Genomic DNA, 70,939 nt, shown 5'->3' with positions numbered 1-70,939 from the left:
TCCAGCTCAACCACATGTTACTGAGTTGCATGCAGGAATCATTGGGTGGATTCTTTGGCTTGTGATATGCAGGAGGTCAGGCTTGATGGCCATAATGGACCCTTCTTGCCTTAGAAATCTGCCACTCTATTATGTCAGCATCCACTTCTGTCACATCTGGAGTTGGCGCTACACATCAGATCTGTGACACCAACCCTTTTCTTCAGAAGACTTTCCAATTTTCCCTGCATGCCTTTGCATTACCTTTTCTGTTATGGGCATTTCTTTCAGTGCCATCACCATGGTACCTGAGCACCTGGGGAAGACACAATGAACTTCGTACTCCATTTACATCTGCAGCTTTCAGATTTCAAATTATTTATTTTGCTGTTTTGGAGAATTAGGCACTTGTGCAAGATCAACCCAGATTAGCCCCAACCCACAAAACATATCAAGCAAATCAGCCGAAACCAAATAGTCTAGAACTTAGCAAAACCCTTCCCTCCGTCAGACAGCGACCCACCCCATGACTCCTACACTTGTCAGGTGAGAAGTTGGGACAGTAGATATGGGCTTTGCAGCATGGTTAGGGTATCTCTGACCAAGGCTGAGTAGGGACTGAATTCCAGGGGAAGCACCCTGACCCCAGCCTCCTGTCTCTTACGCTGGGAAGTAGGCAGCGGAAGGGGGAAAACTCATTGCCTTTGTTGCCAAGCCCTCTCCTCTCCCCAGCTCTATCAGCTGACAACACCTCCAGCCTCACACTCACTCAGGGCTACAACCTGGCAGACGTCTTTGACCCTCCGACCTGCGTGTGCAGGCCCTATCCAAGTCCTCTCACCTCACGCTCCATCATGTTCCTAAGATCCAACCCTTCTATCTATACAAGAAAAATTCTCCTCCATCTCCAACCCCGGGTCATCTCCAGCCTTGGTTCTGGCAACTTCCTCCACTCTGGTCCACATGCCCCTTCTCGCACACCCAAAGTACAAAATCCCTCCACAGGCTCCTTGTTCTCATCCTCGGGGCCCTTCACAGCTCCATCTCCTTACTAATTCACTCAGTTCCCTTCTCGTGTTGTCCCCTCTCCCCTCCACTCTTTCCAGGGACAGACTGCACACCTGTCTGCTTCTCCCACACTGCCTCCAGGTATAGAACAGCCTCCCTGAACTGGACTGGTCTGCATTCCTGCTTCACTCCCATCCTCAGGACCAATCGGCCAAGGAACAAGGGATCATCGACTAGAGCTGATGTGCATGTATTTAACATCACAGATGCATATAATGGTAGGAGAAAATGGTCTATATTTTGGTTTGTATTCCTTTGTCTCCCCCTCTGTATGTTACAGAGGGCTTAATGTTGATGAGGAAAAGTCTCTGTGTGCACGCATGCATGTGTGTGTGTGTGTATGTACAGCGCCTTGCACATTCTGAGTGATATCGGAAGGTCAATAATTCTCAATATCTAGAGAATGTACAAAATCACCCCAAACTTCCCAATCATTTGGTGGAGGAATTTTAACACATGGCTCCTGGCTCCATCCCGTCATTAGCTTGTAGGCCTTTCCACCTTTGTTTGCACCCACAATGATCTGCCAGCAGGAATGTGGACATGGAGGCCTTTACACACCTGATTTATGGGGGCAGTTATTTCCAGGAGCAAATTGTGCCTTGAGAAAGGAAGGCCAGGTTTTTTCAAAAACGCAAACCTCAAATGTAATCCTCATAGTCTCTTGCACATAAACTGCACTCCATAACCCCTTTCAGAATCCAGGCACCTTAACAGAAAGGAACTAAGACCAACGCTGAAGTCAAGAGAGGTAATCTGCCTGTGAAATGTCTAAAGAGCCACCCGGCACCACATTCTCAATCTTGGGTGTTGAAAGTATTTGCCTTCATCCACACTTGGGCACCTAGCTTGATTTTTAGGAGGTGCTGAACACCCATCAGCTCCCATTGAAAACCAGACCACTCATTGAGGGGAAAACCAGGTAAGTCATTAAGGTGAAAACCCAGATCATTCATTCTAAATATAGACTATAGATGCCTAGCAATAGGCACCTGTAGCCAGACAGCCAGCCCTCCTCCCCCCCCCCTCAGACCAGCATTGCTGGAAACACAGGAGGAAGCCGGAACAGGGCACTTAACATATATTCCAGCACAGCATTTGAAGCTGTGAAAGCACAGGTGTGCTGCTACAATGTGCCTCTAGGAACAGATACAACGATTAAGCTCACAGCAGGCAGAGGCCCTGTGACAGACATGGCTCTTAGCCCCTACTAAATAGCGTGATGCACACACACCAACATCCTAGGTGGGAAAATATTTACCCTGATAAAAGAAATGTCCAGTAGTTGAAACTTATTGTTTCTCTCCCTTGCAAGTGTAAACTACTCTTGCGAAAGCTGGCGTCACCCCAACAGACCAGCCTCAATTTGGCATAAGAAAGGAGAAAGAGAATAAAGGAGTATAGAGGTATAAGTAGGGGACCTACAGCACCATGATTTTTGAGTGCTTTTCACTATCTATCTGCTGGTCAGATAAGTGACAGCCTCCCAAGGCTTCTGCAGCTAAGAGGGTCCCTAAGCCTTGTCCCTTATTCGTCTTTCCGCGGAATTGAGTGACCGATCCTGGCTTGGTACCGCTGGAATCGAGAGATTCAAGGAGGGTAAGAAGCACCCACACCTGATCTCCTATCTTTAGTGTACACATATTTTGAAATAGAGCTCTATACTTTGTTTTCTTTCTTTGGGATTGTGGCTTCAGTTTTGTAACTTGTTTGTGTGTGTAACATCTCTACATTTAATTAAGTAGGCACTAGCAATTTTGTAACCACATGATTAGAATCTAGCTTAATAAATTTTGGTAACTATTTATGCATAAGCCTGACTTGTTTTCTCTGGTTTACTGTAAAGCAGCCGACACAATTAAAGAACCTCAGCCGTTTTGGCTCTAAAGCCTGGCCATGAGGTGAGAGTACTAAGAGCCTAGCGTTGAGTTGTGCCGCCTCCACGGGGCAAACTCTTGGGGCACCTGTCAGTCAATCCTGGCTGCCCGCTGCGAAGGAGCTCTGAGCTCTAGCAGTTAAAGTCACGGGTGTGGAGAGGCTCTTAGTGCTGCCATTGGGGCACCTGTCAGTCAGTATTGACTGCCCGCTGCGAAGGAGCTCTGAGCTCTAGCAGTTAAAGTCACGGGTGGTTAGGACCTTGGGGCATCCGTCAGCCTAGCCCGGGCTGCCCGCCGCAAAGGGACAGTGCGTCCTAGCGGTTAAAGTCACGGATGGTATAAACGGGCATAGCTGGCACCTCACCAAACATCCTTGGCCGTCGGCTAACAGCACCCAAGCTGGATCAGGTCGGGCACAATACGAATGGGCAGATGAAATAGGAAATTAAAATATACAGCAGCAGAATTTGGATCAGGTTTTGAACTTGCCCAGAATGTGGGTGTGTTTGGATCTGAGGTTCTGCTTCAGACCCGTCCATGGCTACAGAACAGTCCAATTCCTTTGCCCTCACAAATTGGATTCTGTGGGCCAACTCACCAGAATCCTGCAGTGCTCCCCTCCTTTCCCAGGGCGTCAGTCTCCCTCACGGGCTGTGTGAGGTCTACATGCTCACCCGCAGCTGCCTGCCTTTGGAGGATTTATAGTCAGGGTGAGAGAACTCACCTCCTCCCCGCAGGGGGGTCTCGCAGTTCAGCTGGGAATCTCTGCTTCCACTTTGTCCTCCCCACCCATCTCCGGCAGACAGAGTTCACTCTTTCTTTTCAGACTTGGGAGAATAGAAACTGTTCCTGCATCGTGGGTCTGAGAGAGAGAAAAGTCATTTTCGGTCCCTCCTAGACCAAAATCCCTCAGCCATTGTAGAACTGATCACTACAGCAGATTCCCCAGTGCTCTGCCCAGTCTCTAAATAACCCAAGCAATGAACCCTCCACTACTTCCCTTAGGAGGCTTGATCCACCCCAGCAAGACCATTACTGCCCGGAGTACCTCCTCTGGCTACACAAGAGGGTCACCCTGGCCAGACAAGTCAACTTCCGCTCCTTTCTGGCTGAATATTTCACAGTCCCTGGTCAATAAGAATACAAGCTAGCTACTGAACGCCACTCACAGGGAGAGGCCTCAGGAGTTTGAAAAGGCAATACAGCCTCATACATATTTACTCCACAGCTGGCCTCCTTATGTTTTTATTTTTAGTTTGCATTGGGATAGTGCTCAGAGGCCTCAGCCTGGAAACCGAGTCCCATCGTGCCAGGTGCTGTACACATGTGTAAGGAAAAGGTGCCCTACAGAGTTTCCAATCTGTGTTGGTGTTTCAGTTCCCGGGAGCGGTGAACTTCCCGAGGAGAAGAAATCTCCCCTCATTTCAGCCCCACACGCCCCTGAGGCATTCAATGACCCTGTGAACAATGCAGACCAGTGGGGAGACATTTGGTGCAATGAGGGGATCCTCTTGACTATAAATAAGTCTACACTGAAAACAAACCAAAACATGGCAGCGTCTCAGAGCCCAGGTCAATTGAGTCCGGCTCGCGGGCTTCGAGGCCGCAGCACTCAGAAGAGCAGTGAAGATGTTCCTGCTCAGACTGAAGTCTGGGCTCTGGGCCTTCCCCCTTCACCAGCTTTCAGAGCCCCGGTTCCAGCCCGAGCAGAAATGGTTACACTGCTATCTTTAGCCCTGTACCGTGAGCCCAGGTATGTTCCCCCAGACTCTGAGACTTGCTCCCCGGGGGAGGGGGGTGTGCGGTGTAGACGTACCCTGAGAAGAGGCACTTTCATGGCTGTGCTGGCACTTCCTGACTGCATCCACCTGCCAATCTGGCCAGGCAGCCATTCTTCTGAGACTTCAGCTCTTCCCTTTCTAGCTGGACCCCAGAAGGGATGAGGTGCAGTGAAAAGAAAACGTAATTTCAGTGGGGTGGAGTTCCCACGGCTTTTCCAAACCTTCCAAAAGACTTGGTTGATTTTAAACTTGGGATCAAGATTTGGGGGATTTCTTATCCCTAGTGGAAATTCCAGTAGACTCCATGGGAATCCTTGAACTGGTCTTTCTCTCCTCTCTGTGGATGTCTTCTGGTCTGTGTCGATTTTTACTGGACTCTCTTGGTTTCCACCGGAGGATCTATAGCTGAAGGATCCAGTAGATCTCTTACAAATCTTAGTCTGCCACTTGCAACCAGGTGAAAATTTGCAACAGGAATTTCCACTAGAGATTCCGGCACTCCTGGACTGGGTATATGTCGCCAGCACTGAAATGCAGCCACATATCGGTTTGACTGTGACAGTCATTGGGCACCAGCTACACAGCAGGCCTGGTTAGCACAGAAAGTGTCGGAGATTGTCACCTCCACTACCACATCCCCTACCAGGGGAAATTGAGGCTGCTGGAATGCAACGATCCAAGTTGGAATTCACTGAAGGTACCAGGATTCTCCCAGCCCCGGTCTTGCCGAACGTGAGCTGTTCTAGATACTGCACAGCTGATGCTCCCAAAACTCGTTGGGTATGATAACAGAGTAGGGCAGGGCTATTCTTCTCATTTTACAGCTTGGGAACGGAAAGACCGAGAGACTTGCCCAAGGTTACCCGTGTCCTAATCAAGAATAGAGTGCAGGCCTCCGAAATTACTGCCCTAACCACTGGGTCGTTCTCTCTCTTCTGCTACTGTGCTTTTCCTCATCTGGGAATGTCACCAAGGTGCCAGCCGAGATAGTGGGGTCTGTGTTCCAAAGGGTAGAGTAAATTCAACCCTAGAACTCTACCTTGCATCCACCGTCCACCATTCCACCGAGGGGACAGCAATGGAGTTGCAGAATTGTCTGCTTTTCCCTGGTCTAGAGGTGGGCCCGACTAGAAATGCCCTTTTCCTGCTGCTAGAACATAGCGGTTTACATGCCTTGCTGGGCAGGAACCTAGAAATCCCCAGACCAGATCCATCTAGTCCAGTATGTTGCCCTCATCACTGGCCAGTACCCGATGCCAAAGAGGAAGGTTCATGATACTTTGCAGAGGAGAGTTCTGGAATGACTTGCCCACAGGTCTTTCCTTCTCCCCTGCAGTTAGTGGCAGACATGCAAGAACCCAACAGAAGTTCCCATGTCTCTTTGTTTTTCTGTAGGACCTGTGAGGCCTTTGTGTCCTGCATGCTGGGGCAGCCTCACAGCCAGAGGGAAAGGGCAGTGCTTCACAGCACGCAGGTCCCTTCCCCGTTCCTGCATGACACTTCATCTGAATATCTGACCCACGTTTGATTCCTAATATGGAAAGGACCCAACAGCTGCAGCCAAACCACCTCTGTCCAGGATCTCCTCATATTGCACAGAACAAGAAGTTCTGAGCTTTTGGGAACCTGTCTCTGAATGGATCTCCTGATCTGGGGCACCGGGGGGGTTCACCAATTTGTGGGATCTTTTTGGACTGAGTGTGGGACAGTGTGCTCTGCGGATGTGTATATGCATTAATAAGTGTCCTGCCTCCAGTGCCGACTTGTAAGCAATTTGAGTAGGGGAAAATCAGTGGAGTGTTCTTTGGCCCATGTTCCCAGAATAAATGCAACCTCTCACTCCACTCCAGTATGCCTTTTGGGGAACTGGGAAGGATGTTCTTGTGGCTAAGGGACACCAAGGGGAGTTAGGAGCTGTCGACTCCCTTTCCAGCAATCCCAAAGACTTTCTGGGCCAGATTCTAATCCCAGCTATTGAGACCAGACTATAGGTCCACACAGGGAATTCATTGACCCTTTCTGTTTCTCCGTTTTCCCGCCTGTAAAATGGTGATAATACTGACTTACATTACACAGGTGTTCTCACTGAAGTTTATAAAGTGCTTTGAGATCCTTAGAGGAAAGGTGCTATTTAAAGTGCTATTTATCCATCCACCTGAACTCTGCCCCCTTGTTGCCCTGGATTGGATGGATGTAGTAGCTCCAGATGTTGATCAAGCTAATTGCAAGCATATTGTGTGCATTCAGCCGCCATGAATTAATGAAATAGAACTCCACATCGTTAAGGGTTAATTTGAACAATCAGGGCTTCTGGAGGCAAGGTCAAAACTAGCTGCAGACTTGCAGTTTCTGCTAATGAGAATGGGAGGAGGGGTGAAAAGCGTCAACAAATTGAGACGGAAAGAAAATAAGTGGATAGAGACCATGAGTTTGCACACCTTTGATACAAAAGCTTATTCTGACTAAGATTGTTAGGAATGTTTGTTGATAAGCAGTTGATTGAAGTTAGGAGAGGTGATGACCCACCCCCTATGAGTTGTGTGTTTTGTAAAAGTTAGTTAAAAAAGACTAGATAATAGTGTGTACTTTGGAGCAGTTCTCGGAAGCTATCCTGAGAGATTTTTTCTCGACACGATCATGCTCCCTGGTGGGGAAGCAACAGGCCATCGCTGGTCTACCGTCAACTACTCGATGCCATCTCGAATTCTAGGTAATGATATGGGATATTCTAACCCTATTGCTAGTGTCTGTGTGAGCTTTAATAAATTGTAGTTTTAAATAAAAGCACGCTGACTTGTATCAATCTTTCATCAGCTGGAAGCGCTGTGTTCCCACTGATTATTCCTGACACTGCCTGGAGTGAAACAGTGAAGTTACCACTGCTTTGGGTTCTGACAACCCTGGGTAACACTCTCTTAACCAAAAAGGGTACTGATTACATCATATTCATTGTTCGAGGGCTTATTCCTTCACCCTCTCACTTCCCTGGTCCTTCTTGCATGAACAGAGAGCAACAATACCCGAAGTCCAAAGGTGCAAACAATTCAAAGTTTTGGGGGGTGAACTTCCAGCAAGCTTAAATCCAAGTTCCTTTTTCCTTATTTTTGAATCCCAACTTACTTCCTGTTTGTCTCTAATTTATATAGTAATATTCTCAGCTATACCTTAACCAATCATTTTACTGAAATTTATCTAACCAATCCTAACATATTGTAACATAATTCTCTAACCAGTTATATCCCATCACCTTAATTAGTTTACACCCAGCAAAATTAATTATACAGCAGACAGAAACAGTCACAGAACCAGACAGAGACCATGCAAATAAGAGCAAAGTGGGAAATCTAATAACAAAACAATACAGAAGTGAGGATTTCACAACGACATCTATAAAGACATAAGGGTTTCCCAGCTGTGTCTATTGATAAGTGAGTTCTTACCAAACAGAAAACTATCAAACTAAATTTCCTTTTACATCTTCTAGGCTCTTCCCTTTCTGGAGGTGATAGATTGGATCACCTTTCCAATTGCCTTATTTCAATGTGACTGGTTTGGAATGTGAGGACGTGACCTTTCGCTTCCCAGCTCATGGCTGCTCCCACTGCTTAACCAAAGGCCTTAGCTAAGGAACCTCAGACTGTCACAGTAAGAGAAGCCCCTTACACAAGCAGACAGTGATTTTGATTCTTTCTTTTATACCTCTATAACTAGCTAAATGATAAACATATACCCACATTCTTAAAGTATAGGCCTTTACAGACAGGCCTGAATATCTATGTCCTAACACTCACACCTAAACAGAGCCCTGAACAAGCAGGGACAAGTCTTCAAACGTCATAGACACTTTTGCACATGCACCCGCTAGTTGTGCAGATCCCCTCACACAGACAGGCCTTTGGGGTATTTGCACACTTAAACTAGGCACACACACACACACACACACACACACACACACACACACACTTGCACTTCCCTCTTGGAGATCAATCCCGTACTATTGAATGGAGATGTAGCTATTAAGCCAAGGGCCTGTAAAATAGGAATGGGTTAATTTACTGCTACTATTTGTGGCTATTCCCTGTGCCTGATCGCAGAGTTTCCTCTGTAATGAAGAAAGGCTCTGAATTCCCAGCGGGGGGAGGAAAGAGGATTTCTTTAAAAGGTATAAATACCCCCATGCGGGTCGTCCCGGCAGACTGGAGAATCACACAGCTTGGGCGTGACTGTAGCATTCACTGTAGGTGAAGAAGATAGAGACGGATCCAGGTGAGTTGGGGCAGTATGGATTTAATCAGGGGCCCTGTTAATGAATAATTTTTAAATGGACTGGAAAACTTTGGGACAAATCCTTTTGTCAGTCACGCTGGTGTAAATGTAAAATAATCCCACTGATTAAAGCAGAGCTACTCAGGATTTACAGCAGTGTAACTGAGCAGAATTTGGTTTTTTATGAATGAATGAATTTAATAACATGGAAAAAAGGCCTTGTGAGAAGGGGAAGTCCTCAGAATTCAAGAAACGCCAACAATAACACAAGCTGAATTCTGCCCCCTTTGTATGAATTTCTTAGTCTTTAATGATTTGATTGCAAATTATTCCTCAATTAACACAACATCAAACATTCTTTTCTACAGCTTTAGAAATACACATGTGTGGCAACACCTTGCAATCCTCTTTTTGCCCCTGTGGACTTGCACTACTTTTGTAATCACAACAGTCCAGTCTACATCTCTTTGGTGACTTCGACTTTTTTCTATAAATTTACTTCTCTGCAAGGTCTGTTTTTAAATACATTTCAGCAGAGCAGCCATGGTCTCCCTGATTTTTTTCCAACCAGCAGCACCGCCTTCCTGCTGTAATATTGATCGGCAGTAAGGTAATTATTGGCCTCTCACTGGTGTGAAACGTAGGAAGATCCCCACAAGGGACCTGGGGGGTGTTCTGTGACAATTCTGGCATTTTCCAAACCAGAAATACCGTCAATCAGCCCAGCTTTTCCCACCAGTCTGCTGTATTCCAGGGCAGTGCACGGAGCATAGCACTGGGAGGCAGGAATTTTAACTGGGACTCTTGCGAGCTTTGAGGTTTCTTGCTCATAAGTAACAGCCCGATACTGCACCTTGGAAGCCAGTGGGAGTTTTTCCACTGCCTTCAGTGGAAGCAGGATCAGAGCCACGGCCTCTTTGTCTCACTTTCCCCATCTCTGGAAGCAGATTAGCACTACTCACGCCTGTCGCCAGAGGGACTATGTACATCCAGGCAGAATGCCCAAGCTGTGCGGCTCAATGGGCCGGGTACGTGCTGCTTCACATGCCGGGGGCTTTGTTGGGAACGCAGGCTACTCGTGGGTGCAGAGCCCTGAGAAAGTGGGGCCAAGCTCTCTTCAAACTCCGGCTCTCGGGTGCAGTACTGCTGGTAGCAGCAGAGACAGGCAGCCAGAACGCTGCTGCTAAAGGGGCCAGGGACCTCCCGAGAGAACACACTTGCTGTGCTGGGGCATGTATCTGCCATGGCTAAGACCATGTGTCTGCCTGCACTGAGCAATCCAGGGAGGAGACACGTTCCAGCCCATCACTAAGGGACCACATCGGTGGCACAGAGGGGGCAGACAAGAACTAGAGAGGGAAGGGTTAAAAATTCAAAGTTAATGCCCCTCAGTTCCTGTTCTGTTTTTTCCCAATACAGGGAAGCTTCCCTCAGGCAAATGACTGGTAATCAAATGCTGCAGCCCCATCTGCACAGGGCTTTACTGCAATTCATTTATTACCATGTGGGTTTTCATTTCTGGGGACTTTTTAAAATCTCTAACCTGTTTTGAATTTTAAAAAAAATTCCCATGATTTTGCACACAAAGTTAATGAGAGGCAGTTAGCTACGTAAGGGTCCAAAGAGTTGGCTGTGGGGGGCTATTGGAACCCACAATCAAACCTGTCTCAAGTGTGTGCAGAGGGACAAGGTCGGGGAGGGAATATCTTTTATTGGACCAACTTCTGTTGGTGAGAGAGAGACCAGGTTCTGGGCCACACAGAGCTCTTTGTCTCTCTCACCGACAGAAGTTGGTCCAGTAAAGATATTCCCGCACTCACCTGGCCTGTCTAACAGCCTGGGACCAACACAGCTATGACAAGGCTGCATAAACTGCCTACGTTTATCAACAGGCCTCGTTCCTAAGCTGTGTCCATGCGGCACTGACGGGTCACACGCTGCTACTGGCTCTTCTCTTTGGTTCCGGCTATCAGTAGCCAATAATATATAAATATTTTCTTATTACAGTTCCATGTAAGCAATGGTTCGCAACTATCTGCCACAGGGCTATTATGTGCTTGCCAGGGACAGGGGAAGTGGTCCCTGCAATCCTGGATGGGAGTGGAGGAGCGCACCCAACAACAGCTCTGTCTCAGACTCCATGTAAATGTTTGGGAACCTAGAGCAAAGCGCTGGCCTTGGACAGACGTGCATTCATGCCCCCAGGGCAGGCCGGAAAGGCCCTGGCCCTTTCCAGCTGGGAGCTGTAGTTGCAGGGCACATGACAAGGGCAAACATGTGACCGACAGGACAGCAGAGGTAAGACTCCCTTCAGAAGTAGAGAAGGAATTTTCTGCACAGGCCAAGGGGACAGTCTGTGTGGGGAGTGAGCCCAAACAGGCCAAAGGGACAGGCTATTTCTGAACTGGTGAAATGCTCCAGGAGAATAGAGAGGCTACACATACAGAAAACTCAATAATAACGGGGGATTTCTACTCCTTCCCCAATCACTGGGTACATGTCGCTTCAGGATGGGATGCAGAGATAAAATTTCTAGGCGCCATTAATGACTGCTCCTTGGAGTAGCTAGTCCTGGAACCCACAAGGAGAGAGGCAATTCTTGATTTAATCCTAAGAGGCGCATAGGATCAGGTCCAAGACGTGAATACAGCTGAACGGCTCAGTAATAGAGACTATAATCTTACATATTACATCCTTGTGGGAGGAAATACCAAAGGAGCCCACCATAGCAGCATTTAACATCAAAAAAGGGAACTTCATAAAAAAGAGGAAGCTCGTTAAACTTCAATTAAAAGGAACGGTCACAAAGATGAAATGTCTGCAAGCTCCATGGAAGTTATTTAAAAACACCATAACAGAGGCTCAAACTAAAAATACTAATAAATTCTAAAAACTAATAAAAACAGTAAGATGACCAAAAAATGCTACCATGGCTAAACAGCCGAGTAGAGGATGCAGTTGGAGGCAAAAAGGGATCCTTTAAAATTTGGAAGGCAAATCCTACTGGGGAAAATAGAAAGGAGCATAAACTCTGGCAAGTCAAGTGTAAAAGTGTAATTAGGCAGGTCAACACACAATCTAAAGAGCAACTAGCCAAAGACTCAAAACTAACAGCAAAAAAAGTTTAAATGCAGCAGAGCAGGAAACCTGGCAAACAATCAATGAGGCCACTGGATGACTGAGGTGCTAAAGGAGCACTCAAGGAAGACAAGGCCACTGCGGAGAAGCTGGAATGTTAGGAACCATTAGAAAATAAGACAGAAAATATCATCTGGCCTCTATATAAACCCATGGTACGCCTACACCTTGAATACTGCATGCAGTTCTGGTCTCTCCATCTCAAAAAAGATATATTAGAAATGGAAAAAGTGTATTGAAGGGCAACAAAAATGATGAGGGGGTTGGAACGGCTTCCGTATGAGGAGAGATTAAAAAGACCGGGACTGTTCAGCTCAGAAAAGAGATGACTCAGGGGGATATGGTAGAGGTCTATAAAACCAGGACTGGTGTGGAGACAGTGAATCAGGAAGTGTTATTTACCCCCTCTCATAACATAAGAACCAGGGGTCACCCAATGAAATTAATCAGCAGCAGGTTTAAAACAAACAAAGGGAAGTATTTCTTCACCCAACAGATACTCAACATGTGGAACATGTTGGCAAGGGATGTTGTGAGGCCAAAAGTCTAACTGGGTTCAAAAGAAGAGGTAGATAAGTCCATGGAGGACTGGTCCATCAGTGGCTATTAGCTAAGATGCTCAGGGATGCAACCCCAAGCTCTGGGTGTCCTGTAGCTCTGACTGGACAGAAGCTGGGACTGGACAACACTCAAGGGGTGGATCACTCAAAATTGTCCTGTTTTGTTCATTCTCTCTACAGCACCTGGCACTGGCCGCTGTTGGATGACAGGATACTGGGCTAGATGGTCTGACCCAGTAAGGCCGTTCTTACGTTCTTATTAGAGTTGTCATCTACACACTGACCTCAGTTAACTCCCAGATGACTCAGGTTTCCATGGCATAATGCAGGACCAAAGGCCCTTCAAATAGGAAGTCCATCCAGAAGATGGCTGCTACAGCCCAGGGTGTGTGCAATCCTACCTCCTCCATGGGGCAGCCCCACAGCTGACTAACGCTGCCCTGAAAGTGAGGGATGAGGCCTGGGGAGCATGCTGATTCAGTGCCCCCACAAGGCTCAGTCATCACCTGCCCCTCCCCAGAAGGAGATGCTCTTTAACCCCTTCTGAGGCATAGGGGTGAACCAAGACCTTTGTGACCCCATCTCAGGATTCTACTGAACCTTCCATTTCTCTGGCGTTTAAACCCTTCTGGGCTGTTGACTAAAGTCATTCAGACTTTGAGCTAGTTGTCCTTTCAGGTCCCCCAAACTGGAATTGGGGGTACAGCTGGAGTCCAGCTCTGAGGGGAAACCGCCGTGAGAAGAGCATAGAGAAAAGCTCCGTGTGCACAGCTTGAGCAAATCCCAAGAAAGCTGTAGAAAAGATGGCCATTTTGAACTGAATCCTGCGGTGAATGAAGCTGGGGAGGCGCAGGAGCTGGTGGAAGCGGGTTGATGGGGCTGCAATTCTCCATATGGGAGAAGGCAGAGAGGGGCTGTCTGCATGCGCTGGGGTCCAGAGAGGACAAAGCGTTTTCATTGCTGACACTAACCCACTGTGTGGTTTCAATTCCAGCCTCCAAAATAGTCCTGGAAACTGGCCGTGCCCCATGTCACGCTACAATCACTCCAACCCCTCCACCTTCCTCCTAATGGGCATTCCGGGGCTGGAGGCCACCCACTTCTGGATCGCCTTCCCATTCTGTGCCATGTACGTTGTGGCCCTGCTGGGGAACTTCATCCTCCTCTTTGTGATCAAGACGGAGCCGAGCCTGCACTTGCCCATGTACTACTTCCTCTGCATGCTGGCAGGCATCGACCTGGTGCTCACCACCTCCACTGTGCCCAAGATCCTGAGCATCTTCTGGTTCCACTCCCATGAAATCGGCTTTGAGTGCTGCGTGGTCCAGATGTTCTTCATCCACAGTTTCTCTGCCATGGAGTCGGGGGTGCTGCTGGCCATGGCCTTTGACCGCTACGTCGCCATCTGCAAGCCATTGCGCTACACCGCCATCCTCACCAACCCCATCATCGCCAAGATCGGGTTGGCCATCTTTGTGCGGGGCATTGGCCTGATTACCCCCTTGACGTGCATGGTCAGCCGCCTGCCCTACTGTGGGCCCAGGGTCATCTCCCACTCCTACTGCGAGCACATGGCCGTGGTGAAGCTGGCCTGTGGGGACACCATGCTCAACTATGTCTACGGGATAACGACCGCGACCTTTGTGGTGGCCTCAGACTCCATCTTCATCACCATCTCCTACATCCTGATCCTCCGGGCCGTCCTGAGCCTGTCCTCCAGGGACGCGCGCCTGAAGTCCTTCAGCACCTGTGGCTCCCACGTGTGTGTCATCCTGCTCTTCTACACCCCGGGGCTGTTCTCCTTCTACACACAGCGCTGGGGCCAGAACATCCCCAAGCACATCCACATCCTGCTGGCACACCTCTGCATTGTGGTGCCGCCCATGCTGAACCCCATCATATACGGCATGAAGACCAAGCAGATCAGGGGCCGGGTGCTGAGCCATTCTATCCAAAGAGACTCCAGGCTTGGCTTTGACCCCCACTAGTGTGAGATGGTAAACCGCAATGAGCGAGATGCAGAAGGTTCAGACAGGCACCCAGAGCTTCGGATTCTGATCTAACAGGAACCCTGGAGACTCTTGGGCTGGAAATCCCACAAGAAGATGCTTTCTTGAAAGTTCTGGTGCTTCCTTTCTTCCAGCTATGTTGACAATCCTGCCCAAGACCCAGAAGAACAGAATCACCATGAACACAAGTAATTATTTTTAGCAGAAGTTAATTATTAGCAGAAGTTAGTTATTTAGTGGAAGTTAATTATTTTTAGCAGCTGGGGGATGAAAGTTTAGATGATTGCTTATTTTACCCATACCACTGGCTCATCTTTAACAATGAATATCACCAATGCTCCTTTTCCCAACAGCACCTGGTAAAAGCCTTGAACAGCTGCCCACGTGTGGCTTCTGCTGACTCCAACTAGAACCTTTGTGTGTGTCCTAGTGCAGAATTTTCCCCTGAATGTATATTGTATCTTTCCACCATATCTTGCTGTCATAAATATAAAGGGAAGGGTAAGCACCTTTAAAATCCCTCCTGGCCAGAGGAAAAACCCTCTCACCTGTAAAGGGTTAAGAAGCGAGGATAACCTCGCTGGCACCTGACCAAAATGACCAATGAGTGAGACAAGATACTTTCAAAAGCTGGAGGGGGGGAGAAACAAAGGCTCTCTCTGTCTGTGTGATGATTTTGCCGGGGACAGAACAGGAATGGAGTCTTAGAATTTAGTAAGTAATCTAGCTAGATATGCATTAGCTTCTGTTTTCTTTGCCTGACCAACCTCTGCTTCCACAAGGAACTATATGTTAAATTTACTGAGAGACTACAAGTTCTATCCAAAGTGTCTAGAGATGAGAGTGGACCTGCCATCCCCTGCACTCTCGAGAGATTAACTGCCCAGCTCTTCTGCTCTGCAGACTCAGCTCCCCAGTCTCCCCTCTTTGGATAGGACTTGTAGTCTCTCAGTGAATTTAACATATAGTTCCTTGTGGAAGCAGGTGAAAGGGTTTTTCCTCTGGCCAGGAGGGATTTTAAAGGTGTTTACCCTTCCCTTTATATTTATGACACTTGCAACTTTACTTGAGCAGTTACAGAAAAAGTTAACTTGGCTATTTTGTGAGAGGAAGGCTAAAAAACGACACTGAAATGCTCCCAATCATTGGATGTTGTCCAATGATTAAAATGTGATGTTTGGAAATTGTGGGAATACTGATTGCATACAAGGCCCATTGCTCTTGTTATTATTGATCATTAATACTGGTATTTGAACAGGGTATCTCAGCAGAGCTCTCAATGATATGGAAAGGGGTGAAACCAGAGCTGTAATTAGAAGGTACAAGAAAGCCTTTCTCTCTCTGCCACCCCTTAGCGCTGCACACCAGCATCTGAGCACACTCTCACTCAGTGGATTTAAGAGCTGAGGTGAACCAAACTGTCTCTTCTTCTGATGAATACGAGTTTCTTTGAAGATAGGCTCAACTCCTAAGTTTTCCACATTTCTCTGGCAGCAGTGATGGCATCTTCAAATCCGTTGTCTCTTAGGCCACAACGAGATCAAGGCAGCTTCTCATCAAAGTAGTAGCAGTTGCAATGTCCATCGACTGAGTTTCTAATGCCTTGCCAAACCGCAATTGAGACAAGAAATTTGAAGTCAGTAATCTGATTTGCCAGGCTTTGCATCTCGTGTCATATTCTGGCCTCAGGTTTACTCGACTGCACCAGTTCCATCTGAGCATTGTAAACCTCAGTCACTTGGTATCTCACTAGCCTTACACTCACTCTTCAAGTCTTAAAACACAATTACACTTTCACAATTACACAATAAAACAAGGTTCACAATATTGCAGCTGGTCTCTCACTTCATTTCATTCTTATATCTCACTGACTGGCTGGCGACGCCCCATCCCTTATCTACACACGAGGGCCTGGCTGACAACATTCTAGGAGGTTCAAAGGAAATGTCGTTCTCAGAAAGTCTGAAAGGTTCCCTGAGATTCTACAAAGGTCCAGAACATTCTAGGAGGCTAGTGAAAAATGAACCCACATACAGAATGCCTGAAACATTTTACTTCAAACATTTTGTTTTCCCTTTCATGGCTAACAACAAAAACAGCACCCTGAACCCAACACTCCCCCAAGGCCAGCACCCCAGGTGGTCTCCTGGGTCACCTGTCCCTAAATCCAGACCTGGACACGGTTACTTTGACTCGGGTCTGTGCACTGTAGTGTGGACACCAGAGCCCTAGGTTTGAGCACAGGTTAGAAAATCCTTAATATAGGGGAGCTGCTCCAGCCCAGGGTTCTCTAACACGGGTCAACTGACTCAAATCCCACTAACCCTGGGCTTACATGGCAGTGAAGACATACCCTAAAAGTCCAAACTGCCCCTCCCTGGGTCTCTGAGTCCCCAAACTTGGTGCCTCCTGCCTCTTGCAGTACGAGCTCAGAGTGGCAAGCCCCAGTTTCAGCTCTGTTGCCTGGTGCCCAGGCCCCTGGCCACCGTGCTGGTTTGGGCTCCTCCGCTACCTCTGGGCCGCTCTCCCAGCCCGGCTGTGAATGTGCCCTGGCCAGCTCTCTGGGCCAATCCCTTGGCGCCTGCACCCCCAACGTCAGGCTGTGTCGGGGCCTCTTTCTTCCATCAGCAGCAACAGCAACATGTGTTCTCCATGAGCCACATGGTCCTTCTCTCCAGCCACTCCCCAATGCCAGCTTATTGACCTTGAGCCAACTAGGTGCTCTTGGAACCAATACCCTGCTCTGGTGTGCCACTCCTCTCCTCCAATAGGAGGCAAGCTGACCAGACCTCTAGCCAATCCGGTGTCTGAGGCCAGCTCCTCACTCTACCCACTCCCTAATCGATCACAGTGTTGCCAACTCTCCCAGTTTCGTCACCAGTAATGGGATTTCCAGCCTGCCTAGGGGGAAAGGATTCTGGGACAAGCACGCCACACTGGCGAGGGCTCGTGGTAGGAACGCCGGCCATTTCACACTGCGGCATGTGCCTGCACAATTTGGGTAGAACGTGGCGGCGGGAACTCAGTGCTGCAGGCCGATATCCTCAGAAGTGACTTGTGATTTCAGGTGCCCAACCTCAGCTGCCTTTACTGACATTTTCTAAAGAAATTTGCATCCTTCCAAACATGCTTATGTCATCTGGGGAGGTGGTTTAACTCTTCTGGCAAACAAACTCCTTCTGTCGGCATAAGCGGTGTCTCCTCCAGAGAGCGTTTCCGGCACAGCTATATTGCTATAGGTATATCGGCAAAGCATCTGTAGTGAAGACAAGCCCTAAGGCCACCGTAGAGAGCTCTGGCTATGTAATGGGGCCTTAACATACATGTACCTTGCAGCTACTTGCAGGCTGCTTCCTCCTGCCAGAGCAGTGTCAGGTGACTTTAGTGTAAATGACAGTCAGGCCATCTGATGTCTGTCAGGTGCTCAGATGTCATGGTGATGGAGACATATAAGCACCTGGGGTGAGCTGGTAATGGAAGATGATAGGGAGGAAGAGCAACTCAATGCCTGTTTTGCTTCAGTCTCCACACAAAAATAACGTGTGACTGGAGAACTAGAGAAGTTATCACAGACAATAAAGGGGAGAGGGTGCAGATGAGGATAAGTAAGAACAGGTCAGAGATCTTCTGACCAATCTGAAGGAGTTCAAGTCAGCAGGTCCTGATGCTATTTACCCCAGGGTACGGAAGGAATTAGTTTAAGAAATCTCGGAGCCACCGGCAATAATATTTTCAAACTCATGGATGACAGGAGAGGTCCCAGAAGACTCGAGAAGGGCTAACGTGACGCCCATCTTTTAAAAGGGGGGAAAGGAGGAGCCGGGGAACAATAGACCCATCAGCCTGACTTCGATACCTGGGAAGCTACTAGAATAATGTGTAAAACATTCCGTGTGCGACTACCTGGAGGATGATGGGTGATCACTGGCAGCCAGCATGGATTTACCAAGAACAAATCATGGCAAACCAGCTTGATTTCCTTCTGTGACAGGATAACTGGTTTGGTGGATGGGGGAATGCAGTGGACATGATATACCTGGATTTCAGCAAGGCTTTTGACCCAGTCCCACATGACATTCTGATGAGTAAGATGGAGAAATGTGGTCTTGGCGGAACTATCATTAGGTGGATACATAATTGGTTAAACAACCACAAACAAAGTGTAACTATTAATGGAATGATGTCAGTTTGGCAGGAGGTGTCTAGTGGGGTTCCACAGGGGTCTGGGTCCAGTATTGTAGGAATTGAGAGTGAACGGCTCTAATTTGCAGATGACACAAAGCGAGGGGGAGGATTCCAAACACTTAGGAGGATAGAGCTAAAATTCAGAGGGATCTTGATAAATTAGAGAACTGGGCTACAGACAATAAAATGAAATTCAACAAAGACAAATGTAAGGAGCTACACTTAGGGAAGAAAAATTGAATGCACAAATACAGAATGGGGGATAACTGGCTTGGCAGCAGCACTGCTGAGAAGGGTCTGGGAGCTGGGGTGGATCACAACCTCAACATGAGTCAGCAATGTGATGCCGTTGCAAAAAAAGCAAAAACAACTCTGTGTTGCATTAACAGAGGCATAGCATGGAAGTCACGGGAGGTGATAGTACCACTCTACTTGGCATTGGCTAGGCCTCAGCTGGAGTACTGTGTCCCGTTCTGGTCATCAATGCATAGGAAGGAGGTAGAGAAACTAGAAAGGATCCAGAGGTGAGCAACAAAGATGATCAAAGGGATGGACTAGAAGCCATATGAACAAAAGCTGAAGGAACTGGGCATGTTTCGTTTGGAAAGAGGAGATTAAGGGGGGACAGGAGCAGCGTTCCCTCTAATTTTATTCGTCCATGTGCGGAATGAATTCTGTTATGTGCACCAATATGGAGGTGATGTGTGACACATCGCCTTCATATTGGTGCACATAACAGAATTCATCTGATGGGGGTGGAGCTGAGGGGTTTGGAGTGTGGGAGGGGGCTCAGGGCTGGGGCAGAGGGTTGGGATGCTGGAGGGGGTGAGGGATCTGGCTGGGGGTGCAGACTGTGGGGTGGGACCGGGGATGAGGAGTTCGGGGTGCAGGAGGAGGCTCAGGGCTGGGGCAGAGGGTTGGGGTGCAGGCTCTGGGGTTGGGCTGGGGATGAGGGGTTTGGGGGTGCAGGCTGCCCCAGGGCTGCGGCGGGGAGAGAGAACTCCTCCCAGCCCTCTCTCATTGCAGCAGCTTGGGGAAGGGGGAGAGGCGTCTCACCCCAGCTGTGGCAGCTTCGACGGGCCTGAGCCAGGCCAAGGGGTGGGGGCTCCTCCCCCCCGGCCGGGGCAGGTCTGCGCTGGGGCTGGCGGGGAGTGGCGCCTTTCCCTGCTGCAGCCCTGAGTCCCTGCATGGGGCTTAATAGGCAGCGCATGGCTGCATGGCCACACAACTTAGAGGGAACTTAGAACATGAGAGGGGTCTTCAGATACAGACACTCCCCAGGTTACGCAAGACCCGACTTATGCAAATCCACACTTACAGAAAAAACTCCATGAGCTAGAAATAGGAGTTTTTTGTTTTTTTTTTTTTTTTTTTTGCATAATGGTCGGAGATACCTTTCCAACTTACGCAAAACTCAAGTTACGCAAGGCGTTCTGGAACGGAACGATTGCGTCAGTCGGGGAGCAACTGTACTTGACAGGCTGCCATAAAAAAGATGGGGAAAAGTTGTTCTCTCTCGCCACAGAGGGCAGGACAGGAAACAATGGGTTCAAGCTACAGCAGAGCAGATTTGGATTCAATCTTAGGAAAAAACTCCCTCACTGTAAGAACAGCAGGACAGTGGAACAGACGCCTTGGGAGGTTGTGGAAGCTCCTTCACTGGAGGTTTTCCAAAGGAGGCCAGATAGCATCTGTCTTGGATGGTTTAGACACAACAAACCCTGCATCTTGGCAGTGGGTTAGACTAGCTGACCCTCGCGGTCCCTTCTCACCCTGGGAGTTGATGATTCTATGATTGTCGTAGAATTCCAGCTTTGCATCGCGGAGGGGAGGGATGCAGCAGCTTTCCATGGCTCCCTTCACGGGGAGCTCAGGACATTATCAGCTGCTCTGGAAACCTTTCTGCAGAGACAAATGGAGCAGAAGTGGCCCAGAGCCTCAGCTCAAAGTGCTCAGCTGCCCCACCCTGGAGGATCTACTTCCTCTTTCATCCGTATTACTGACATGCCTAACAATAGAAACAATATTAAAAAAACAGAAAGGCTGAGTGCCAATGTGCTGGATGACACAGGGGAAAGGGCTCTTTTGGGGGGGGGCATGTGCTGGGGGGCTAGTGTAGCCCCATCCTGTCAATTACAGTCACCTTCTAAGGCGCCGCCCACCTTCTAAGGTGTTTACCCTCTTAGCCATGCGTCTATTGCCCTTTTCTCTCTGAGTGTGTCCCTGTTCGAGGCTTGATTGAGCAGCAGGACACGGCTCTGCATACCTGCAGAGCCCCTAGACAGGAATCCAGGCACCATTCCTGCCCTGATCCCCGGCAGGCAGCGATGGACAGTAGCCCGTTATAGGATCCTGTTGACTTCCCCATTCACCCCATCTCAGCTCCTCTGCCCCCTCCCCTCATTTTGCCCGCCCATTTGTGAGCAGGGTCTTGGCTACACAGCGCCTAATTCTATCCTACTGTATGGGGGCTCGACGGCTGTGCTTCCCCCCACAGCCATGCTGGACCCACTCAGAATCAGGCCTTTAGCACACAGATTCTCCTCTGTTGTGCCACGGAGCTTGTGCCAGGCCCAGCTGTTATCTATGTTGGTCCAGATCACGGCATTGGCCAGGTAGAAACAGAGTGGCACTGCCCAGCCCCAGTCCATGGGGGCAGCAGGGCTGAGACTCTGGGGACCCAACAGCCACAGATCATGGGGTGCGGTGGCTCAGAGCAGGAACAGACGTGAACCCTCCAGCCACCTGGGAACCACCTCCTCTTGGGGCCGGCCCCTTCTCCTCACCCACCACCCAGCAGCTCTGCATTGCCCTCTGCCACCAGCCAGAGATGCTGGGCTCCTCTGGCCCTGGGCAGGTGCATCGCCGGACACCATCCCACCAGCGGGAGGCTGGGGCTGGCTCCTGGCACAGGATTCCTCATTGCTGTCCGCTTCCCAGTTGTACATGGAGGTGCTGGGTGCCTTGCGACTGGGAGGAGGCCTGCCCAGGGTGGGGGCTGTGACTCAGGCTGTTCCAGGGGGTCATCTGAACCTTTAAATTGTGCCCCCACACTAGCAACGTATGCAGTTGGGGGGGCAGTGCCCCCTACAGTCCTCCAAACTCCACCCATGCCCCCCTGGCACTATGGGGAAGGGGACTCAGGCAGGGGTGGGACCCATGGCGGAGCTATGTCATGGGGGGGCCGAGGGACCATTTCTCTTTATGCTACCCCAGCGGCAGCCAGAAATCAGAAGTTTTCCAGGGAAAATGGGCCATAGGATCCCTGCAGCGATATCTATGGGAGGTTATTCCAACTATCTGGAATTGTAGATAAATGTGTTGTTTGACCACACTTTGGTTCATTGTTTTGTTATGAAATACACTCAAGAGCCCAAATATCCAGTGTCAGGCAGGTGTATTAATATGGTGCAGGGAAAAGATTTGATACGATACCAGTCTCCAAAGAGCCGTCCCGTGCAGCGATGCTGTATTCACCTTACCCTGACGGTGCCCTCCCTCAGGTACAAATTTCAACTGCTATTATTTATATGATTTTCCAAGGTACGCATTTCTTTACACGTCACTAAAATTATGGTCGTGGTGGTGTCAGTAGATGGAGTTGGAAGAGCATGACAAATGTCTCTCCCTTTTATCATGTCCTTTCTTCCCTCTTGGCTTTGCTCCCCGCCACCTTCAGAGTCAGGTGAGCATTACCTCATCGCAGTCCCAAACTGACCAAGGGAAGGGGGTTGACTCACTCCAGAGTCCAACAGATCCTTTGTTGCTGCCTAGGCCAGTGTCCTTTGTTCCCATGAGGCTGGGTTGGGTTTGCTCCATACATGCCCTGATGAGGTGTGAACTGCCCCTCGGCTCCCGGAGAGTTTTGCCTCGGCTTGTTTTAAACCATGAGGACACATTTTCAGCCTCATAACTATATGCATGAAATTACAAGCTATAACATTACTATGACAATAATGCTAAGTGCATCATGAGCCTTCTGAAGATACTCAACATGACAAACCTTGCATTGGGTACCACACAATCATTTTATAAGGATGAACATGGGGGTGCAGGGTGTTTCCCTGAAGTACAGAGTGTCACACCTCCCCACTTAGTTCACTGCCAGAGGGTTAGTCACTGATTAGCTCAAAGGAAGTGCCTCCGGGGTCCTCTTTCCTGGACCGGGCATCTGCTACCAGGTTCTCCCTTTCCTTTATGTGTATAATTTACATGTCAAGCTCCTGCAGGATCAGGCTCCAGTGCAGAAGTTTGGAGTTTGTGTTATAGTTCTCTTGGCATCCAGCCATCAAGGCCATGAGGCGGTGTGCCTCAGTTTCCCCACTCACACACAACAAATCAGGTTTTTTATGGTTTCTCTGCTGTGATAGGCTCTAGATCTGTTTACAGGTATTAACTGAGAACTAGCGTTACCATAAGTTTTAACATGAGTATCAAAATTCTTATCCCAAGACTTAACATTAATACCCTTTTTTTTTTACAGAGGGGAGTGTTAGGATATAGATATTCTGGCCTGTCTGTAAAGGCCTAGACTCTAAGAATTTAGGTGTATTCTTATCACTTAGCTAGTTCTAGAGGTATAAAAGAAAGAATCAAAATCACTGTCTGCCGGTGTAAGGGCCTTCTCTTACTGTGACAGTCTGAGGCTCTGTTCTTAGGCTAAGGCCTTTGGCTAAGCAACAGAGGCAGCCATAAGCTGGGAATCGACCAGTCACATCCTCACTTTCCAAACTAGTCACATTGAAATAAGGTGCTCTTGGGCTGTTCGGATACAATCCTGTCCTGATAATGCCTATCACCTCCAGAGAAAGGGAAGTGCCTAGAAGATGTAAAAGGAAACTTAGTTTGATAGCATCCTGTCTGGCAAGAACTCACTTATCAATACTGGGATGTGAAATCCTCACTTCTGTATTGTTTTGTCATTATAGTTCCCACTTTGCTATTGTTTGTCTGTATAATCTCTGTCTGGTTCTGAGATTGTTTCTGTCTGCTGTATAATTAATTTTGCTGGGTGTAAACTAATTAAGGTGGTGGGATATAACTGGTTAAATAATCATGTTACAATATGTTAGGATTGGTTAGTTAAATTTCAGTAAAATGATTCGTTAAGGTATAGCTAAGCAGAACTCAAGTTTTACTATATAGTCTGCAGTCAATCAGGAAGTAACGGGCGGGGGAGGAATGGGAACAGGGAATGGAGGTGGGGAAATTGGAATCATGTTTTGCTAAGGGCAGGAATGGGAACAGGGACACAGGTGTAAGGCTCTGTGGTGTCAGAGCTGGGAAGGGGGACACAAAGGAAGGAAACGGGAATCGTGCTTGCTGGAAGTTCACCCCAATAAACATCGAATTGTTTGCACCTTTGGACTTCGGGTATTGTTGCTCTCTGTTCATGCGAGAAGGACCAGGGAAGTAAGCGGGTGAAGGAATAAACCCCCTAACAGGGTGTTTACAAGTATCTTTATGCTACCACGCCCTCTGTTCAGATAGTGTAGTTTGAGGTTAGTTTATTCATTACCCATGGTGTCCTTTGACTCTCTCCCATGTTTAGGGGGATCCTGCATATTGGCTGGCCCTTTGGGGGCTGGTCTCCCAACCCCAGGACTGTACATATGCAGAAAATCCAGCTCCCCTTTTGGGATTACCCTGTGTTTTCCCCTCCCAGCACTGAGTCCTTCCCTGCCCCCTAGAGGGCTGTGATTGGTGCTCTCTGGGCTAGGTGTGTTTACCCTTCTATCAAATTAACCTTTTCCCAGCAGTTTTTCCATAACTGCTCTCTGTGTCTCACCAGCCTGGGGGAAAACACCCCCTTCTCTGTCAGTTGGGTCATTTGTGTTCTCACAAACTACCACCTGGCAATTTCCTGGTCTCAACTCCTCTGCTGTCACAGGTGTTGGAGCTGCACCTTGATGTAAAGAGACACAGTTACTTTCCAAAAACTTATCAGAAATACCATCCTGAAAAACCAGGACCTGGATTGGGGTACCCTCCATCACCCCTTTCTCTGACCCTGAGAAGTCAGCTGTGTGACGGTCACACAGTTCCCTCTCAAAACCTGGGTCATGGGCTGAGTGCCTGGGTCCACAGATGCTGACTCGGCCATTCTGTCCTGGGCATCCTCTCCCAAATGACCAGTGAGGAGACATTCCTGTACCCCCATTATTCCCTCCCCAGTTTCCTCCGCTGGGCCCCCTCTTAAGACACATTTCTTTGTGCTCTTTAGAGAGGGGTTTATGTCTGGTTCATCTGCAACTTGCTGGCAGCTAACAGCCTGGACAGTTCTCTCCCTGGCAGGCGTTACACCCCCGTCTTTTCCTGATGTGGTGTTGCCTCCAGCTGCAGTGCAGGAGTTGGTCTCAACCACCCTCCCGCCTGGAAGCACGTGGCTTTCCCATGCTGCAGGAGAATCACGGAGACACTCTCCCATTCTCTCAGCAGTTCCTGAGACCTTACCCTTTCCCTTGGGTGCCCCAGCATAAAACTCCCTCCTTCTGTAGGCAAGTACTTTAACCTGAGCTACACGGAAAAAATCATTACCGAGGAGCAGGTCAGCTAGGAGGTGTTCTATTACTCCCACAGTCAAAACACTTTCCAAAGCTTCCCACACTGCATGGATTTTAGCGAGTGGTATGAGGAATCTGCTTTCGCCCACCCCCACAATCTCTGCCATTTGGCCAGGCAGCATACTGGCCTTTGGGACCACACTCTGCTTAACCAGAGAGATCTGGGCCCCTGTATCCCTCTGCCCCGAATATTCCCTGCCATTAATTTGGACAGCCTTAACATGCTCCATAGCTAGTTCTGCAGAGGCTAACCTCACAGGGCCAATATGATAAGTTTTGATTGCTTGCGGGGGTTCTGTGTTGAGGACAGCAGAACTAACATGAACTATTGGTTGCCTGCTTCCTCCTAGCCCAGGGCATTTATTCCTCAGGGGATCAGTGGACTTACACTGATAGCACCTTTTGGGCTCTTCTGCTTTTACAGGAGATTTGGGATGAGGGTTTGAGGAATGGTTTTGGGGAGGTGAATACCCAGCCTCCCAGCAACCCTCCGTTTTGCTAGGGATAAAATGGGATCCTCCCTTCCCACCAGCTTTAAACCCCTCTTTCTGTGGCCTGGCCTCAATAGACACCTGAGTCTGTTCAAAGGCATCAGCTAAAACAGCCATCTCATCCCCAGACTTTACATCTTTGTCCCACAGACACTGCTTTACATCAGCCTTACATATGCCTAGGAAATGCTCTTGAGCAACAAGACCAAGCATTCCTTCAAAACTTGCCACCTTTTTACCCCTCACCCATTTTCCCAACAAATCTTTCATTTTGTTTACATATTCCCCATTACTCATCCCAATATCCCTCTTAAGATCCCTAAATATAACTCTATATGTTTCAGGGGTAATCTGAAAATTCACAAAACAGTATGTTTAAATTTACAATAGTCTAAAGCATCTTCAATAGGCATTTCATGGAACACATTTCGAGCTTTACAGTTAATTTCACAATCAGCGTAGGAACTCTCTTACCAGCAGGGATTTCATGTATCACACACAGCCTGTCGAAGGCAGTCAGATATTCAGCAATATCATCCTCCTCACTCTATGCAGGACATAAGTGTTCTCATTTGTGGATTTTTGGAGTGATGGGAGTTGTTGGGGTCGGGGGCCTCTGGTTCTGCTTCTCTAGCAGGTCCAGCTGGTGTTTTCTCTCTCTCTCTCTTTTTCTTCTCTCTCTCTCTCTTTTTCTTCCATAGCCCTTCTGTGTGCAGCCCCCTCTTCTTTGAGCCTCATTTCTGCCTGTTACAGTTGAAACTTGCGGTCCTTTTCCTTCTCTGCCTCTTCCAGTCTGGCCCACTCTAGTTTTGTAGCCGCCTCACTGGTAGTCATTTTTCTGCTTTCTTGTGCTTATTTCCCTCACCCAAAATAAATAAACAGAAAATAACAAAACGGTGACCTCCTCCTGACTGTTCTTAGCCACTGCACTGAAGACTCACTTAAAATCACAAATATTAGTGCTTAAAGTGTGAACTCCTTTTGGAGTAACAAGCTGTACATACACCTTGCTCGCTGCGTCACTGTGAGGGTCCCCTCTGCTCCTGGAGAGTTTTGCCTGGGCTTGTTTTAGGCCTTGAGGACACATTTTCAGCCTCATAATTATGTGCATGAAATTACAACCTATAACAACCTATAACAGTACTATAAGAACAATGCTCAGTGCATCATAAGCCTTCCAAAGACACCCGACATAGATTCATAGATTCATAGATACTTGTGCAGAAAATGGCCCACCTTGATTATCATACACATTGTGAAGAGAGTGGTCACTTTGGATGGGCTATTACCAGCAGTGGGGGGGGGGGGGCGGAGGGTGAGAAAACCTGGATTTGTGCTGGAAATGGCTCAACTTAATGATCGCTTTAGATAAGCTATTACCAGCAGGAGAGTGAGTTTGTATGGGGGTGCGGGGGGGGGGGGGGTGAGAAAACCTGGATTTGTGCTGGAAATGGCCCACCTTGATTATCATGCACATTGTAGGGAGAGTGGTCACTTTGGATGAGCTATTACCAGCAGGAGAGTGAGTTTGTGTGTGTGGTTTTTTGGAGGGGGGTGAGGGAGTGAGAGAACCTGGATTTGTGCTGGAAATGGCCCACCTTGATTATCATACACATTGTGAAGAGAGTGGTCACTTTGGATGGGCAATTACCAGCAGGAGAGTGAGTTTGTGTGTGTGTGTGGGGGCGGGGGAGGGTGAGAAAACCTGGAGTTGTGCCGGAAATGGCCCAACTTGATGATCACTTTAGATAAGCTATTACCAGCAGGACAGTGGGGTGGGAGGGGGTATTGTTTCATGGTCTCTGTGTGTATATAATGTCTACTGCAGTTTCCACGGTATGCATCCGATGAAGTGAGCTGTAGCTCACGAAAGCTCATGCTCAAATAAATTGGTTAGTCTCTAAGGTGCCACAAGTCCTCCTTTTCTTTTTGCGAAGACAGACTAACATGGCTGCTACTCTGAAAAAAGGTCAGAAGGGACCATTATGATCATCTAGTCTGACCTCTTGCACAATGCAGGTCACAGAATTTAACCCACCCACTCCTGCGATAAACCTCTCACCTATGTCTGAGCTATTGAAGTCCTCAAATTGTGGTTTAAAGACTTCAAGGAGCAGAGAATCCTCCAGCAAGTGACCCGTGCCCCATGCTACAGAGGAAGGCGAAAAACCTCCAGGGCCTCTTCCAATCTGCCCTGGAGGAAAATTCCTTCCTGACCTCATATATGGCGATCAGCTAAACCCTGAGCATGACAAACTTTGCACTGGATACGACACAATCATATTATAAGGATGCACATGGGGGTGCAGGGTGTTCTCCCGAGGTACAGAGTGTCACAGTGGTATTATTAAACAACTTAGGATAGGCTCTATAATGTTCAGACACCACAGCTTCATTTGTTCCTGCAGCATGCACGTCCGTGGCTACGGCTGGGTGTGCCAGTAAAAAAGGCCAGATGTTCCAGCACAGCAAGAGAAGGTGCAAGGAGCCTTCACACTCATCTTTGTTACCAGCACTACACACATGGGGCCGAGTGAGGACAAGGTCATGGCTAAGATCACCTTCTGGCCAGCCGCGCTAATGTCATGTAGGGGACAGTGTATGGCTCCCTATGAGTCAGAGGTGGAGTTCCCATCCCAGCGTACACAAAGCCCCCACAACCATGCTGTCTAAGTTACTCAGAAAATCAATCCTGCATCCTCTGCTTCCTGATTGCTCAGCAGCCCCCTCCTGCTCAGCCTAGAAGCTTTTCCCTCGGAACAGGAGAAGCACCCGGTCACGAATCTGTTTGGTTTTCACACCGTACACGATGGGGTTCATCATGGGAGGAAAGAGGAGGTAGAAATTGGCCAGCAGGATGTGTACGTGTGGGGCGACTTGGTGGCCAAACCTGTGTATTGTTGAGGAGAGGACCACTGGTGTGTAGACCACTAAGATGGCACAAAGATGGGCAACACAGGTGCTGAAAGCCTTGAGCTGCTCTTCCTTGGATGCCAGGCTTAAGACAGTCCTCAGGATCTTGACATATGATAGGGAGATGAACATCAGATCCAGCCCCACGATGAAGAGAGCTACGATGATCCCATAGATGTTATTGAACATAGTGTTGGCACAGGCCAGATTGACCATGGCCATGTGCTCACAGTAGCAGTGGGCGATGACATGGGACCCGCAGTAGGGGAGCCTCCTGAGGAGGAAGGGCAGAGGGACCATAAGCAGAACAGCCCGGGCCAAAGCCACCAGCCCGATCTTTGCTATCACTGAATTGGTCAGGATGGTGGCATATCTCAGGGGGTTGCAGATGGCCACATACCTGTCGAAGGCCATGGCCAGCAGCACAGCAGACTGCATGATGGAGAACGAGTGAAGGAAAAACATCTGCACCAGGCAGGCATTAAAGCTGATCTCCCTTGAATTAAACCAGAAGATGCTCAGTATTTTCGGCACGGTGGTTGTGGATAAAACCAGATCGATGACGGCCAGCATGGCGAGGAAATGGAACATGGGCTGATGGAGAGAAGGCTCTGTCTTGATAACATACAAGAGGGTGCAGTTTCCTAGAAGGGCCACGGAGAACATTGAGCAGAAGGGGATGGAGATCCAGGGGTGAAGGGCTTCCAGCCCCGGGATGCCTGTCAGGAAGAACACTGATGGATCAGAGCCTGTGTCATTGGAACCTGACAGGTCTTGTTGTGGCGTCTTTTGCAAGTCTTTCCTTTCAATAAAACATAACACATGGAATGAACAGACCTGTAAATTAAATACATGCTAGGGGCCAGTCTCAGCTCTGGAAGAAGTGGACTGACCTTTTGTTGAGTTCATCAATCATGTTGCAAGAACACTAATTATACAAACCCTGATATTTTTCTGTGCAAAATCATTTTGCGTTCTTAGAATGTCATTACAAGTCACGAGTAATGAACCCCACTTGGTTACAAGTATCCTACCTGGTGTACCTCGGTCCTAGGAGATGCAAATTGTTTAGTGTGCATTCTGCCATGATGTACTGAGTATATCTGGCTGTACGGCATGTGCTTCCAGCCTAGAAATACCTGGCATGTTAAGCTGCATGTATCAAGATGTACCTGGTACATTCAGCAGCACATTCTGGGTATTCAGCCTGGATGTACGTAGTACATCGGGGAACATGCATGAGTAGTGCTATTTTGAACTCAGGTTCAGAGCCCGAGCCTCAACATCTACACAGCTATTTTTAGCGCAGTACCTTGAGAAGCACGAGCCTGCGTCTGTCAACCCGAGCTGTGAGACTAACTGCCGTTCGCTGCATAGACATACCAAAAGAGCCTATGAGTCTGATCCTGCTCCCATTGAAGCCTGGGGGAGAACTCCCCACCGACTTCTGGGATAACTGATCCGTTCTTTTTAGGTGACAAATCTGAGGAACTGTCCCAGGTGTCAACAGAAGAGGTTTTGGAACAAACTGATCTATTAAACAGGAATAAGTTACCAGGACCAGATGTGATTCACCCAGGAATTCTGAAGGAACTCAAATATCAAATTGCAGAACTAGTAACTGTGGTATGTGACCTATTACTTAAATCAGCCTCTGATTACAGCAATTACAGCCCAGTGAGCCTAACTTCGGAAACAGGCGAATAGGTTGAAATGATGGGAAAGAACAGAATCATCCCTCACCAGTCTAGTAGAAGTCTTTGAGGAGGTCAACAAACATGTGGACAAGGGTGATCCAGTGGCTATAGTGTATTTGGACTTTCAAAAAGCCTTTGACAAGGTCCCTTACCAAAGGCTCTTAAGAAAAGTCACATGTATTCAAAACAGACTTTGGAGAGAAGAAATTTTATGCTATAAAAACTCCAAATGAACAGAGATACAGAAACTATTTTCACAAAGGGAAAAATATTACAAACTGTGATAGACCATATTGATGGAAGGTTGCAGAAAAAATTATTAATTATTTCATGAACTGAGAAAAAATTGTGATCAAATAATTATGGATTCATACATTTTAAGGCAAGAAGGGACCATTATGATCACCTGCTCTGAACCCTTTTCAATCTGTCAACAACCTTCTTGAAGTATGGGCACCGGACCTAGAAAGAGTGTCCAGTGATGGTCTCCCCAAGCCGCACACCTCTTTATTTCTGCTCCATATTCCCCTCCTTATGCCTTTAAGGAGGGAATTTGTTCTCTCCATCACCACACTGCACTGGGACCTCATGTACAGCTGGTTACACATCATGACTCCGAGTTCTTTTTTGAGTCAGTGCTTTCTAAAACACAGCCCCCCATCCTGTAAGTGTGATCTGTGGTCTTGGTTCCTCGATGTAGGACCTCACATTTAGTTGTAATGCACATTGTAATGTAACCTGTACGTTGTTCAAGTGAGCCCAGTTTAGCAAGTGACTGAGATCGTTTTAGAGGACTGCCCTGTCCTAATCATTATTTGTCTCTCTGCCAAAACATATGTCCCCCAGACTGAAATCTCTCATGGTAACAGAATTACACAATAAAGAGTCTCTCACAGTGCAATTGTACCAGGGGAGAGAACTATGGATCTGTGTGTAACCTGAAGGCCCCTGATGTTTTGAATACTCAATGGTTTCTTCACATCATTTGTTTGTTTGTTTGTTTGTTTTTTTGATGGAATTAAATAGTTCCCTTCTAAATGATCAACCTCACTCTGCTCCCACTTATACAGGCGTAAATCCAGAATCATTCCAGTTTTACACCAGTGTGACTGACAGCAGATTTGGCCCAAATTTTTCCATTTGCTTTAAAAGTCTCCTATTTAGAAAGATCCTTGATTAGCTTTAATATAAACTCCCCATCTCACCTAAATCCTGGCTGCATCTTCTTCCCTCTCAGCATATGCTGAAGTCAAGCACAAACTGCAGGACTCTGCACTCGGCCAGGATCAACTGAGTGAGAGTATTTATACCTCCTAATGACACCCTGGTGACTTTACTCCCCAGGTGGGAGTTGAGAGACTTGGGTCACTATAGAGGTACGTTTGGTGGCGGCTGTGACTCGAGCTGTTCAGAGGGGCCGGGAGTATAGGGCTAAAGAATATGAGCTCTGAGCTGTGTTCTATTTCCAGAAATAAAGAGTAAAATGCGGTCTTGTGAAATCATTTGTATTTTTTATTAGAGGGAAAAACCAAACAGAAAAAATCAAATGAAAAGTCTTCCAGAGGAGGTGGGAGAGAGAAGATTCATAAAATATTTAAACAAGCCACCTAACTGAACCCTGCTTGTATCTCTGTGCATCAGAATATTTGAAATCTAAGTATGTTTGCTTCCAGGCTCTCTGCCTAGGATTCATATAAATGCTCCTGTCTTTCCTCTCCAGGGTTATATCCCACACCTGAGCACTTTTCATAGAATCATAGAATCATAGAATATCAGGGTTGGAAGGGACCTCAGGAGGTCATCTAGTCCAACCCCCTGCTCAAAAGCAGGACCAATCCCCAATTAAATCATCCCAGCCAGGGCTTTGTCAAGCCTGACCTTAAAAACTTCTAAGGAAGGAGATTCCACCACCTCCCGAGGGAACGCATTCCAGTGCTTCACCACCCTCCTAGTGAAATAGTGTTTCCTAATATCCAACCTAGACCTCCCCCACTGCAACTTGAGACCATTGCTCCTTGTCCTGCCATCTGCTACGACTAAGAACAGCCTATCTCCATCCTCTTTGGAACCACCTTTCAGGTAGTTGAAGGCTGCTATCAAATTCCCCCTCATTCTTCTCTTCTGCAGACTAAATAACCCCAGTTCCCTCAGCTCTCCTGATAAGTCATGTGCTCCAGCCCCCTAATCATTTTTGTTGCCCTCCACTGGACTCTTTCCAATTTTTCCACATCCTTCTTTAGCCTTCCCATGATTTCCCCCTGCATCTGCCCTGCAGTCTCCGTAAGTATTCGGTTTATGTGTTTATTTCTGTTTTGTAGCTCCAGTCTTAGGATTCCAGGCACCCCATGAGATAAAACTGGAAACATTTCCTTAGACATGTAAGCAGAGTCAGGATGAGCTCTACCTTGAAGTCTGGTGGCGAGTCATGGCGGGTTGTGGAAAAGAACTTCAGGGGCTGATCTCATTTGCATAGGCACACCCACCCTACCGAGATGGTCACTTTGGCTGCTATAGGAGCCCCAGTTTCTCTGTTATTGGGGCAGGAATAAACTGTTATTATCCTGATTATGTGAATCAAGGACAGTGGAACTATACTTGGCCTTTTGTTATGATGAAGGGACTCACCATCAACTAAGCAGCACTCACTAGGCAAGGGTCATGGGTTCCAAAACCCAATGAATGAAAAGGTGTTGGGGATATGTATTAATGCTTTGTGGTATGGGCTCCTTGGTGAGGGCTTTACATGTTAATTGTGCTTCCTTCTCTTTCTACTGTAGAATATCAGAGCTAATTTTGGTTCACTTAGGAGTCTAGTTACAGACTGCTGAGCTGAATTCACTTTGGGCTAATGGTGCACCAGCACTGAGGCTCCCTTACTACAAGCTGAAATCACAAAAGAGCTAAACTTACCAAGAGCTGAAATAACTGAATGTTGCATTAAGTAGTGGGGGAGCCTGAAGATATATTGTGGGGCAGTTTGCGGGATGGCTGGTGGAGCAGAGCAGTTTGTCGGATGCCTGGAGCAGCTCATGGGGGTGGCTGGCAGAGTGGAGCCCCATGGAGAGGTGGGGCAATCAGCTTTGGACCATGTAAGGTGCCCCTTACCCCCCCCATCTCCACCCAGGTTGGGAGGTGAAACTCTGTAGATAAACTTTCAAACTCTGGGGCGGCCCTGACCAGGGACAGAGACTTTTGGGTCATTGGACTTTTGGGACTTTGGGTGATTTTGGGTTGCTGGACTCAAAAACCAAAGGGAAAGGACACGTCCCAATTTGCTTGGGGTGGGTTTTTTTGCTCATGGGTTGTGTTATGAATCCTGTTGGTGGTGTTTACCCAGCATAATGCCACATTGTTTCTCTCTGTTATTAAAAGGCTTTTGCTACACTCAGTCTCTGTGCCTGCAAGAGGGGAAGTATTGCCTCTTGGAGGCGCCCAGCGGGGGTGGTATATATTTGTCCCAGGTCAATGGGTGGGGGCTCGAGTCAGTTTTGCATTGTGTTACTGGAATGGATCCCCTAGATACTGAACCCGGCCCTTGTTGCTGCCAACTCTGACGAGCAGAAGGGTTACAGACAAAGCCACCCTTCATGGGCTGAGCTGCCTGTATTCCGCCACTCCCTCAGCTGGCCCATTAAGAGCCACAGGGACAGTGACTGTCAGGTCACGTTTGCTTCATCTGCCCCCATCACTCCCATTGCCCAGGCTAAAAGATGGGCTTTGCTGCATGCTTGGCTGGTTAACAAATGCAGGCCAAGGTGGATCAAGGGGGAAAGTGTATACCAAAGTGACCGTCTCTCAGGGAGGGGACTCTGCCGGCAGCAACCTCCAGCTTGTAGGAGAGTCCAACCAAAAAGGCTAAGCAACCGAGTCGCATCTGTGTGTGCAAAGCAGATCAAGAGCCTCCTAGACAATCATTTGGGAATGGACCACACGTGACTGACCTATGAGGACCTTCCCTTCTCTCCCCTCCAGCAGGAGCAGTTGATCATTCCCCAGGGTGCTTAGAGACACAGGGCTTTCTTCTCCCATTACGTGCCCTGTAATAGGACCATTTCTCATAGCATGTAAAGATTCTTATTTTGCAGGAAAAAGACCTGCCCTTTGATTTTACAGGAAGGCTCTTATCATAAACGTCTCCTGTAAAATTCAGAGCCACCTGTGCTTAGTGTCCTGTCTGTTTAGCAGCTTTCACCCTGTTTTTGAAGAGGCAGAGCAGCAGAAATGCACCACAGGAGTGTATAGGAGGCTGGAATTAGTCCTGCATGGCTTGGAATCTGTCTGTGCCCCTGGTCCCATCCCCCCAGCAATCAGCAGCTCATGGGAAGGTTTTGCTTTTGCTTCCCAAGCTGAACCCCAGAATGGACAGCCTGGCTTTCCCACTCTGGAAGTTGCTCCCACCTACCATCTTCCCAAGCCCCAGCCAGCTACCTCTAGGATGAAGCATATTGATTCAGCGAGGCTTCCTTACCCAGCTGGGGTTGGTTGGTTGCAGGTGGGAGATCATAGAAATGCAGGGTTGAAAGTGTCCTCGAGATGTCATCTAGTTCAGTCCCCTTGTAGACTGAGGCAGGACCAGGTATCCCTAGACCAGCCCTGACAGGTGATTGTCCTGCCTGGTTTTAAAAACCTCCAGTGATGGGGATTCCACAACCTCCCTTGGAAGCCTGTTCCCGAGCTTGACTCCCCTGAGAGTTAGAGAGTTTTTCCTACTATCTAACCTAAGTCTCTCCCTTGCTGCAGATTAAGCCCATTGCTTCTTGTCTTGCCTTCAGAGGACAAGAAGAACAACTCCTGTTGTGATGTGGTTGAAGTATTTTGTAATTTGTTTTTTGAGTCCTGTGTGTGTCTCATAGATTCATAGAATATCAGAGTTGGAAGGGACCTCTGGAGGTCATCTAGTCCAACCCCCTGCCCAGAGCAGGACCAATCCCCAACTAAGTCATCCCAGCCAGGGCTTTGTCAAGCCTGACCTTAAAAACTTCTAAGGAAGGGGATTCTACCACCTCCCGAGGGAACGCATTCCAGTGTTTCACCACCCTCCTAGTGAAAAAGTTTTTCCTAATATCCAACCTAAATCTCCCCCACTGCAACTTGAGACCATTACTCCTTGACCTGTCATCTGCTATCACTGAGAACAGTCTAGATCCATCCTCTTTGGATCCACCTTTCAGGTAGTTGAAAGCAGCTATCAAATCCCCCCTCATTCTTCTCTTCCGTAGACTAAACGATCCCAGTTCCCTCAGCCTCTCCTCATAAGTCATGTGTTCCAGACCCCTAATCATTTTTGTTGCCCTTCGCTGGACTCTCTCCAATTTTTCCACATCCTTCTTGTAGTGTGGGGCCCAAAACTGGACACAGTACTCCAGATGAGGTCTCACCAATATCGAACAGAGGGGAATGATCACATCCCTCGATCTGCTGGCAATACCCCTACTTATACATCCCAAAATGCCATTGGCCTTCTTGGCAACAAGGGCACACTGTTGACTCATATCCAGCTTCTCGTCCACTGTCACCCCTAGGTCCTTCTCTGCAGAACTGCTGCCGAGCCATTCGGCCCCTAGTCTGTAGCGGTGCATTGGATTCTTCCGTCCTAAGTGCAGTACTCTGCACTTGTCCTTGTTGAACCTCATCAGATTTCTTTTGGCCCAATCCTCCAATTTGTCTAGGTCCCTCTGTATCCTATCCCTACCCTCCAGTGTATCTACCACTCCTCCCAGTTTAGTGTCATCCGCAAACTTGCTGAGGGTGCAATCCACACCATCCTCCAGATCATTAATGAAGATATTGAACAAAACCAGCCCCAGGACCGATCCTTGGGGCACTCTGCTAGATACTGGCTGCCAACTAGACATGGAGCCATTGATCACTACCCATTGAGCCTGACAATCTAGCCAATTTTCTACCCACCTTATAGTGAATCCATCCAGCCCATACTTCTTTAATTTGCTGACAAGAATACTGTGGGAGATCGTGTCAAAAGCTTTGCTAAAGTCAAGGAATAACACGTCCACTGCTTTCCCTTCATCCACAGAACCAGTTATCTCATCATAGAAGGCAATTAGATTAGTCAGGCATGACTTTCCCTTGGTGAATCCATGCTTACTGTTCCTGATCACTTTCCTCTCATCTAAGTGCTTCAGAATTGATTCCTTGAGGACCTGCTCAATGATTTTTCAGGGGACTGAGGTGAGGCTGACTGGCCTGTAGTTCCCCGGATCCTCCTTCTTCCCTTTTTTAAAGATTTGCACTACAGTAGCCTTTTTCCAGTCTTCCAGGACTTCGCCCGATCCCCATGAGTTTTCAAGGATAGTGGCCAATGGCTCTGCAATCACATCCGCCAATTCCTTTAGCACTCTCGGATGCAATGCATCTAGCCCCATGGACTTGTTCACGTCCAGCTTTTCTAAATAGTCCCTAACCACCTCTTTCTCCACAGAGGGCTGGCCATCTATTCCCCATGTTGTGATGCCCAGAGCAGCAGTCTGGGAGCTGACCTTGTTCGTGAAGACAGAGGCAAAAAAAGCATTGAGTACATTAGCTTTTTCCACATCCTCTGTCACTAGGTTGCCTCCCTCATTCAGTAAGGGGCCCACACTTTCTTTGGCTTTCTTCTTGTTGCCAACATACCTGAAGAAACCCTTCTTGTTACTCTTAACATCTCTCGCTAGCTGCAACTCCAGGGGTGATTTAGCCTTCCTGATTTCACTCCTACATGCCCGAACAATATTTTTATACTCATCCCTGGTCATTTGTCCAGTCTTCCACTTCTTGTAAGCCTCTTTTTTGTGTTTAAGATCAGCAAGGATTTCACTGTTAAACCAAGCTGGTCGCCTGCCATATTTACTATTCTTTCTACACATCAGGATGGTTTGTCCCTGTAACCACAATAAGGATTCTTTAAAATACAGCCAGCTCTCCTGGATTCCTTTCCCCCTCATGTTATTCTCCCAGGGGATCCTGCCCATCAGTTCCGAGAGGGAGTCAAAGTCTGCTTTTCTGAAGTCCAGGGTCCGTATTCTGCTGCTCTCCTTTCTTCCCTGTGTGAGGATCCTGAACTCGACCATCTAATGGTCACTGCCTCCCAGGTTCCCATCCACTTTAGCTTCTCCTACTAATTCTTCCCAGTTTGTGAGCAGCAGGTCAAGAAGAGCTCCGCCCCTAGTTGGTTCCTCCAGCACTTGCACCAGGAAATTGTCCCCTACATTTTCCAAAAACTTCCTGGATTGTCTGTGCACCGCTGTATTGCTCTCCCAGCAGATATCAGGATGATTGAAGTCTCCCATGAGAACCAGGGCATGCGATCTAGTAGCTTCTGCGAGTTGCCGGAAGAAAGTTTCCCATGTGCTGCATTGTTACCCAGCAGGGGTGGGAAAGGACTATTTGCACCCAGGGCAGGCTAAGGGAACCTAAAATGAGGCATCAGTGGAGCTGCACCAATGCAGCTGTCCCACCTTAGTGCTTTAATGAAGACGCTCTTAAGCTGATGGGAGAGAGGTCTCCCATCAGTGTAGTTAAGCCATCTCCCTGAGAGGTGGTAGCTATGTCAGTGGGCAAAGCTCTCCCACCAACATAGGCTGTCTACGTGTGGGTTAGGTCGGTGTAACAGCATCGCTTAAGGCTGTAGATTTTTCACATCCTCACGTGACATAGTTATACGGAGATAGGTCTTTAGTGTAGACTGGACCTTAAAGAAGTAGGTCTAGGAGTCTCCTAGCTGTCTGGGCCTTAGTCTCCGTATCAATGGAGCATTTGAGACAACAGTGGCAAGTCCAATCAGCAAGCCATTGGTACTTAGCACCCCACTCGCCATGAGGAGATGGACTTCCCCACTGAACAACAATCGATGGCCTGAGATCAAAGGACTGGAGAGGTGTGAGGTGGGGTTTGGGGCATAAGAGCTGGCTGCTAGAAGGAGCTGGGGACCTCACCTGGACTCTGACCAGGACAGTCAGACTGGGAGACCAACAGAGCTTGAACCAAAGGGTTACTACAGCTTGGCTGGGCTCTGAGCTAACCAGAATGAACTGTGCTTTAACCTTCAGTTCTCTCTGCTGCCATAAAGACTACTGTCATAAATATAAAGGGAAGGGTAAACCCCTTTAAAATTCCTCCTGGCCAGAGGAAAAATCCTCTTACCTGTAAAGGGTTAAGAAGCTAAAGGTAACCTCGCTGGCACCTGACCAAAATTACCAATGAGGAGACAAAATACTTTCAAAAGCTGGGAGGAGGGAGAAAAACAAAGGGTCTGTGTCTGTCTGTGTGATGCTTTGGCCGGGGACAGAACAGGAATGGACTCTTAGAATTTAGTAAGTAATCTAGCTAGGTATGTGTTAGATTATGATTTCTTTAAATGGCTGAGAAAATAGCTGTGCTGAATAGAATGAATATTCCTGCCTGTGTGTCTTTTTTGTAACTTAAGGTTTTGCCTAGAGGGATTCTCTATGTTTTGAATCTAATTTCCCTGTAAGGTATCTACCATCCTTGTTTTACAGAGGTGATTCCTTTACTTCTATTAAAAAGTCTTCTTGTAAGAAAACTGAATGCTTTTTCATTGTTCTAAGATCCAAGGGTTTGGGTCTGTGGTCACCTATGCAAATTGGTAAGGAGTTTTACCAAACCTTGCCCAGGAAGTGGGGTGCAAGGGTTGGGAGGATTTTGGGGGGAAAGACGTGTCCAAATGACGTTTCCCAGTAAACCCAGACAAAGTTTGGTGGTGGCAGTGGAAATCCAAGGGTAAAATAATTTTGTACCTTGGGGCAGTTTTAACCTAAGCTGGTAAAAGTAAGCTTAGGAGGTTTTCATGCAGGTCCCCACATCTGTACCCTAGAGTTCAGAGTGGGGAAGGAACCTTGACATGGTGGCAGTGGTGGGATTAACCTGAAATCCTTTTGAGATCAGTTTGAGATTTTTTGAACCAGAAAAACAGATTTTAAAAAGGAATTTTTTTTCCCCTTTGGGGCTGCTGGAAAGGAGGTCCAACTGAAAGCAGCTAGTTTTTTCTCTGCTTTGGGGCCAGAGCAGAGACAGAAGAGAATTACCTTTGTGAACTGCAGGTTTTCTTTGCCTGGAGGCAGAGTAGTTAATCTCCTGTGGGGAAATTCACAGTTTTCACAAACCTGAGGGTTTTTTTTCCCCCTAAAAGTAAATAGAGGGGATTTCTACCTATTTGCCTGAAGACAAAAGTGTTAGTTTTTGGGTTTTTTAGGATTTTGATTTTTTTAAAATCCTTTGTGCTGCTGGAAAGCAGGTCTCCAACTGGAAATAGTTGGAAGCTTTTTTGCTTTGATTTGGGGCCAGAGCAGAGACAAAGGGAATTGTCTTTTTCTGTAGGCTGACAATCACTATCAGAGAATAGGTATCCTATTCCAGCACAGCAAAATTTTACAAGCCAAGTTTTGTTTGTTGTATTTCTAAACCTGGGGTGTAAAGTTAGTTAAAAACAGAGAGGTTAGGATGACAGACTCCACAACTCAAGAAAAGCTGGAATTAGCCATATTTGAGGCTGCTGAAAAACAAAAGGAACATGAAAGACAGATAGAACTCATGTGGATGGAGAAGGAGGTACAGGAGGCTGCCCACAGGAGGGAGATGGTGGCAAGGCACAAAGAGATGGCGGCAAAGGACAAAGAAATGGTGGCAAAGGACAAAGAAAGGGAGGCAATGAAAGAGGCAGAACAACACCAAGTGGCTGCTCACAGGAGAGCTATGGAAGCAAGGGCCAAAGAACTGGAGGAGAAGGAAAAAGAGAGGAAGCATGTGGAGGAGATGGAGAAGATAAAGGCTCAGCAGAATATACCAACAAACCCTAGCAATCCTTCTCCAGATACCACTTCCCAACCCCAAAAGTTCCCCACCTACAAGGCAGGCGATGATACGGAGGCCTTCTTAGAAAACTTCGAAAGAGCCTGCCTTGGGTACAGCATCTCTATCGACCAATACATGGTAGAGCTGAGGCCACAGCTCAGTGGACCCTTAGCTGAGGTGGCAACTGAAATGCCTAAAGAACACATGAACAAGTATGAACTGTTTAAATCCAAGGCGAGAATCAGAATGGGGATAACACCCTAGCATTCTCGTTGGAGGTTCAGAGCCCTAAGGTGGAAACCAGACGTGTCATTTACCCGACATGCCTACCACATTGGGAAACATTGGGATGCCTGGATATCAGGAGCAAGTGTTGAATCTCCAGTAAATTTGCCCTTCCTAATGCAAATGGAACAATTCTTAGAGGGTGTTCCTGAGGAAATAAAAAGATACATCCTAGATGGGAAGCCCAAAACTGTAATCGAGGCAGGAGAGATTGGAGCCAGATGGGTGGAGGTGGCAGAGAAGAAGAAAACTGGTCGCAGTTGGAGCGGAGACCAGAAGGGACAACGCCAGAACACACCCTATTCCTAGGGGCTGCCCAAAGCCCCACCTACCTCCCAAAGAACCCTCCAGACCCCTTATCGTCCCACCACCCCGTTCTCCAGCAACCCGCCTCGCCCCAGTGACCCGTCAGCTGGGCGATGTTTTAAATGTAACGAGCTGGGGCATGTAAAGGCCAACTGCCCCAAGAACCCCAACAGATTACAGTTCATTGCACCGGAATCACATCAAAGATCCGCAGACCAGATACCTCCCAGATACCCTTGGAGTGGAGGGAAACTGTGAATGTGGGCGGGAAGAAGGTCACCGCATGGAGGGATACCGGAGCACAAGTGTCAGCTATCCATGCTTCCTTAGTGGACCCCAATTTAATCAACCCAGAGATCCCAGTGACGATTCAACCCTTCAAGTCCAACTCTTTCAATTTGCCTACAGCCAAATTGCCTGTCCAGTACCAGGGCTGGTCAGGAATGTGGACTTTTGCAGTCTATGATGATTATCCCATCCCCATGCTGTTGAGGGAAGACTGGGCCAATCTTGTGAATCAGGCCAAGAGGGTGGGAACAGTCACCCGCAGCCAGGCTAAACAAGCCATGAGGCCTAGCTCTGTTCCGGAAACTTCTATCAGGACCCAGTCAGAGGTGATGGACCTGGACCCCAGGCCAATGTCTGCAACAGCAGTAGTGGATCCAGTCCCAGAGACCCAGACGGATCCAGTCCCAGAACCGGAACCAGCGGAACAACCAGCACCAGACCCATTGCCAGCACTGAATCCAGTACTTGCAACCTCAACACCAGAGGGCCCTACCGAACCTGAACCGGGCAGCAGCCCATAACCCTACACAAGAGGCTCAGCCAGAGCCTGAACCCCAACATAGTTTCCCAGCGGAGAGCGGTTCACAGTCAACGGAAACATTATTCCCTCCCCAGTTTCCTCCGCTGGGCCCCCTCTTAAGACACATTTCTTTGTGCTCTTTAGAGAGGGGTTTATGTCTGGTTCATCTGCAACTTGCTGGCAGCTAACAGCCTGGACAGTTCTCTCCCTGGCAGGCGTTACACCCCCATCTTTTCCTGATGTGGTGTTGCCTCCAGCTGCAGTGCAGGAGTTGGTCTCAACCACCCTCCCGCCTGGAAGCACGTGGCTTTCCCATGCTGCAGGAGAATCACGGAGACACTCTCCCATTCTCTCAGCAGTTCCTGAGACCTTACCCTTTCCCTTGGGTGCCCCAGCATAAAACTCCCTCCTTCTGTAGGCAAGTACTTTAACCTGAGCTACACGGAAAAAATCATTACCGAGGAGCAGGTCAGCTAGGAGGTGTTCTATTACTCCCACAGTCAAAACACTTTCCAAAGCTTCCCACACTGCATGGATTTTAGCGAGTGGTATGAGGAATCTGCTTTCGCCCACCCCCACAATCTCTGCCATTTGGCCAGGCAGCATACTGGCCTTTGGGACCACACTCTGCTTAACCAGAGAGATCTGGGCCCCTGTATCCCTCTGCCCCGAATATTCCCTGCCATTAATTTGGACAGCCTTAACATGCTCCATAGCTAGTTCTGCAGAGGCTAACCTCACAGGGCCAATATGATAAGTTTTGATTGCTTGCGGGGGTTCTGTGTTGAGGACAGCAGAACTAACATGAACTATTGGTTGCCTGCTTCCTCCTAGCCCAGGGCATTTATTCCTCAGGGGATCAGTGGACTTACACTGATAGCACCTTTTGGGCTCTTCTGCTTTTACAGGAGATTTGGGATGAGGGTTTGAGGAATGGTTTTGGGGAGGTGAATACCCAGCCTCCCAGCAACCCTCCGTTTTGCTAGGGATAAAATGGGATCCTCCCTTCCCACCAGCTTTAAACCCCTCTTTCTGTGGCCTGGCCTCAATAGACACCTGAGTCTGTTCAAAGGCATCAGCTAAAACAGCCATCTCATCCCCAGACTTTACATCTTTGTCCCACAGACACTGCTTTACATCAGCCTTACATATGCCTAGGAAATGCTCTTGAGCAACAAGACCAAGCATTCCTTCAAAACTTGCCACCTTTTTACCCCTCACCCATTTTCCCAACAAATCTTTCATTTTGTTTACATATTCCCCATTACTCATCCCAATATCCCTCTTAAGATCCCTAAATATAACTCTATATGTTTCAGGGGTAATCTGAAAATTCACAAAACAGTATGTTTAAATTTACAATAGTCTAAAGCATCTTCAATAGGCATTTCATGGAACACATTTCGAGCTTTACAGTTAATTTCACAATCAGCGTAGGAACTCTCTTACCAGCAGGGATTTCATGTATCACACACAGCCTGTCGAAGGCAGTCAGATATTCAGCAATATCATCCTCCTCACTCTATGCAGGACATAAGTGTTCTCATTTGTGGATTTTTGGAGTGATGGGAGTTGTTGGGGTCGGGGGCCTCTGGTTCTGCTTCTCTAGCAGGTCCAGCTGGTGTTTTCTCTCTCTCTCTCTTTTTCTTCTCTCTCTCTCTCTTTTTCTTCCATAGCCCTTCTGTGTGCAGCCCCCTCTTCTTTGAGCCTCATTTCTGCCTGCTACATTTGAAACTTGCGGTCCTTTTCCTTCTCTGCCTCTTCCAGTCTGGCCCACTCTAGTTTTGTAGCCGCCTCACTGGTAGTCATTTTTCTGCTTTCTTGTGCTTATTTCCCTCACCCAAAATAAATAAACAGAAAATAACAAAACGGTGACCTCCTCCTGACTGTTCTTAGCCACTGCACTGAAGACTCACTTAAAATCACAAATATTAGTGCTTAAAGTGTGAACTCCTTTTGGAGTAACAAGCTGTACATACACCTTGCTCGCTGCATCACTGTGAGGGTCCCCTCTGCTCCTGGAGAGTTTTGCCTGGGCTTGTTTTAGGCCTTGAGGACACATTTTCAGCCTCATAATTATGTGCATGAAATTACAACCTATAACAACCTATAACAGTACTATAAGAACAATGCTCAGTGCATCATAAGCCTTCCAAAGACACCCGACATAGATTCATAGATTCATAGATACTTGTGCAGAAAATGGCCCACCTTGATTATCATACACATTGTGAAGAGAGTGGTCACTTTGGATGGGCTATTACCAGCAGTGGGGGGGGGGGGGGCGGAGGGTGAGAAAACCTGGATTTGTGCTGGAAATGGCTCAACTTAATGATCGCTTTAGATAAGCTATTACCAGCAGGAGAGTGAGTTAGTATGGGGGTGCGGGGGGGGGGGTGAGAAAACCTGGATTTGTGCTGGAAATGGCCCACCTTGATTATCATGCACATTGTAGGGAGAGTGGTCACTTTGGATGAGCTATTACCAGCAGGAGAGTGAGTTTGTGTGTGTGGTTTTTTGGAGGGGGGTGAGGGAGTGAGAGAACCTGGATTTGTGCTGGAAATGGCCCACCTTGATTATCATACACATTGTGAAGAGAGTGGTCACTTTGGATGGGCTATTACCAGCAGGAGAGTGAGTTTGTGTGTGTGTGTGGGGGCGGGGGAGGGTGAGAAAACCTGGAGTTGTGCCGGAAATGGCCCAACTTGATGATCACTTTAGATAAGCTATTACCAGCAGGACAGTGCGGTGGGAGGGGGTATTGTTTCATGGTCTCTGTGTGTATATAATGTCTACTGCAGTTTCCACGGTATGCATCCGATGAAGTGAGCTGTAGCTCACGAAAGCTCATGCTCAAATAAATTGGTTAGTCTCTAAGGTGCCACAAGTCCTCCTTTTCTTTTTGCGAAGACAGACTAACACGGCTGCTACTCTGAAAAAAGGTCAGAAGGGACCATTATGATCATCTAGTCTGACCTCTTGCACAATGCAGGTCACAGAATTTAACCCACCCACTCCTGCGATAAACCTCTCACCTATGTCTGAGCTATTGAAGTCCTCAAATTGTGGTTTAAAGACTTCAAGGAGCAGAGAATCCTCCAGCAAGTGACCCGTGCCCCATGCTACAGAGGAAGGCGAAAAACCTCCAGGGCCTCTTCCAATCTGCCCTGGAGGAAAATTCCTTCCTGACCTCATATATGGCGATCAGCTAAACCCTGAGCATGACAAACTTTGCACTGGATACGACACAATCATATTATAAGGATGCACATGGGGGTGCAGGGTGTTCTCCCGAGGTACAGAGTGTCACAGTGGTATTATTAAACAACTTAGGATAGGCTCTATAATGTTCAGACACCACAGCTTCATTTGTTCCTGCAGCATGCACGTCCGTGGCTACGGCTGGGTGTGCCAGTAAAAAAGGCCAGATGTTCCAGCACAGCAAGAGAAGGTGCAAGGAGCCTTCACACTCATCTTTGTTACCAGCACTACACACATGGGGCCGAGTGAGGACAAGGTCATGGCTAAGATCACCTTCTGGCCAGCCGCGCTAATGTCATGTAGGGGACAGTGTATGGCTCCCTATGAGTCAGAGGTGGAGTTCCCATCCCAGCGTACACAAAGCCCCCACAACCATGCTGTCTAAGTTACTCAGAAAATCAATCCTGCATCCTCTGCTTCCTGATTGCTCAGCAGCCCCCTCCTGCTCAGCCTAGAAGCTTTTCCCTCGGAACAGGAGAAGCACCCGGTCACGAATCTGTTTGTTTTTCACACCGTACACGATGGGGTTCATCATGGGAGGAAAGAGGAGGTAGAAATTGGCCAGCAGGATGTGTATGTGTGGGGCGACTTGGTGGCCAAACCTGTGTATTGTTGAGGAGAGGACCACTGGTGTGTAGACCACTAAGATGGCACAAAGATGGGCAACACAGGTGCCGAAAGCCTTGAGCTGCTCTTCCTTGGATGCCAGGCTTAAGACAGTCCTCAGGATCTTGACATATGATAGGGAGATGAACATCAGATCCAGCCCCACGATGAAGAGAGCTACGATGATCCCATAGATGTTATTGAACATAGTGTTGGCACAGGCCAGATTGACCATGGCCATGTGCTCACAGTAGCAGTGGGCGATGACATGGGACCCGCAGTAGGGGAGCCTCCTGAGGAGGAAGGGCAGAGGGACCATAAGCAGAACAGCCCGGGCCAAAGCCACCAGCCCGATCTTTGCTATCACTGAATTGGTCAGGATGGTGGCATATCTCAGGGGGTTGCAGATGGCCACATACCTGTCGAAGGCCATGGCCAGCAGCACAGCAGACTGCATGATGGAGAACGAGTGAAGGAAAAACATCTGCACCAGGCAGGCATTAAAGCTGATCTCCCTTGAATTAAACCAGAAGATGCTCAGTATTTTCGGCACGGTGGTTGTGGATAAAACCAGATCGATGACGGCCAGCATGGCGAGGAAATGGAACATGGGCTGATGGAGAGAAGGCTCTGTCTTGATAACATACAAGAGGGTGCAGTTTCCTAGAAGGGCCACGGAGAACATTGAGCAGAAGGGGATGGAGATCCAGGGGTGAAGGGCTTCCAGCCCCGGGATGCCTGTCAGGAAGAACACTGATGGATCAGAGCCTGTGTCATTGGAACCTGACAGGTCTTGTTGTGGCGTCTTTTGCAAGTCTTTCCTTTCAATAAAACATAACACATGGAATGAACAGACCTGTAAATTAAATACATGCTAGGGGCCAGTCTCAGCTCTGGAAGAAGTGGACTGACCTTTTGTTGAGTTCATCAATCATGTTGCAAGAACACTAATTATACAAACCCTGATATTTTTCTGTGCAAAATCATTTTGCGTTCTTAGAATGTCATTACAAGTCACGAGTAATGAACCCCACTTGGTTACAAGTATCCTACCTGGTGTACCTTGGTCCTAGGAGATGCAAATTGTTTAGTGTGCATTCTGCCATGATGTACTGAGTATATCTGGCTGTACGGCATGTGCTTCCAGCCTAGAAATACCTGGCATGTTAAGCTGCATGTATCAAGATGTACCTGGTACATTCAGCAGCACATTCTGGGTATTCAGCCTGGATGTACGTAGTACATCGGGGAACATGCATGAGTAGTGCTATTTTGAACTCAGGTTCAGAGCCCGAGCCTCAACATCTACACAGCTATTTTTAGCGCAGTACCTTGAGAAGCACGAGCCTGCGTCTGTCAACCCGAGCTGTGAGACTAACTGCCGTTCGCTGCATAGACATACCAAAAGAGCCTATGAGTCTGATCCTGCTCCCATTGAAGCCTGGGGGAGAACTCCCCACCGACTTCTGGGATAACTGATCCGTTCTTTTTAGGTGACAAATCTGAGGAACTGTCCCAGGTGTCAACAGAAGAAGTTTTGGAACAAACTGATCTATTAAACAGGAATAAGTTACCAGGACCAGATGTGATTCACCCAGGAATTCTGAAGGAACTCAAATATCAAATTGCAGAACTAGTAACTGTGGTATGTGACCTATTACTTAAATCAGCCTCTGATTACAGCAATTACAGCCCAGTGAGCCTAACTTCGGAAACAGGCGAATAGGTTGAAATGATGGGAAAGAACAGAATCATCCCTCACCAGTCTAGTAGAAGTCTTTGAGGAGGTCAACAAACATGTGGACAAGGGTGATCCAGTGGCTATAGTGTATTTGGACTTTCAAAAAGCCTTTGACAAGGTCCCTCACCAAAGGCTCTTAAGAAAAGTCACATGTATTCAAAACAGACTTTGGAGAGAAGAAATTTTATGCTATAAAAACTCCAAATGAACAGAGATACAGAAACTATTTTCACAAAGGGAAAAATATTACAAACTGCGATAGACCATATTGATGGAAGGTTGCAGAAAAAATTATTAATTATTTCATGAACTGAGAAAAAATTGTGATCAAATAATTATGGATTCATACATTTTAAGGCAAGAAGGGACCATTATGATCACCTGCTCTGAACCCTTTTCAATCTGTCAACAACCTTCTTGAAGTATGGGCACCGGACCTAGAAAGAGTGTCCAGTGATGGTCTCCCCAAGCCGCACACCTCTTTATTTCTGCTCCATATTCCCCTCCTTATGCCTTTAAGGAGGGAATTTGTTCTCTCCATCACCACACTGCACTGGGACCTCATGTACAGCTGGTTACACATCATGACTCCGAGTTCTTTTTTGAGTCAGTGCTTTCTAAAACACAGCCCCCCATCCTGTAAGTGTGATCTGTGGTCTTGGTTCCTCGATGTAGGACCTCACATTTAGTTGTAATGCACATTGTAATGTAACCTGTACGTTGTTCAAGTGAGCCCAGTTTAGCAAGTGACTGAGATCGTTTTAGAGGACTGCCCTGTCCTAATCATTATTTGTCTCTCTGCCAAAACATATGTCCCCCAGACTGAAATCTCTCATGGTAACAGAATTACACAATAAAGAGTCTCTCACAGTGCAATTGTACCAGGGGAGAGAACTATGGATCTGTGTGTAACCTGAAGGCCCCTGATGTTTTGAATACTCAATGGTTTCTTCACATCATTTGTTTGTTTGTTTGTTTGTTTTTTTGATGGAATTAAATAGTTCCCTTCTAAATGATCAACCTCACTCTGCTCCCACTTATACAGGCGTAAATCCAGAATCATTCCAGTTTTACACCAGTGTGACTGACAGCAGATTTGGCCCAAATTTTTCCATTTGCTTTAAAAGTCTCCTATTTAGAAAGATCCTTGATTAGCTTTAATATAAACTCCCCATCTCACCTAAATCCTGGCTGCATCTTCTTCCCTCTCAGCATATGCTGAAGTCAAGCACAAACTGCAGGACTCTGCACTCGGCCAGGATCAACTGAGTGAGAGTATTTATACCTCCTAATGACACCCTGGTGACTTTACTCCCCAGGTGGGAGTTGAGAGACTTGGGTCACTATAGAGGTACGTTTGGTGGCGGCTGTGACTCGAGCTGTTCAGAGGGGCCGGGAGTATAGGGCTAAAGAATATGAGCTCTGAGCTGTGTTCTATTTCCAGAAATAAAGAGTAAAATGCGGTCTTGTGAAATCATTTGTATTTTTTATTAGAGGGAAAAACCAAACAGAAAAAATCAAATGAAAAGTCTTCCAGAGGAGGTGGGAGAGAGAAGATTCATAAAATATTTAAACAAGCCACCTAACTGAACCCTGCTTGTATCTCTGTGCATCAGAATATTTGAAATCTAAGTATGTTTGCTTCCAGGCTCTCTGCCTAGGATTCATATAAATGCTCCTGTCTTTCCTCTCCAGGGTTATATCCCACACCTGAGCACTTTTCATAGAATCATAGAATCATAGAATATCAGGGTTGGAAGGGACCTCAGGAGGTCATCTAGTCCAACCCCCTGCTCAAAAGCAGGACCAATCCCCAATTAAATCATCCCAGCCAGGGCTTTGTCAAGCCTGACCTTAAAAACTTCTAAGGAAGGAGATTCCACCACCTCCCGAGGGAACGCATTCCAGTGCTTCACCACCCTCCTAGTGAAATAGTGTTTCCTAATATCCAACCTAGACCTCCCCCACTGCAACTTGAGACCATTGCTCCTTGTCCTGCCATCTGCTACGACTAAGAACAGCCTATCTCCATCCTCTTTGGAACCACCTTTCAGGTAGTTGAAGGCTGCTATCAAATTCCCCCTCATTCTTCTCTTCTGCAGACTAAATAACCCCAGTTCCCTCAGCTCTCCTGATAAGTCATGTGCTCCAGCCCCCTAATCATTTTTGTTGCCCTCCACTGGACTCTTTCCAATTTTTCCACATCCTTCTTTAGCCTTCCCATGATTTCCCCCTGCATCTGCCCTGCAGTCTCCGTAAGTATTCGGTTTATGTGTTTATTTCTGTTTTGTAGCTCCAGTCTTAGGATTCCAGGCACCCCATGAGATAAAACTGGAAACATTTCCTTAGACATGTAAGCAGAGTCAGGATGAGCTCTACCTTGAAGTCTGGTGGCGAGTCATGGCGGGTTGTGGAAAAGAACTTCAGGGGCTGATCTCATTTGCATAGGCACACCCACCCTACCGAGATGGTCACTTTGGCTGCTATAGGAGCCCCAGTTTCTCTGTTATTGGGGCAGGAATAAACTGTTATTATCCTGATTATGTGAATCAAGGACAGTGGAACTATACTTGGCCTTTTGTTATGATGAAGGGACTCACCATCAACTAAGCAGCACTCGCTAGGCAAGGGTCATGGGTTCCAAAACCCAATGAATGAAAAGGTGTTGGGGATATGTATTAATGCTTTGTGGTATGGGCTCCTTGGTGAGGGCTTTACATGTTAATTGTGCTTCCTTCTCTTTCTACTGTAGAATATCAGAGCTAATTTTGGTTCACTTAGGAGTCTAGTTACAGACTGCTGAGCTGAATTCACTTTGGGCTAATGGTGCACCAGCACTGAGGTTCCCTTACTACAAGCTGAAATCACAAAAGAGCTAAACTTACCAAGAGCTGAAATAACTGAATGTTGCATTAAGTAGTGGGGGAGCCTGAAGATATATTGTGGGGCAGTTTGCGGGATGGCTGGTGGAGCAGAGCAGTTTGTCGGATGCCTGGAGCAGCTCATGGGGGTGGCTGGCAGAGTGGAGCCCCATGGAGAGGTGGGGCAATCAGCTTTGGACCATGTAAGGTGCCCCTTACCCCCCCCATCTCCACCCAGGTTGGGAGGTGAAACTCTGTAGATAAACTTTCAAACTCTGGGGCGGCCCTGACCAGGGACAGAGACTTTTGGGTCATTGGACTTTTGGGACTTTGGGTGATTTTGGCTTGCTGGACTCAAGAACCAAAGGGAAAGGACACGTCCCAATTTGCTTGGGGTGGGTTTTTTTGCTCATGGGTTGTGTTATGAATCCTGTTGGTGGTGTTTACCCAGCATAATGCCACATTGTTTCTCTCTGTTATTAAAAGGCTTTTGCTACACTCAGTCTCTGTGCCTGCAAGAGGGGAAGTATTGCCTCTTGGAGGCGCCCAGCGGGGGTGGTATATATTTGTCCCAGGTCAATGGGTGGGGGCTCGAGTCAGTTTTGCATTGTGTTACTGGAATGGATCCCCTAGATACTGAACCCGGCCCTTGTTGCTGCCAACTCTGACGAGCAGAAGGGTTACAGACAAAGCCACCCTTCATGGGCTGAGCTGCCTGTATTCCGCCACTCCCTCAGCTGGCCCATTAAGAGCCACAGGGACAGTGACTGTCAGGTCACGTTTGCTTCATCTGCCCCCATCACTCCCATTGCCCAGGCTAAAAGATGGGCTTTGCTGCATGCTTGGCTGGTTAACAAATGCAGGCCAAGGTGGATCAAGGGGGAAAGTGTATACCAAAGTGACCGTCTCTCAGGGAGGGGACTCTGCCGGCAGCAACCTCCAGCTTGTAGGAGAGTCCAACCAAAAAGGCTAAGCAACCGAGTCGCATCTGTGTGTGCAAAGCAGATCAAGAGCCTCCTAGACAATCATTTGGGAATGGACCACACGTGACTGACCTATGAGGACCTTCCCTTCTCTCCCCTCCAGCAGGAGCAGTTGATCATTCCCCAGGGTGCTTAGAGACACAGGGCTTTCTTCTCCCATTACGTGCCCTGTAATAGGACCATTTCTCATAGCATGTAAAGATTCTTATTTTGCAGGAAAAAGACCTGCCCTTTGATTTTACAGGAAGGCTCTTATCATAAACGTCTCCTGTAAAATTCAGAGCCACCTGTGCTTAGTGTCCTGTCTGTTTAGCAGCTTTCACCCTGTTTTTGAAGAGGCAGAGCAGCAGAAATGCACCACAGGAGTGTATAGGAGGCTGGAATTAGTCCTGCATGGCTTGGAATCTGTCTGTGCCCCTGGTCCCATCCCCCCAGCAATCAGCAGCTCATGGGAAGGTTTTGCTTTTGCTTCCCAAGCTGAACCCCAGAATGGACAGCCTGGCTTTCCCACTCTGGAAGTTGCTCCCACCTACCATCTTCCCAAGCCCCAGCCAGCTACCTCTAGGATGAAGCATATTGATTCAGCGAGGCTTCCTTACCCAGCTGGGGTTGGTTGGTTGCAGGTGGGAGATCATAGAAATGCAGGATTGAAAGTGTCCTCGAGATGTCATCTAGTTTAGTCCCCTTGTAGACTGAGGCAGGACCAAGTATCCCTAGACCAGCCCTGACAGGTGATTGTCCTGCCTGGTTTTAAAAACCTCCAGTGATGGGGATTCCACAACCTCCCTTGGAAGCCTGTTCCCGAGCTTGACTCCCCTGAGAGTTAGAGAGTTTTTCCTACTATCTAACCTAAGTCTCTCCCTTGCTGCAGATTAAGCCCATTGCTTCTTGTCTTGCCTTCAGAGGACAAGAAGAACAACTCCTGTTGTGATGTGGTTGAAGTATTTTGTAATTTGTTTTTTGAGTCCTGTGTGTGTCTCATAGATTCATAGAATATCAGAGTTGGAAGGGACCTCTGGAGGTCATCTAGTCCAACCCCCTGCCCAGAGCAGGACCAATCCCCAACTAAGTCATCCCAGCCAGGGCTTTGTCAAGCCTGACCTTAAAAACTTCTAAGGAAGGGGATTCTACCACCTCCCGAGGGAACGCATTCCAGTGTTTCACCACCCTCCTAGTGAAAAAGTTTTTCCTAATATCCAACCTAAATCTCCCCCACTGCAACTTGAGACCATTACTCCTTGACCTGTCATCTGCTATCACTGAGAACAGTCTAGATCCATCCTCTTTGGATCCACCTTTCAGGTAGTTGAAAGCAGCTATCAAATCCCCCCTCATTCTTCTCTTCCGTAGACTAAACGATCCCAGTTCCCTCAGCCTCTCCTCATAAGTCATGTGTTCCAGACCCCTAATCATTTTTGTTGCCCTTCGCTGGACTCTCTCCAATTTTTCCACATCCTTCTTGTAGTGTGGGGCCCAAAACTGGACACAGTACTCCAGATGAGGTCTCACCAATATCGAACAGAGGGGAATGATCACATCCCTCGATCTGCTGGCAATACCCCTACTTATACATCCCAAAATGCCATTGGCCTTCTTGGCAACAAGGGCACACTGTTGACTCATATCCAGCTTCTCGTCCACTGTCACCCCTAGGTCCTTCTCTGCAGAACTGCTGCCGAGCCATTCGGCCCCTAGTCTGTAGCGGTGCATTGGATTCTTCCGTCCTAAGTGCAGTACTCTGCACTTGTCCTTGTTGAACCTCATCAGATTTCTTTTGGCCCAATCCTCCAATTTGTCTAGGTCCCTCTGTATCCTATCCCTACCCTCCAGTGTATCTACCACTCCTCCCAGTTTAGTGTCATCCGCAAACTTGCTGAGGGTGCAATCCACACCATCCTCCAGATCATTAATGAAGATATTGAACAAAACCAGCCCCAGGACCGATCCTTGGGGCACTCTGCTAGATACTGGCTGCCAACTAGACATGGAGCCATTGATCACTACCCATTGAGCCTGACAATCTAGCCAATTTTCTACCCACCTTATAGTGAATCCATCCAGCCCATACTTCTTTAATTTGCTGACAAGAATACTGTGGGAGATCGTGTCAAAAGCTTTGCTAAAGTCAAGGAATAACACGTCCACTGCTTTCCCTTCATCCACAGAACCAGTTATCTCATCATAGAAGGCAATTAGATTAGTCAGGCATGACTTTCCCTTGGTGAATCCATGCTTACTGTTCCTGATCACTTTCCTCTCATCTAAGTGCTTCAGAATTGATTCCTTGAGGACCTGCTCAATGATTTTTCAGGGGACTGAGGTGAGGCTGACTGGCCTGTAGTTCCCCGGATCCTCCTTCTTCCCTTTTTTAAAGATTTGCACTACAGTAGCCTTTTTCCAGTCTTCCAGGACTTCGCCCGATCCCCATGAGTTTTCAAGGATAGTGGCCAATGGCTCTGCAATCACATCCGCCAATTCCTTTAGCACTCTCGGATGCAATGCATCTAGCCCCATGGACTTGTTCACGTCCAGCTTTTCTAAATAGTCCCTAACCACCTCTTTCTCCACAGAGGGCTGGCCATCTATTCCCCATGTTGTGATGCCCAGAGCAGCAGTCTGGGAGCTGACCTTGTTCGTGAAGACAGAGGCAAAAAAAGCATTGAGTACATTAGCTTTTTCCACATCCTCTGTCACTAGGTTGCCTCCCTCATTCAGTAAGGGGCCCACACTTTCTTTGGCTTTCTTCTTGTTGCCAACATACCTGAAGAAACCCTTCTTGTTACTCTTAACATCTCTCGCTAGCTGCAACTCCAGGGGTGATTTAGCCTTCCTGATTTCACTCCTACATGCCCGAACAATATTTTTATACTCATCCCTGGTCATTTGTCCAGTCTTCCACTTCTTGTAAGCCTCTTTTTTGTGTTTAAGATCAGCAAGGATTTCACTGTTAAACCAAGCTGGTCGCCTGCCATATTTACTATTCTTTCTACACATCAGGATGGTTTGTCCCTGTAACCACAATAAGGATTCTTTAAAATACAGCCAGCTCTCCTGGATTCCTTTCCCCCTCATGTTATTCTCCCAGGGGATCCTGCCCATCAGTTCCGAGAGGGAGTCAAAGTCTGCTTTTCTGAAGTCCAGGGTCCGTATTCTGCTGCTCTCCTTTCTTCCCTGTGTGAGGATCCTGAACTCGACCATCTAATGGTCACTGCCTCCCAGGTTCCCATCCACTTTAGCTTCTCCTACTAATTCTTCCCAGTTTGTGAGCAGCAGGTCAAGAAGAGCTCCGCCCCTAGTTGGTTCCTCCAGCACTTGCACCAGGAAATTGTCCCCTACATTTTCCAAAAACTTCCTGGATTGTCTGTGCACCGCTGTATTGCTCTCCCAGCAGATATCAGGATGATTGAAGTCTCCCATGAGAACCAGGGCATGCGATCTAGTAGCTTCTGCGAGTTGCCGGAAGAAAGTTTCCCATGTGCTGCATTGTTACCCAGCAGGGGTGGGAAAGGACTATTTGCACCCAGGGCAGGCTAAGGGAACCTAAAATGAGGCATCAGTGGAGCTGCACCAATGCAGCTGTCCCACCTTAGTGCTTTAATGAAGACGCTCTTAAGCTGATGGGAGAGAGGTCTCCCATCAGTGTAGTTAAGCCATCTCCCTGAGAGGTGGTAGCTATGTCAGTGGGCAAAGCTCTCCCACCAACATAGGCTGTCTACGTGTGGGTTAGGTCGGTGTAACAGCATCGCTTAAGGCTGTAGATTTTTCACATCCTCACGTGACATAGTTATACGGAGATAGGTCTTTAGTGTAGACTGGACCTTAAAGAAGTAGGTCTAGGAGTCTCCTAGCTGTCTGGGCCTTAGTCTCCGTATCAATGGAGCATTTGAGACAACAGTGGCAAGTCCAATCAGCAAGCCATTGGTACTTAGCACCCCACTCGCCATGAGGAGATGGACTTCCCCACTGAACAACAATCGATGGCCTGAGATCAAAGGACTGGAGAGGTGTGAGGTGGGGTTCGGGGGATAAGAGCTGGCTGCTAGAAGGAGCTGGGGACCTCACCTGGACTCTGACCAGGACAGTCAGACTGGGAGACCAACAGAGCTTGAACCAAAGGGTTACTACAGCTTGGCTGGGCTCTGAGCTAACCAGAATGAACTGTGCTTTAACCTTCAGTTCTCTCTGCTGCCATAAAGACTACTGTCATAAATATAAAGGGAAGGGTAAACCCCTTTAAAATTCCTCCTGGCCAGAGGAAAAATCCTCTTACCTGTAAAGGGTTAAGAAGCTAAAGGTAACCTCGCTGGCACCTGACCAAAATTACCAATGAGGAGACAAAATACTTTCAAAAGCTGGGAGGAGGGAGAAAAACAAAGGGTCTGTGTCTGTCTGTGTGATGCTTTGGCCGGGGACAGAACAGGAATGGACTCTTAGAATTTAGTAAGTAATCTAGCTAGGTATGTGTTAGATTATGATTTCTTTAAATGGCTGAGAAAATAGCTGTGCTGAATAGAATGAATATTCCTGCCTGTGTGTCTTTTTTGTAACTTAAGGTTTTGCCTAGAGGGATTCTCTATGTTTTGAATCTAATTTCCCTGTAAGGTATCTACCATCCTTGTTTTACAGAGGTGATTCCTTTACTTCTATTAAAAAGTCTTCTTGTAAGAAAACTGAATGCTTTTTCATTGTTCTAAGATCCAAGGGTTTGGGTCTGTGGTCACCTATGCAAATTGGTAAGGAGTTTTACCAAACCTTGCCCAGGAAGTGGGGTGCAAGGGTTGGGAGGATTTTGGGGGGAAAGACGTGTCCAAATGACGTTTCCCAGTAAACCCAGACAAAGTTTGGTGGTGGCAGTGGAAATCCAAGGGTAAAATAATTTTGTACCTTGGGGCAGTTTTAACCTAAGCTGGTAAAAGTAAGCTTAGGAGGTTTTCATGCAGGTCCCCACATCTGTACCCTAGAGTTCAGAGTGGGGAAGGAACCTTGACATGGTGGCAGTGGTGGGATTAACCTGAAATCCTTTTGAGATCAGTTTGAGATTTTTTGAACCAGAAAAACAGATTTTAAAAAGGAATTTTTTTTCCCCTTTGGGGCTGCTGGAAAGGAGGTCCAACTGAAAGCAGCTAGTTTTTTCTCTGCTTTGGGGCCAGAGCAGAGACAGAAGAGAATTACCTTTGTGAACTGCAGGTTTTCTTTGCCTGGAGGCAGAGTAGTTAATCTCCTGTGGGGAAATTCACAGTTTTCACAAACCTGAGGTTTTTTTTTCCCCCTAAAAGTAAATAGAGGGGATTTCTACCTATTTGCCTGAAGACAAAAGTGTTAGTTTTTGGGTTTTTTAGGATTTTGATTTTTTTAAAATCCTTTGTGCTGCTGGAAAGCAGGTCTCCAACTGGAAATAGTTGGAAGCTTTTTTGCTTTGATTTGGGGCCAGAGCAGAGACAAAGGGAATTGTCTTTTTCTGTAGGCTGACAATCACTATCAGAGAATAGGTATCCTATTCCAGCACAGCAAAATTTTACAAGCCAAGTTTTGTTTGTTGTATTTCTAAACCTGGGGTGTAAAGTTAGTTAAAAACAGAGAGGTTAGGATGACAGACTCCACAACTCAAGAAAAGCTGGAATTAGCCATATTTGAGGCTGCTGAAAAACAAAAGGAACATGAAAGACAGATAGAACTCATGTGGATGGAGAAGGAGGTACAGGAGGCTGCCCACAGGAGGGAGATGGTGGCAAGGCACAAAGAGATGGCGGCAAAGGACAAAGAAATGGTGGCAAAGGACAAAGAAAGGGAGGCAATGAAAGAGGCAGAACAACACCAAGTGGCTGCTCACAGGAGAGCTATGGAAGCAAGGGCCAAAGAACTGGAGGAGAAGGAAAAAGAGAGGAAGCATGTGGAGGAGATGGAGAAGATAAAGGCTCAGCAGAATATACCAACAAACCCTAGCAATCCTTCTCCAGATACCACTTCCCAACCCCAAAAGTTCCCCACCTACAAGGCAGGCGATGATACGGAGGCCTTCTTAGAAAACTTCGAAAGAGCCTGCCTTGGGTACAGCATCTCTACCGACCAATACATGGTAGAGCTGAGGCCACAGCTCAGTGGACCCTTAGCTGAGGTGGCAACTGAAATGCCTAAAGAACACATGAACAAGTATGAACTGTTTAAATCCAAGGCGAGAATCTGAATGGGGATAACACCCTAGCATTCTCGTCGGAGGTTCAGAGCCCTAAGGTGGAAATCAGACATGTCATTTACCCGACATGCCTACCACATTGGGAAACATTGGGATGCCTGGATATCAGGAGCAAGTGTTGAATCTCCAGTAAATTTGCCCTTCCTAATGCAAATGGAACAATTCTTAGAGGGTGTTCCTGAGGAAATAAAAAGATACATCCTAGATGGGAAGCCCAAAACTGTAATCGAGGCAGGAGAGATTGGAGCCAGATTGGTGGAGGTGGCAGAGAAGAAGAAAACTGGTCGCAGTTGGAGCGGAGACCAGAAGGGACAACCCCAGAACACACCCTATTCCTAGGGGCTGCCCAAAGCCCCACCTACCTCCCAAAGAACCCTCCAGACCCCTTATCGTCCCACCACCCCGTTCTCCAGCAACCCGCCTCGCCCCAGTGACCCGTCAGCTGGGCGATGTTTTAAATGTAACGAGCTGGGGCATGTAAAGGCCAACTGCCCCAAGAACCCCAACAGATTACAGTTCATTGCACCGGAATCACATCAAAGATCCGCAGACCAGATACCTCCCAGATACCCTTGGAGTGGAGGGAAACTGTGAATGTGGGCGGGAAGAAGGTCACCGCATGGAGGGATACCGGAGCACAAGTGTCAGCTATCCATGCTTCCTTAGTGGACCCCAATTTAATCAACCCAGAGATCCCAGTGACGATTCAACCCTTCAAGTCCAACTCTTTCAATTTGCCTACAGCCAAATTGCCTGTCCAGTACCAGGGCTGGTCAGGAATGTGGACTTTTGCAGTCTATGATGATTATCCCATCCCCATGCTGTTGAGGGAAGACTGGGCCAATCTTGTGAATCAGGCTAAGAGGGTGGGAACAGTCACCCGCAGCCAGGCTAAACAAGCCATGAGGCCTAGCTCTGTTCCGGAAACTTCTATCAGGACCCAGTCAGAGGTGATGGACCTGGACCCCAGGCCAATGTCTGCAACAGCAGTAGTGGATCCAGTCCCAGAGACCCAGACGGATCCAGTCCCAGAACCGGAACCAGCGGAACAACCAGCACCAGACCCATTGCCAGCACTGAATCCAGTACTTGCAACCTCAACACCAGAGGGCCCTACCGAACCTGAACCGGGCAGCAGCCCATAACCCTACACAAGAGGCTCAGCCAGAGCCTGAACCCCAACATAGTTTCCCAGCGGAGAGCGGTTCACAGTCAATGGAAACAGCCCCATCCCCTACATCGCTTCCAGAGGGACCAAGCATAGGTCCACAGTCCAATGAGGAACTGATGTCTCCAGCATCAAGGGAACAGATCCAGACTGAACAGGAAGCAGATGAAAGCCTCCAGAGAGCTTGGGCGGCGGCACAGAGCAACCCACCGCCTCTCAGCTCTTCTAATCGATCCAGGTTTATTGTAGAAAAAGGACTTTTATACAAGGAAACTGTTTCTGGTGGACACCAGGAAGACTGGCATCCTCAGAGACAGTTGGTAGTTCCAACTAAATACCAGGCCAAGCTCTTGAGCTTAGCCCATGATCATCCTAGTGGCCATGCTGGGGTGAACAGGACCAAAGACCGTTTGGGGGGGTCATTCCACTGGGACAGAATGGGCAAGGATGTTTCTACCTATGTCCGGTCTTGTGAAGTATGCCAAAGAGTGGGAAAACCCCAAGACCAGGTCAAAGCCCCTCTCCAGCCACTCCCCATCATTGAAGTTCCACTTCAGCAAGTAGCTGTGGATATTCTGGGTCTTTTTCCAAAAAAGACAGCCAGAGGAAAGCAGTACATACTGACTTTCATGGATTTTGCCACCCGATGGCTGGAAGCAGTAGCTCTAAGCAACACCAGGACTAAAAGTGTGTGCCAGGCACTAGCAGACCTTTTTGCCAGGGTAGGTTGGCCCTCTGACATCCTCACAGATGCAGGGACTAATTTCCTGGCAGGAACTATGGAAAACCTCTGGGAAGCTCATGGGGTAAATCACTTGGTTGCCACTCCTTACCACCATCAAACAAATGGCCTGGTGGAGAAGTTTAATGGAACTTTGGCGGCCATGATACATAAATTCGTAAATGAGCACTCCAATGATTGGGACCTAGTGTTGCAGCAGTTACTTTTTGCCTACAGAGCTGCACCACATCCCAGTTTAGGGTTTTCCCCATTTGAACTTGTATATGGCCGTGAGGTTAAGGGGCCATTACAGTTGGTGAAGCGGCAATGGGAGGGATTTACACCTTCTCCAGGAACTAACATTCTGGACTTTGTAACCAACGTACAAAACACCCGCCGAACCTCTTTAGTCCTTGCTAAAGAAAACTTACAGGATGTTCAAAAAGAGCAAAAAGCCTGGTATGATGAACATGCCAGAGAGCGTTCCTTCAAAGTAGGAGACCAGGTCATGGTCTTAAAGGCACTCCAGGCCCATAAAATGGAAGCATCGTGGGAAGGGCCATTCATGGTCCAGGAGCACCTGGGAGCTGTTAATTATCTCATAGCATTCCCCACCTCCAACCGAAAGCCTAAGGTGGACCATATTAATTCTCTAAAGCCCTTTTATTCCAGAGAATTACAGGTTTGTCAGTTTACAGCCCAGGGAGGAGACAACGCTGAGTGGCCTGAAGGTGTCTACCATGAAGGGAAAAGTGCTGGTGGTGTGGAAGCGGTGAACCTCTCCATGACCCTTGGGCGTATGCAGCGACAGCAGATCAAGGAGCTGTGCGCTAGCTACGCGCCAACGTTCTCAGCCACTCCAGGACTGACTGAACAGGCATACCACTCCATTGACACAGGTAATGCTCACCTACTTAAAGTCCAACCTTACCGGGTGTCTCCTCAAGCTAAAACTGCTATAGAACGGGAGATCCAGGATATGTTACAGATGGGTGTAATCTGCCCCTCTGGAAGTGCATGGGCATCTCTAGTGATTCTAGTTCCCAAACCAGATGGGGAGATACATTTTTGCATGGACTATAGTAAGCTAAATGCTGTAACTCGCCCAGACAACTATCCAATGCCACACACAGATGAACTATTAGAGAAACTGGGACGGGCCCAGTTCATCTCTACCTTGGACTTAACCAAGGGGTACTGGCAAGTACCGCTAGATGAATCTGCCAAGGAAAGGTCAGCCTTCACCACACATGTCGGGCTGTATGAATTTAACGTACTCCCTTTCGGGCTGCAGAATGCACCTGCCACTTTCCAAAGACTTGTAGATGGTCTCCTAGCAGGATTAGGAGAATATGCAGTCGCCTACCTTGATAATGTGGCCATATTTTCGGATTCCTGGGCAGAACACCTGGAACATCTACAAAAAGTCCTTGAGCGCATAAGGGAGGCAGGACTAACTGTTAAGGCTAAGAAGTGTCAAATAGGCCTAAACAGAGTGACTTACCTTGGACACCAGGTGGGTCAAGGAACTATCAGCCCCCTACAGGCCAAAGTGGATGCTATCCAAAAGTGGCCTGTCCCAAAGTCAAAGAAACAGGTTCAATCCTTCTTAGGCTTGGCCGGTTATTACAGGCGATTTGTTCCACAATACAGCCAAATTGCCACCCCACTGACAGACCTCACCAAAAGTAAACAGTGAAATGCTGTTCAGTGGACCGAAGAGTGTCAGAAGGCCGTTAACCAGCTTAAAACGACACTCATGTCTGACCCTGTGCTAAGGACCCCAGACTTTGACAAACCGTTCCTAGTAACCACAGATGCGTCCGAGAGTGGTGTGGGAGCAGTTTTAATGCAGAAAGGACCTGATCAAGAATTCCACCCTGTAGTGTTTCTCAGCAAAAAACTGTCTGAGAGGGAAAGCAACTGGTCAGTCAGTGAAAAAGAATGTTACACCATTGTCTACGCCCTGGAAAAGCTACGCCCATATGTTTCCACCTGTAAACGGACCATGCTGTGCTACAGTGGCTTCATACCGCCATGGGAAATAACAAAAAACTTATTTGGTGGAGTTGGAGCTCTCCAAGATTTTGATTTCAACATCCGACACATCTCAGGAGCTTCTAACAAAGTGGCTGATGCACTCTCCCGTGAAAGTTTCCCCAGAATAAACTGGTGAAAAATCATCCTTGAGATGTGGAATATATTGTTAGCCTTTATGTACTTGGTAGTATATTTAGAGGTGCATGTGTCTTATTAACTCTGTTTTTTCCTAGAGCTCCAGGAAGAAATCCCAGCCAGCGTTTCATCCTAGCTGAGATTTGGGGGGCATGTCATAAATATAAAGGGAAGGGTAAACCCCTTTAAAATCCCTCCTGGCCAGAGGGAAAATCCTCTCACCGGTAAAGGGTTAAGAAGCTAAAGGTAACCTCGCTGGCACCTGACCAAAATGACCAATGAGGAGACAAGATACTTTCAAAAGCTGGAAGAAGGGAGAAAAACAAAGGGTCTGTGTCTGTCTGTATGCTGCTTTTGCCAGGGACAGAACAGGAATGGAGTCTTCGAAATTAATAAGTAATCTAGCTAGGTATGTGTTAGATTATGATTTCTTTAAATGGCTGAGAAAATAGCTGTGCTGAATAGAATGAATATTCCTGCCTGTGTGTCATTTTTGTAACTTAAGGTTTTGCCTAGAGGGATTCTCTATGTTTTGAATCTAATTTCCCTGTAATTTCCCATCCTGATTTTACAGAGGTGATTCCTTTACTTCTATGAAAAGTCTTCTTGTAAGGAAACTGAATGCTTTTTCATTGTTTTAAGACCCAAGGGTTTGGGTCTGTGGTCACCTATGCACATTGGTGAGGAGTTTTACCAAACCTTGCCCAGGAAGTGGGGTGCAAGGGTTGGGAGGATTTTGGGGGGAAAGACGTGTCCAAACGACGTTTCCCAGTAAACCCAGATAAAGTTTGGTGGTGGCAGTGGAAATCCAAAGGTAAAATAATTCTGTACCTTGGGGAAGTTTTAATCTAAGCTGGTAAAAGTAAGCTTAGGAGGTTTTAATGCAGGTCCCCACATCTAGAACCCTAGAGTTCAGAGTGGGGAAGGAACCTTGACATCTACCTATGCCATGTTCCAGTTAATGAATAAACCCGACTCGTTTGTGAACGCTGCTGCAAACGCTGGGTGAGGAGCAGTAATCCCTGAAGTGTGGACGAGCCTCCATCGGGGGTCTGCTTCAGTCAGACTCACTGAACAGAGCTCATGGGGTGAAGCACGAGAGCAGAAACCCAGTGGTTCAGTTTAAGGAGATGGTGAAGCCATGTGGCTCACTCTGGAGGAAGAGCAAGACCCGTAGGGGATCCGGCACACTGACGGGGCTCCTACCAGAGACTGTTCCAAAGCTTGGGGGGCTGCAGCGCTAATCCTGTGGATCCGCGACACCTGTTATAACTCATTATTTCTGACATTTATGTCTGCATATAGCTATGTCTGAGACAAACACTACACATTCTGAGTAAAGAAAGGAGATAAAAAATTGACCAGTGTGAAAATGTAAATGTAGTTTCTCCTGTAAACATGGCCCTTTCAGATGCAGGGGAGTAATAGCCTCTGGGCTAGTCCCTCAATGTCAGCGGAGTTACACCCGTTTACACGAGCTCAGGCTCTGTGTTTTAGGGGCATCAGAGCATTTTCATCTCTTCTCTGCAGTGTGGCTTGAAAAAAGGGCAGCGTCAAGTTTCCCCACCAAAATGTGAACCTTGGGGCAGACAGAACAGCTGAAATGTACAAACATGCCCCCTGGAAAATAATTCCAGCAGCGAAAAGGAGTGCTTCTGTCATACACCTGTCCTTCCTTTACATGCATTTGGAAAAAACCGAACACGGCCATGAATAAGGTGCTTGAGAGTAGATGGCCTATTCCCACACATAGACTCTCTCACGTCTGCTCCCATTCAAGACTGTCAATCACGTTACTCCGCGGGGAATTCTGCGCATCTGGGGAAGTGCAGAATCCATCTGCCCCGCATCGTGCTGTATTTTCCCACCTAAAACGCATTCCGCCTCAGCAGTGCTGCAGTGCTGCCTGCTGCCCCCCAGAGGCCGCTGTGGCGCCAGAAGAGCCGGCTGCGCTCATGCTGGCTGGTCTAGCGCCACAGCGGCCTCTGGGGGCAAGAGGCGGCACTGCAGCACTTCTGAGGCGAAATGTCGTTTTATGGGGGACAATAGAAACGTCTGGGCCCCGTGCTGCGGGATTCCCGCAGGAGCAGGGTTCATCCCAGCACCCTGCCCGCAAAGCCAGGGTAGCACAGAGTGGGGCACCCAGTCCTTCTGTGCGGGGGGTTCAGAATGGCTAGTGGAGGCAGGGGCTGACTGGAGCACGGGCTCAGGAGCGAGTGGGGTGACCGAGTTGTGGGGGAGGGAGAGCTCAGTGGTTTGAGCAGTGGCCTGGTAAACCCAGAGTTGTGAGTTCAATCCTTGAGGGGGCCATTTGGGATCTGGGGCAAAAATTGGGGACTTGTCCTGCTTTGAGCAGGGGGTTGGACTAGATGACCTTCTGAGGTCCCTTCCAACCCTGGTAGTCTATGAGTCTATGAGATTGAGCCTGGGGATGGGGGCAGGGGGCTGAAGAGACTGGGGATGCGGGGTGCAGGGACAGGGGCAGACGTGCCTGACTGAATGGGAGAGGCTTGGGGGTCAGCCAGGGTCTGCATGGGGGAAGCTCCCCAACTCCCTAACATTCCAGCCCCTCCCCACCTTCCCCTCCCCCAGCATCTGTTCCATAATTCTCCCACCCACACCCAACACCCCTCCAGGTTCACTGCAGGCTCCTTCCCTCTCCCTCAGCTCTTCCATTATCCCCGACTCCCCCAAGCCTTTGCACTGCTTCGGACAGGTGCAGGAAATACAGTTCTGTCATGTAATTTAAATGAATTACACAAAGTTCTGTATTAATATGCCTCATATGTAATCTATTTGTAAACAAACAAACAAAAAAAACCTGAATCTTTTTTTTTTTTTGGTCTGCATTGTTACAGACATACTTGCTGACAGATATTTTGAAATAAATTACCAAAAGAATCATAACTGGCATAACTGATATATGGTGTTATTTTGAGAAATAAAATATGAAGAAAGTTGCAGAATTTTCAAATATTGTGCACAGAATTTTTAATTTTTTGGCACAGAATTCCCCCAGGAGTACTAGATGTAAGATCATGCTTCATTTATTCTTTTTTTGGCAGCTATTATTTATTCTTAGCTATTAAGAGACTGGGTGTCATGTATTCCACCGATACAGATATACCATGCAGGACTCAAGGTGACATAGTGTATCAGTGTCAGCCGCAGAACTGAAGTTAGGAGGCCATATGCTGTGTTCAGTGCTCGATGGAAATCTGTTGATTTCAATGCCAGTTCCAGGGGCTGGTGGCTCTCTTAGGCCACCATGAAGTTCCTCAGGCTTCTGGTGGGGAGCAAGGCTGCTGGGATCTGCTGCGTTTGGGTGGCTCCCGCAGGAACCAATGGGGAGGGCAGGGGAGAGGGCTGGCTTACCCAGACTCATCTCTTGTTCCCCTGTTGGTGCCACTCTAGCTGTGGCTGTTGGACGAAAGGGAAACTCCAGGGGCTGGCTGTGTGCCTCTGTGATCTACATCAGGTTTGCTTTGGGTACAAGGGTGCGTGAGGAATTGTCCTGCTTGTCGAGTGATGTTCTGGATTGGCCATGTGGGCTATTAATGATTGCTTCTGTTTTGAATGACTATGCAGCTGGCTAGATGAAAGGTCCCATCAGTGGGTAGTTCTTTGGAACAGCCTCGTGATCCTTTGATGGATTTGCTTGGTTTTCACCCCATACACTATTGGGTTGAGTACTGGGGGCACCAGCAAGTGGACGTTGGCCATTACGACATGGATGTTGGAACCGTGTATCTTCCCAAACCTGTGCACCATGGACAGGCCAATGAACGGCACATAGAACAGGAAGACGGCACAGACGTGGGAGATGCAGGTGCCCAGTGCCTTGAGTCTGGCCTCCTGGCTCAGACTCAAGGCAGCCCTGAGAATGAAGATGTACGACAGGGAGATCAGCAGGGAGTCCAGCCCAATGACAGAGATAATAACAATCAAACCGTATACGATATTGACTTTTATATCGGCACAGGCCAGCTTCATCACGTCCTGGTGTAAGCAGTAGGAATGGGAGAGGACTCTGGAGCTGCAGAAGGGCAGCCTTTTAATAAAAATGGGCAAGGGGGCCATCACGGTAGCTCCTCTGATTACTGCTGCCAGCCCTATCTTGGCTATGCTGGGGCTGGTGAGGATAGCGGCGTGCCTCAGGGGACAGCATATGGCCACGTAGCGATCAAAAGCCATGGCCAGCAAGACCGTGGACTCCATGCCTGACAGAGAGTGGATGCAGAACATCTGGAGCAGGCAGGCATCAAACCCAATGGTGGTGGAGTTGAACCAGAGGAGGTCCATCATCCTCGGCATGGTGGATGTGGAGATCAGTATATCAATGGCTGCAAGCATGCAGAGGAAAAGGTACATGGGCTCATGGAGGCTTTGCTCGGCTTTGATGATATAAATAATGGTGCCATTCCCGAGCACGGCGAAGAGGTACAATGAGAACAGAAGAAAGGCCAGCCAGAAATGAGCTGCCTCCAGCCCTGGGATTCCAATCAAGGTGAAGGGGGAAGCGCTGAAGCTGACGTTGTTGGAAGCTGACATGGGTGGGGCGTGTTGCTATTGTCCAGCTGCCTTTACAGAAGCCTGGAATCAAAACAATTATCATTATCAGTATCACAGCAAGCCCCATTCTGATCTCACTACCGCTGGCCTCGCTCTATGAATGTTAGTTGATTTTCACTGGTTTGAGTGTGATCAGAATCAGTCCCTCAGTGTCTCCCAGGGCTGCACGGTCTGTAAACATTTCCCAGTATAGTGCACCAGTCCTGGCAGCTGTCGGCACTCATACGGGAAGGTCAGGTCATAGGGTTATAGCTCGCAAGAACTCGTTGGGAGATAGAGGACACATTCCTTTTTGGCTTGTGCACTTCCACAAAAATTATCGGCATTATTATAGAAGGGAAATCTGAGACCTGGAAGGGTCAAGGCGAATGTTTTCCATTGTCCAGTGATGTGGGGCTCATCAGATTTTGCACACCCACATTCATAGATATTGGGACCAGAAAGGTCCATTGCAATCATCTGTACTGAGCTTCTGCAAAATATAGGCCAGGGAATTTCACTCATCGAATTCTGGTCTTGTGGCTGAATGAGAGCGTATCTTTTGAACTAGGGATGCAGTATCGCTCGGCCCCATACAACAAGTATGACTCATACTCCCCAAAATCATGAGATTGGTTTTAAAATAATGAGATTTAAAAATATACTAATGTGGGGTTCGTTTTCATATGCCTTTGGTTTCTCAGTCTTTGGGGCGCACCTGATTCAGGGTTTCTAGCTTTTCTGCAACTCACTTTTAAAAAAAAACTTTCTTAGGAAAACTGAAAACTAGGATTCCCGCACAGTGTCTTGATACCAGAAGTTGGGGCTTTAAGAAAGACAGGAAATAGTGCGAGACTCCCAATAAAATCCCAGGAGTTGGTGCTGCTGTCCCCCTATCTTAAGCGGAGCACCCACAAACGAAGGCACTGAGGGTTAGTTAGTGGACATTTCTGGCCACAGTCCGTCAGTGACGGAGATACTTGTTAGAGGGCTTTCCCTTCACCCCCTTCCCTGGTTCTTGTCATGCAAACAGAAAGCAGAAGATCAGAAGTCCAAAGTGCAGACAATGTGATGTTTATTGGGGTTAGTTCCAAGCAAACATGTCCAGAGCTCTAGATACTGGCAGAGTCTGTTCCCCAGTGTTCTGTTCCCGTCTCTGACACCGCAGAGCCTTTACCCCGTGTCCCCCTTCCCAGCTCTGACACCACAGAGCCTTGCCTGTGTCCCCGTTCTCCATTCCCATTTCCCCATTCCCTATTCCGATTCCCATTCACACCTCCTCCTTCTTAGCAGGCCCAATGCATGCCCATAGTCCTGCCCCTTACAACTCAGGGTCATGTTCCATTTTGGGTCTGTGGTCTTCATCCTGCCCCTTTTATACCCCACGGGAGGGGTAAGGAATGAGGTTATGCTGCAGTCAGGGACAGGCATTTCTTTGGGCTTTTAGTGTTTTATACCTTCCCCCTACAAGCCCCTTTGCCCCTCCCGACTGGTTGCTTGACTGTGCCTTGAGGCAGGGGTTGAGGCAATTTTAAAGTGTGCTCTGAGGTGACACTTTAACTGCTCTTATCTGTTCCCATTGTGCTAACAAATCTGACTAGGCAGAAGCAACATCACAGTGTCTGTTCTTTCTTTACACATTTTAGTATAAGAGTATCAAAAAGTCAAACCCAAAATTCTATCCGATGCTAACAAACAGACCTATCTACTAACAACACCGTTTCCCTTCTGCACTGGGCTACAGAGCCCCCGGTTGTAAGGAACAGGGTTACACCACAGACAGCCGGACATAACAGTGCCGGCTTCGCAGATTCACTGGCTCCTGTGGCACAGCTCAGAGGGTCTCTTCCCCTTGTTCAGGCATGAAACATGCACACGCCGGCTAAGCAAGGGCCTGCACGTTCTTAATAGAAAGGGGTGTGACCCAAGCCTAGCTCCAAATGCCTGCTGCTAGCTCTCTATTGGACCCAAACAACCCCTTCCCCCAGATCCAGCTACCCCCAAACTTGGTGATGACGGAAATTTGGATGCAGGTGTGAGGTCTGTCTCCAGGGCGAGAGCGGCTCTCACTGCTCATGGTGTGGGTGGGGTCAGGATCAGACCGAGGGGCCCCCCAGCAAGGCTCTGTTCAGCCAGGCAACACTCTGCAGATCCTTCGCTCTCTCAGAGCACGTCCTGATTCCCCCTCTTACTGCCTAGCTGCAGGAGGGGCCCGGAACTCCCTCGTCAAAGGGGGCTGTGCTAATGACAGGCCTCATCACCAAGGAATGTTGGGAAGAGTTCAGGTTCTCCACCCAGTGCCCCAAAACACCCGTATGGGGCACACCGAGATGAAATCTCCTTCTGGCCCCAATTATTGTAACGTCCGAGCGCCTGTCAATCTGTAACATATTTATCAGTACAACACCCCGTGCGGTAGGGCAGAGCTACTAACACCACTGGGCAGATCCCAAGGCCAGAAGGCACCATTGTGATCATCGAGTCTGACCCCCTGCCTAGCACAGGCCAGAGACCTGCCCCACAATAACTCCTAGAGCAGAGCTGTTAGAACAACCTCCTGCCTTGATTTAACAATTGTCAATGATGGAGAATCTACCACAGCCTTTGGTAAATTGTTCCAATTGTTAATTACCCTCATTGTTGAAAAAAATTATACCTTAGTTCCAGTCTGAATGTGTCTAGCTTCAGCTTCCAGCCATTGGATCCTGTTATAACTTTCTCTGATAGACTGAAGAACCCATGGTTAAATGTTTGATCCTCATGCAGGTACTTACAGACTGTGATCAAGTCACCCTGTCACCTTTTCTTCGTTAAACTAGATAGATTGACCTCCTTCAGGCTATTACTCTAAGGCAGGTTTTTTTAATCCTTTAGTCATTCTCTGGGCTCTTCTCTGACCCTTCTCCAATTTATCAATGTCCTTCTTGAACTGTAGACACCAGAACTGGACACAGGATCCCAGCAGTGGTCACACCAGAGCTAAACACAGACACTTTAACTGCTCTTATCTGTTCCCATTGTGCTAACAAATCTGACTAGGCAGAAGCAACATCACAGTGTCTGTTCTTTCTTTACACATTTTAGTATAGGAGTATCAAAAAGTCAAACCCAAAATTCTATCCGATGCTAACAAACAGACCTATCTACTAACAACACCGTTAGTTATCTACTAACAACTCCCTGCCCCTACTCGAGATTCTCCTGGTTGTACATTCCGGGTTGCTCTAGCTTTTTCGTCTGTAGCACTGCATTGGGAGCTCATGTTCAGCTGATTATGATCCCCAAGTCTTTTTCAGAGTCACTGCTTCCCAAGATTGGGTCCCCCATCCGGTAAGGATGGCCTGTGTCCCTTCTTCCAAGATGTAAACCTCTACATTGAGCCGTATTAAAACACATATTGCTGAGGCACAGAGGGACTAAGTGAGTTGCCCAAGGTCACAGAAGAAATCTGTGGAAGAGCCTGGAACTGAAGCCAGTTCTTCTGAGTCCCAGGCCAGCACTTTAAGGCCGGAACCACCCTTCCTTTGGGGCTAGTGGAGGGGGAGGGGGCAGCTGGCAGCTCAGCATGCTGAGATTAGCAGAAACTCAGGGAATTACACTCCTGTGACATCACTAAACAGGAGCCCAAGAACAATTCCTTTTCCAGATGATAACGCTGAGTCATGCTTTCTCCTGAATCTATTGTGGGACAGATCCATTGGCCAGGGCCCAGAGAAGGGTCATAGTGCACAAGCAACTCCACATGAGCGCCCAGTGTGATGCAACCTGGGCAAAATATGACCCACAGGGACATAGGCCTGGAACGGACCTCCTGGGTCAATGAGTCCAGTCCCCTGCTATGTCAGGTGACCCTGGTATATAATCCGGTGCATAAACGTGTCAAGCTCCATCTTAAAACAAGCTGGTTTGTTTGTTCCCCTCTGCTCCTGTTGGGCGGCTGTTCCAGAACCTCCCTCCTCAGATGGTCAGAAACCTCCTTCTCCTCTCCAGCCTCAGTTTACTCATGGCCAGTTTCTCTCCGTTTGTTCTTTTGACAACACTGTCCTTTAGCTTCAGGAGCTCGTCTCCCTCCCTGGTTTTTACCCCCCACCACTGGTGTATTTATAGAGCAATCTGATCCCTGCTCAGCCTGCCTTGTGTTAGGCTAAACCAGCCAAGTTCTTTAGTCTCCTTGTAAGACAGGCCCTCCATTGCTCTGACCATCCTAGGAGCCCTTCTCTGCACCTTTCCAATCTGTATTTTTCTTTCTGGAATATAAGTGACCAGAATTTTATACAGTTTGCCAGAGGAAGTCTCACCAGTGCCTGGTATAAGGATATGAATACTTCCCTATCTCTCCTGACACATTCTAGGATCTCATGGGCCTTGTTCCCAGCTGCATCACATCATGGCTTACAATCATCCTGGTCTTTCTCCTCCTCGGTTGTTTCTAACTTACCATTGGCTGTATAAACAGGCGAGCAGTGAGTAAAAGCAGGTGGTGACCTTACTTCTGTGTATGGCAGTGGGGAGACCAGGGCCGGCATACTGTGTCCAGGCCCCGAGCCTAGATTGAAAAATTGGAGTGGGTGCAGAAAAGAGCCACAAAAATGACTGAAGGGCTGGAGCAAATGCCGGACAGTGGAGGCTTCAAGGGCTGAGTCTGCTTAGCTTACTAAAAGTAAGGTGGAGAGCTGACTTGATAACCATGTACAAGCACCTTCACAGGGACAAAATACCAGCTACTAAGGGAATCTTTTATCAAGCATGGAAAGTTATAATAAGAGCCAATAGCTTGATACTGAAACCAGACAAACTAAATTTTTGACATCAAGGGTGTTTAACCACTGGAACAAACTCCGCAGGGAGGTGGTGGATTCTCCTGCTATCTCCAAACCAAGACTGGATGCCTTCCTGGAAGATACGCTTTAGAGGAACACAAGGGATGCGTTAGTCAAACACAAGTC

The 70,939-nt window shown here is 47.9% G+C and overlaps 4 protein-coding genes across 4 annotated transcripts; 1 reads left to right on the top strand and 3 right to left on the bottom strand.

Annotated features, from left to right (window-relative positions):
• Positions 1-13,697: 13,697 nt before the first annotated feature.
• LOC144259695 (olfactory receptor 52E4-like) lies at positions 13,698-14,657 on the top strand. The gene has a single exon (XM_077808000.1). It carries the CDS (start codon positions 13,698-13,700, stop codon positions 14,655-14,657), a length of 960 nt encoding a protein of 319 aa, XP_077664126.1.
• A 13,999-nt stretch (positions 14,658-28,656) lies between these two features.
• On the bottom strand, positions 28,657-29,746 carry LOC144259694 (olfactory receptor 52K1-like). The gene is made up of 2 exons (XM_077807999.1): positions 29,724-29,746; positions 28,657-29,632 (listed from the first exon to the last, which is right to left on the bottom strand). The coding sequence occupies exons 1-2, from the start codon at positions 29,744-29,746 to the stop codon at positions 28,657-28,659; spliced, it is 999 nt and encodes a 332-aa protein (XP_077664125.1).
• Positions 29,747-45,445: 15,699 nt separating this feature from the next.
• On the bottom strand, positions 45,446-46,535 carry LOC144259693 (olfactory receptor 52K1-like). Its single transcript, XM_077807998.1, has 2 exons — positions 46,513-46,535; positions 45,446-46,421 (listed from the first exon to the last, which is right to left on the bottom strand). Exons 1-2 carry the CDS (start codon positions 46,533-46,535, stop codon positions 45,446-45,448), a joined length of 999 nt encoding a protein of 332 aa, XP_077664124.1.
• An 18,516-nt stretch (positions 46,536-65,051) lies between these two features.
• LOC144279572 (olfactory receptor 51E1-like) lies at positions 65,052-65,993 on the bottom strand. Its single transcript, XM_077841139.1, has one exon. The coding sequence runs from the start codon at positions 65,991-65,993 to the stop codon at positions 65,052-65,054; it is 942 nt and encodes a 313-aa protein (XP_077697265.1).
• Positions 65,994-70,939: the final 4,946 nt, after the last annotated feature.

This window comes from Eretmochelys imbricata, chromosome 1, assembly GCF_965152235.1.
Source record: "Eretmochelys imbricata isolate rEreImb1 chromosome 1, rEreImb1.hap1, whole genome shotgun sequence".
NCBI classification, from domain to species: Eukaryota; Metazoa; Chordata; order Testudines; family Cheloniidae; genus Eretmochelys; species Eretmochelys imbricata.
Note: the sequence above shows the minus strand (reverse complement) of the source record. Positions and strands in the feature narration are given on the sequence as shown.

Coding starts and splice junctions, on each gene's coding strand:
- LOC144259695 (XM_077808000.1), top strand. CDS start 13,698: ATGTCACGCTACAATCACTCCAACCCCTCCACCTTCCTCCTAATGGGC.
- LOC144259693 (XM_077807998.1), bottom strand. CDS start 46,535: ATGATTGATGAACTCAACAAAAG. Junction 46,422..46,512: donor ATTGATGAACTCAACAAAAG/GTCAGTCCACTT, acceptor TTTTATTGAAAG/GAAAGACTTGCAAAAGACGC.
- LOC144279572 (XM_077841139.1), bottom strand. CDS start 65,993: ATGTCAGCTTCCAACAACGTCAGCTTCAGCGCTTCCCCCTTCACCTTG.
- LOC144259694 (XM_077807999.1), bottom strand. CDS start 29,746: ATGATTGATGAACTCAACAAAAG. Junction 29,633..29,723: donor ATTGATGAACTCAACAAAAG/GTCAGTCCACTT, acceptor TTTTATTGAAAG/GAAAGACTTGCAAAAGACGC.